Here is a 72089-nt window from a genome sequence, read left to right as displayed (position 1 = left end):
TCCATTCCTATGCTCTTCCACGGTTACTGGCTTGGGGCTGGTTCAGTTAGTGGCTGCCACTCACTTTCCAGAACAGGGAAGACCCTCTTCCCCTCAAGCCCGTGCTGGGATCTGGTTTCTTGCTCCAGGCTTCTTCCTCCCAGCCTATAGAGAATACTCCCTTGGGGGTCCACTGACCCCCTCTGAAATGTGGCATCCATTGCTCCTCTGGGACCCCGCCCTCTTCAGAGACATCTGCGTAGGTCTGAAGGCATTGTGGACATATCCTTCAGGCTTTAGGTTTTATCCTAGGAGAAGAGGGGCGGGCGATGGGAGAGAAGAGGAAAGAAGCAGAGAGAACCATTTCCAAACAGGTGCTTCATGGAGAAGATCATTGCTTAATTCTTTAGCAGATACGCTTGCTTCTTAGCTCTGGCTCCACCAGGAGCCCTGGAATATATTTGTATTTTGCGTAGTATTATGTGTTTATGCATCTGTTTTCTCCCCTTAACCACGAGCCCCTTGAGATCAGGTAACATTCCTCACTGTATCTACCTCCTGGCAGAGGGTCTGGCACATAAAGATGCTAATGAATACTTGTCAAATGGATGCATTAATTGAAATTCAGTTACTTATCACAACCTTCCCCACCAAACATATACAGCTCTGGATTTACTAATGAATAAGAAAACCGACTCCAACAAAGTGGAAGTTCTGCTAAACTCTCAAAAGAGAGAAGAGTTGTGTTTTATAATTAATTTTAGTTCATAGAAATCAGCAAATGTCTTCTACAAACTTTGATTAAATCAGAGAAGAACCCAAAATGTGGTCTACCTGCTTTAAAGAAGTGAGCTCTAAATCTTACTCATGGGTTGAAATAATGAGATACAAAGTTTAGTTCAATTTATTGCTGAACACCAAAATTTGACCAAAGACCATGGTTGGCATGTGATATATTTATTTCTTTTGCTTGACCTGAAGATGCCTAGAGAGAACGTTAAAGGTTAAGAAAGAGTGTCAGCTGACCACTGACAGTCAACTAGAAAAAATTGCAGCACGCACATTTTCCCTCGTCTGGAAGAAAACATTATTTGTTTAGTTTTGCTTTATTTTGATTGTTTTTGGGGTGGGAAGCTGGCTAGTATGTATATGAAGAGGGGGCACAATGCATATATTAGACTCCTATTATTTTTGCCTCCCAGTGTTCTTGCCACCTGTGAATAGTGCTTTTCTTTTTTTAAAAATCATTTCTCCCTCTTCTCCAAAGATGGGACTCCATCAGCAAGGCCGTATTCTCCTAGGACCCTGCCCTTTGACTGTGTAGGGGTGAGCCCTCAGATGTGAGCTATATCAATTAGAGCCCTCTCCCAGGGTTAGAAACAGTCAAGGTAATTGTGAGTGTCAGGCTTGAGAGAGAGTGAAAGTCACATTTTTTGCCACATGAAGGAAAACCAATTAAGTCAAATTAATTAATGTTTGCACAGTACATCTGTTTCAATCCTTTTGTTTTTAATCTACCTGTTTCGAATTTAAAGTGAGTCTCCTATAAGGAACATATAGTGGGATTATAATTTTTTATCCACTCTTTCAATCTCTGTCCATTGACTGGATATTTACACCGTTTACATTAAGGGAATTATTGATACGCCAGCATTCAACTCTGTCATTTTATTATTTGTTTTCTATTTGTTTCTTCTCTTTTTCATTCCTCCATTTCTCTTTTCTTGCCTTCCTGCAGGTTACTTAAATATATTTTAGGATTCCTTCTTGATTTATTTGTAGTGTTTTGGGGTATTTTTGTATGATTTTTGTTTCTCTAGGTGTTACAACATACATATACGACTTACAACAGTCTACTGGTATCGCTATTCTACCACTCTAAGTGAAGTGTGAGAATTTTGCTTTCATTCTGATTTTGGAGAGGGAGAGATTGGATAGTGACCATATACAGACCTTTATCTTCCCTAGTTTTAAATATTATTTTCTTGGATATCAGACAGTATTATAATTTTTGTTTTAATCATCAAACATAATTTATAAACTCCATGAGGAAAGGATAGCTTATCATATATGCCCATTTCTCAAACTCTTTCCATTGTTTCTTCCTCCATCCTATTGTCCTTAGTCCTGATGCTCTGAGAGTCCTCTAATCTTCTCTTTCTGTTCGAGCAATTTCTTTCAGGCAATCTTTGAGTTAGAGAAAATTCTTTTAGCATTCTCTCATCTCAGAATATGTTATTTCTCCTTTATTCCTTGACAATTGTTTCAGGATATAGAATTTGTGGTTAGTAATTTTTTCTTTCAATACTTGAAAAATATTGTGCTGCTTCCTTCTGGCTTCTGGTTTTAGATGAGCAATCCTTTATCATTCAAACCGGTGTGTCCCTATAAAAGATGTCATTTCTCTCTGGTGGCTTTCCAAATTTTTTCATTTTTCTTTCTAATTTTCAAAAGTTTAATTAAGATGTGCCCTGGTGTGGATTTATTTTGGTTTAAAAATTCTTATTTTGGAATTTACTCAGCTTCTTGGATCTGGAGGTTCGTATCTTTCCACAGGTTTGGGGAGTTTTCAGCTATAATTTCTTTGAAGATTTTTAACTCCACTTTTTTTTCCTTTGGGACTCTGACAATATAAATGTTGGCTATTTCATTATTGTCCGACAAGTCCTCAGGCTTTGTTCATTTTTTTAAAATACATTTTCTTCCTGCTGTTTGAATTGGGTGAATTCTATTGTTCTGTTCTCAAGTTACCGATCCGGTCCTCTGTCATTTCTACTCTAATATTGAGCCTATCCAGCATGTTTTTATTTCTGTTCCCATTTTATTATATGTTCCCATTCTATAATTTCCGTTTGGTTCTTTGTTTCTTTTTTTCTTTCTTTTTTTTTTTTTTTTTTTTTTTTTTGGCAAAGTTTAGCTCTTGTCGCCCAGGCTGGAGTACAGTGGTGCGATCTCAGCTCACTGCAACCTCCACCTCCCAGGTTCAAGCAATTCTCCTGCCTCAGCCTCTCGAGTAGCTGGAACTACAGGTGCGTGCCACCATGCCCAGCTAATTTTTGTATTTTTAGTAGAGACAGAGTTTTGCCATGTTGGCCAGGCTGGTCTCGAACTCCTGACCTCAAGTGATCCGCCTGCCTCAGCTTCCCAAAGTGCTGGGATTACAGACATGAGACACAGCACTTGGCCCATTTGATTCTTTTTTATAGTTTCTATTTCATTGCTGAGATTTTCTGTTTTTTTTTTTTTTTTTTTTTTTTTTTTATGTGTTTCAAGATTTTGTGATTGTTAAAACATTTTTATGACAGCTGCTTTAAAATTCTTATCAGATATTTTCAACATCTTGGTGTTAGCCACAGTCTTTCCTCATTCAATTTGTTATTTTGTGTGGTTCTGAGTATGACAGTTGATTTTTTTTTTAACTGTGGCCTGGACATTTTGTGTATTATGCTAAGAAGTTCTAGGTTAGACTTAAATATTTTATTTTAGCAGGCCATCACTCTGTTTAGGTTTAGCGTGTAGGTCTTAGCCTACTTTTATGGGCTGTGGTTCAAAAGGCAATTTAATTCTTAGATCATTTGCAGTAGTATTTTTATCTTCTTTATTTATCTGGTGTCAGGAAAGCCCTCACTGGTTCCTGCCAGGGTTGCCCGAAGGGACAGAAAGAGTTTCCCCAGTGGCTGGGCCACTTGCGTGCTTCTTGGTGGAGAAGGCGTGTGGTAGGATCACCCTATGGCTGCCTCTTCACTGCCCTGGTGCTTCTTGGCAGGGAAGGAAAATCTTGGACCTACCCGGTCAAAGAGTCTTCTTGGGCCAGGATAACTGCTATAGTGGGGTCTCTCCTATCAGCTCTTCCCACCTTCCTCAGTATCTATCAGTGGAAAAGGGGTGTCCCAGGCCTGGTGGGGAAGAGGAGTGCCTCCTTTGCCCACTGTGTCTGGCAGAACTCCCAGTCAGTGTCCCTGCTGGAGGTGTCAAGCTCTCCTGTGGTCTTCAAAGGGAGACCCTATTAAATCCAGGGTGGGAATGAACCTAGCTGACTACTTTCTACTGTTGGGTTAGAGGTTGGGAAACATCGGGTCTGGGTGGCCTCTTTCTCTGTTAAGTGGAGGGACACAAAATATCTTGTTGCTGTGCTATTCTTAGGGTTCCCAACTAGCTTGCCTTTTTAAAAAAAACAGCATTTCAGAGTTCTCTTTTGATTGCTATATTATTCAGAGGTCTCCAGAGAAACACAACCAACAGTGTGTGTGTGTGTGTGTGTGTGTGTGTGTGTGTGTGTGTGTGTATACAGAGAGAGAGAGAGATTTTTTTAAGGAATTTGCTCATGCAGTTGTGCAGGTTTTGTGAGTCCAAAATCTAATGGGGTAGGCTAGTAGGCTGGAGATTCAGGGAAGTGTTGCAGTTCAAACCAAAAACAATTTGCTGGCAGAATGACTTCTTGCTCAGAGATCTCAGTCTTTATCCTCTTAAGGCCTTAAACCAAATGGAGGAGGCCCATCCATGCCAAGGAGGGTAATCAGCTTTACTCATAGTTCAAACATGAGTAAAGCATTACATTTAATGTTAATCTCATCCAAAAACCAACCTCATAGGAATATCTAGAATAATGTTTGACAAAATATCTGGGCACCATGGTCAGCCTTGTTGACACAAAAAATTAACCATCGAGTCATTTCTTGTTCCATTTCCAGGATTCATCCTTGTGCTTAGCAGGAAGGAGCACGGGAAAACATGTCTACACTCTGTTGTCTGGACTGGAAGGTTAAAAAAAGTAGGAAGCCCGATTTGTAGTAAGAGAATAAAGCTGACCCACAGAGAAAAACAGGAATGAGTCCCCACGAGAAAATGGGTTTGTGTCCTGAGTCTATCTGTTCCCTTCCCTTACGGAAACTTGGTCTTCCAAGTCCTTTGTTGTTTCATTAATTTGACTGGAGTTTGTTTTTTGTTTGTTTGTGTTTTTTTGGGTTTTTTTTTAGATGGAGTTTCACTCTTGTTGCCAGCTGGAGATCAATGGCGCAATCTTGGCTCACTGCACCTCCGCCTCCCAGGTTCAAGCAATTCTCCTGCCTCAGTCTCCCGCGTAGCTGAGATTACAGGTGCCTGCCACCACGCCCAACTAATTTTTTTGTATTTTTAGTAGAGACAGGGTTTCACCATGTTGGCCAGACTGGTCTCAAACTCCTGACCTCAGGTGATCTGCCCGACTTGGCCTCCCAAAGTGCTGGGATTACAGGCATGAGCCACCGCACCCGGCCTGACTGGAGTTTTTGTCCCTTAAAACAACTCAAGAGCCTGGGAAGGCTGATCAACAAGACATCGATGGTGGGGCTAAAAGCTCAGCCGTCTCAGCAGCAGTTATTCTCCTCTGACATGACATCTTCTTCTCTGTGCTGGGATGAGGACCTATCTGGAGAACAACCCCTTGGCTGGGCCAGTAGGGGTGGATTCCGAGCAACCAGATTGGATTACGGTCTCTCTCAAAGGAAGAGCAGGAATTATGTCTGAGGAGGGGAACACCAGTCACGGAGAGAAGTTATTAGGATCCTGTCTGATGGCTAAATTGGGGACAGGGTCAGGAGACAAAGATCAAGAACACGCCAAGGTGTCGCCACAAAATGACAATGCAGAGAGTTTCAAATTCCTTAGGCTTGGTGGCTTATGGATAAAAAATGTCTATCCAGACTATTACTATTGCAGGTTTATTGATGGATTCATAATATCCTCATTGCCCCAATCTGCAGCTTCTATTTCTATGAGGCCTCACTGAATGTACCATAAGAATTTTAAAATATCTTCAACTTTGAACCCAGGGCTATTGGATTTCCCGTGACTCCAAAGCCGAGTGCTCTGCCCAGGAGAAAACATCCATGAGAAAATATTCTCCGAGCAGTTGGGTCCTTGTAACCAGACTAGCTTTCTCGATGAGGTGAAAAACCAGTCGGAACTGGAGCCCTTCAGACTGTGCCTGACAATTGAACCTTTACGTTTCAGCTTAAAACACCAAAGGGAAAAGGGGAACGTGGGGGAAACAGATGTCTTTCTAAAAAAAAACAAAAAATGAAAATGAAAAAAAAGAGAGAGAAAGAAAAAAACACGCCACTCTGACCTCAACTTTATTTGCATTTTATCCATTTTATATATTTCATTTTATAAAAACAGTCAAGCCCCAACCGCAAGATTTCATAGATAAGAGGAAAAAGCCGGACTGTGCTTAATTCAATATTTTAGAGAAATGCTCTTATGGGCAGTCAGCAAGCGGCATCTCAGCCAGACCAAGTCTGCTGACGACTCTGAAAAATGTGACTGATTCACACTGGGACACCACATCTCATAACACACCGTGTGTGCAAGAGGCTGTAATTACGAAATGTTTGCATTAAGGAACGTGGGTGCCTAAATACAGATGTTCCTCATTGACACTAATTGGACGTGACGTGGCTTTGGCCTGCTTTATAACAGTTGCCGGAACAGGCAGCCCACTTCGGCGTGTGTTCTCTGAAGGCCTCTGTTTCATATCGCCTTGATTAGAAGCGGGAGTGGGAGCAGGAGAGGACTGTGCATTAGTGCTGGGCCCTCTTCTGTCCCAGGGCTTGGTGAAAAATGCCTCTCAATTGAAGGGGCACTGTTCTCAGGGGTTGACTGTGCATTTTCATTCAGTTCTTTCTCTTTCTATTTAAAAGGGAAAGTTCTCCCTTGGTATCCCCTACCCTGCAATGAAGATAGAGTGAAGGTGCCATTTGTTTTCCTGCTACTTCTTAATGTGTCCAAGATGTGCTGTCTGCCTACAGACATCCACAAAGAAAGCCCTTCTCCTGCCTTCTCTGAAGCTCCAGTCTCTCTACCCACTGACCTCCCTTCCACCACATACACTCAGAGCCTTCAAATGCGAAAGGCCATTTCTCTACAAGAGTCGGTAATTGACACACACATGAATTGGGTACCTACTTTGCCTGAATTCAACTACAAATAGAAATGTAAACCAACAAGTGCAGACTTTCTGTGGCCGATGTGTACATTTCTGTTGCCTTATGGATCTATTTTCCTAAACAGAGCAGTAATTGATGGTGTTATTGCTGTAGTTTTATGATTGCTATTGTTGTTTTAAGATTGCTAGATTTCTGTAAAGACATGAATCAGGTGACCAGTTGCATCAGGGTTTTACAAACCACTAGGTGAATAGCAGACAAAACTCATGCTCGTCAGTGAGCTGTAACCATCTTTGATGAGATAAGCACAGAAATTGAGAGTAGAACTTGTTTTTTTGTTTTTTTGTGTGTTTTTTTAAATAAATGTTTATAGTTATTTGACATTTCTACACCATTTAAGCTCATGACCAGTGGACTTATCTGGCTGAAAAGGGTATAATAACATAGGAGCTTATAGGAGCTTGTTTCATGTAATTTAGAATGAAAGCAATGAGGCATTGGTTGAAAATCTGTGCCCCAGGCAATGTTCAGAGAGCCTTGCAGATGGAGGTAGTGAGGGCAAGGGTTAACAGGGTGGGCCCTGGAGTCACGCTGCCTGGGGTCACCCAGTTTACCGATGGGACATGTGATCCAGGCAATCTGACCCTCAATTTCCTCATCTGTAAAAAGGACTCTAATAGTTTGGGGGAGGATGTAAATGAGTTGATGCATATAGAGCCTTCACTGCAGTGCTTGCTGTAAAGAAAATTAGTACTTAATAAAGCTGTCATTGACATGCAAACTTCATTCCACAGAATATTGTGAAATAGCCTTAGAGGTGTGAATCTATCTGTCATCCTCTGTATGAATGTAGGTATGAATGCATCTATCTCTCGAGCCTCAAGGCTATTCTGGCGAAATAAAAAATCATCATCTATTTATTTACTTAAAACCAATGGGCCATTAGATTAAAATCAGCTTATATTCAACATAACATGAAGACACATTTTTACAAAGCAAACGAATCAAGACTTTAATGGCATAAAAGAGAGACACAAAGGTCACACTGGCGGCAATAACAACACAAACTAGGCTATGAGAAGAGATGTGCTCAGGCCTTCCTGGATTTGGTGACTTTTTTCTGAGCCTAGATATCTGCCTTTTGAATCTTCCAGCATTTCTGCCTCCCTTACAGGTTTGCCCTTTGACTCTTCTCTTCCACTTATCTACCGTTGGGTAACAAACCACCCCAAACTTAATGCTGTACAACACCAACAATCATTTCTTTTGCTCATAATATGCAAATTTGGGCAGGGCTCAGTGGAGTCAGCTCTTTTCTGCTCCCCAGGATGTCAGCCAGGATGAGTCAGAGACTGGGGGCTGAGAGCACATACAGACTCACGCACTCACTTCCTGGTCTGGTGGTGGTGACTGGTCTGCCTCTGTGGCTGCTTAACTTTCTCACACCATGAGTTCCAACAGCAAGCACTGCAAGAGAACAAGACAGAAGTGTATCACATTTTTGTACCTAGCCTTGAAAGCTACCTAGTGTTCCATTCACACATTCTGTTGGTTGAGAAAGTCACAAGCCCACCGAGGCTCAAGAGGAAGGAACATAGACCCCACGTAATGACAGGACTGACAACAGCACTTTCCCAAAACAGCCTGTGTGATGAACCTGCTTGGGGAGGAATTCTCCTTTTTAAATTTTAAATCTCAAAGCTTTGGATCTGGAGGTGCATATTTTTGCATTTATATACTCCCCCAAATGCATTTTTCTCAATAACAATTTATTGGAAATCCTTGCCATCAAGATGGTTATAGTGTAGTGGGAGAAATGCATGAATAAACAGATGAAAAAAAAAAAAAGCTGAATATCAGGAATTTTGTTAGAGGGAATTAGAGAAGGCCCCATCTAAGCCCAGCTGGGAAGTAAGAAAGTCCCAGGAAGAGGGGTCTGTGAGTTGAGTATCAAGCATAAGGAGAGGGAAACTGTAATGATTAACTTGACGTATCAATTTGGCAAGGCAATGGTATTCAGATATTTGATCAAACACCAATCTAGATGCTCCTGAGGCCATTTTTTTTTAGATGAAATTAACATTTAAATCAGTAGACTTTGAGTAAAGCAGCTTATTCTCCATAATGTCCATAGACTTCATCCAATCTTGAAGGCCTTAAGAAAAAAAAATGAGGTCCCCAAGAAAGAAGGAATTTTTCAGCCTGCCTTCAAACTCAAGATACAGCATCAGCTCTTCCCTGAGTCTGCAGCCTGCCAAACTGCCCTGCAAATTTTCGAATGTCTAGTGCCAACAATCATGAGTGAAATCCTTAAAATGAATTTATCTTCTACCCCTCTTTCTTCTCTCTGTCTTGTCTCTCTCTCTGCACATGTGCATGTGAACACATGTGCATACACACACACACACACACACACACACCCCTACTGAAGAACCCTGGCTAACACCGGAGCTAGACATGGAGGAGAAAGGAAAGCAAGGGTCATTCTAGAATGAAAAAACCCCCGCAAAACCAGCATGAACAAAAGCACAGGAGGGAGACATGCATGAGAATTGCGGGAGTGTGCACTGCAATTTCTGTAAGGTTCTTGAGGTTCTTAATGAGGTTCTTAATGAGGGTCTGTCAGATTCAGATACGACAGAAGAATCACTAAGCTAGGCTACTTTGGAATCAGCTTATTATCACAGCTCCTTGTAGAAGGTAGGGGCAGGTATTCAGAAGCATCAATCCTATCCCAGTGAGTTCTAGTTTTATCTGTTTCAGGGATTTCTACTACTACTATCTTAAGTGCTCCTTCTGATGCCATTAGGCTAATTCAAGGGAGTCAGTAACTTCTCTTGATAATTTTTCAACCCCCACCAAAAACTATATTAGTAAATACGTCTATGGACCTATCATGTGGACAACATTGTGCTAGTCTTTATTTAGGAAGATAAAGAAAATAAAGCAAATCCCTGCCCCCAAATTGGCCACAGCCCGGAAAACTGAAAACAACAACAACAACAACAAAAACCCAACAACTGGTAAGTTTTGGCACTCTACTGTTAATAATCATTTATCCCACACTAAACAGATTTTTTCTTACTCTGTTTTGTTATCATCACCATCACCAAACAATTACTGAATGCCAGATGATGGCTGGAGGAATGGATGGAGAGATGGGTGACTGAATAGACTAGTGAGTGGATGGATGGATGGATGGATGGATGGGTGGATGGATGGAAATACCTCTAAAGGAAGAATATGCTGGAAACTCTGTTTTTTAAGGACAAGACAAGCCCAGAACACTTTCAGTGCCAGAGAGAAACAGTCACTATAGAGTCTCCACTATTGTTTATAACACCCTCAGGAGTAGATATTATCATTCTTATTTTACAAATGGAGGTACATCTGTTGAAGCAGTTAGCATCCCCTAGTCAATACTGTATTTAGTTACAATGCAGTTAGGAAAGTGCTGCGATGTGGGTATATGCAAAATTTTATAGAATACGGTAAGGTGCAATTACCTGCTTTTGAGACCAAAAAATTTTAGACCATTTTCTATCAAATTGGAGGCATTATTGGGCACTGAAGAAGCTGGTGCATTAGAGATGATATTTTAAATGTACCTTGAAGAGGGATTGGGATTACTCCTGAGAGTGGGTAAGGGTGTCCCAGGGTGTGCACAGGCTTTGGGTGTGAAAGTGCATGGCTTATTCAAACAATGGCAAGTTTGCTTACTATACCAGTAAGCCCACATAAGAGATGAGGAAAACGAGTTAGGAAAAGAGGTTGAGACTATGTGATGCAGAGTCACGAATGGTGTGGTAAGACCTACCTGAGGGTAATGAGAAGGCAGTGAAAAGTTAAAAAAATAAAATGAGGGGATAAGTGAGATTGGCTCTACGTCTCAGTAAGATAACAGTGCCCAGGGTAGCATAGATTATAGCAGGAAGAAACTGGAGACAAGAAGCTCAAGTCACTAAGAAGTATTTAAAGAAATTGAATTATCTTAATTCAGCATTTACTTTTGCCAGTATATATATCTACAAGACAGAAAATGATTTACAATTCATTTAAATTCAGGAGTGGGTGGAAATGGTCGATTCGATATTTTTAATCAACCAAAAAAGTTTGGCATAAAGTTAGCAAGGCTTTTTGATTTGTGGGTGGCTAAACCTAACCCTCATTGAGTCAGTATTTTATTGACTTTTTGGCAAAGCACAATTTTATATTTTTGAGAAATATCCACTTGACAACTTTCACATGAAATTGGAGGACTTGCTCTCCATCAAATAGTTCTTAGTAACTTGAGTTTCAATACTTTTATGTAAAGGAATCAAAAACATTTAAATCAAATTTCCTTTCAAGCAGACATCAACTTCAAAGTGATGGGAAAAGTGGATTGACAAAATCTGTTAAGGGGTTTGGTGGGCTAAAATTATTTTGGGGGAAAATTGGTATTTTAAAAGGTACATAGTGAAAGCAAAATAAAAGAATTCACCTAAATTCCAATCCAAATGCCAAGAAATCCAATCCTGAATCCAGCACCTCTCCTCAAATTTCAATATCATTTGAATCCCAAATGTAAGTCTAATGATTTTGACCAGGTGGAACTAATTTTTCTCACCTATTCTCTGCTGTGGGTTAGCAGCCAAGTGAAAGCCCATGTGGCAGGCGTCCTCCCACACAGCCCCCAATGATCTCTTTCTCCTAGTATTCCCACCCTTGCATGCCCCATAGTGCTATGGTTAGTCTGTGTGACCCCTGCACGTAGCAAAGGTGATGGCATGTCACTTCAGAGACTAGGTCATAAGAGACTGTGGCTTCTGTCTTGGGGACCGGCTTTCTGTCTCTAAGACTGCTTACTCTGGCGGCAGCATGTCTATGGAGAGGCCTGGGTGGCAAGGCACCCAGCAGTGAGTGAGGAAGACCCAGTGAAGAACAGTATTGCCTGAAATAAATCATGTGAGTGAACTTGAAAGCAAATTCCACACCTCGGTTGAGTCTTCAGATGACTGCAACCCAGACTGACAGCTTCACTGCAACCTCGTGAGAGACCCCGAGCCACACCAAGTTCTGGACCCTTGAACACTGGGAGATAATAACTGTTTGTTATTTTAAGCTACTAAATTTTGAGATAATGTGTTATACAGCAATTGCTAACTGTTATACCCTCTGCTATGAAAGTTTTCTATTTTTTTTCAACATTATAGTATGGTTTGATTTTCTTTAGAGCTATTTTAATTTGCCTTCAGACCCAACCCTCCTTTATGTAAGTTTAATGGAATGTTAGACTGCTTACCAGTGAGTCAGTTTTAAAATATATATATATATATATATATTCCAGGTGTGTTCCAGCCCTAAACCAATGGGCTTTGTTTCTGCTGTTTCTGAACTGAAAGATTATCTCATTAACTCATCTTCCTGCCTTCTAATATATGTGTATTTAAGGCTGTAAATTTCCTTCTAGGTGTTTCAGTAGTAATGTTTTCATTATCTGCTATAAATCTTTGGTAGTTTTCATTAAAATTTCTTCTTTGACTAATTATATACAAGTGGGTTTTTTTTTTTATTTCTAAAGGTGTGTTGTTTGTGTATATGTGTATGTCTATATATATATATATTATATGCATATACCACACATATAATTTTTCTGCTTTTTGCTTTGAATTTTATCACGTTGCAGTTAGAGAGTGTTGTCTGTATGCTATTGATTCTTCAGTATTTGTTAAGGCTTCTAATAGGCTTGATATCTATTAAATAAATATTTGCAAATATTCCATGTGAGTGTGAAATACATACACATTATATTTATTGAATATAAGGCCCTATATATGTCAAATATATGTCAAATCCCATCAAATTTGTGAATGTGCGTATTAGTCAAATTTTTTATATCATTCTTATTTTTTTCTTTCTTGATCTCTCCACTTATGAGAGGTACATTAAAATATCCTAACGGAGATTGTAAACTAGTCAATTCCTAAATGAATTTCTATTTTTTTCCCATTGTGCAGCTATATATTCACTTATTTAAATTTGACCATGTAAATAATAATTACTGGGGGACACATAGGTAAACATCTACAACACAAGCCTAGATAAGATTGAGATTTATTATAGGGAAAAAACAAGCTAAACACACACACACAAACTCTCACTTGCAAAATCTTCACGAGTGTGTACATGGCATTCCAATTTCCTAAGTCTCCTTGTTCATAGAGATCAATTTCTTCACCTGCTTCTCATCCCAGCCCTGACCTCACAGATGTAAATGTTAATTGACTTGAATTGAAAAATCCTAAAATATTTGGAACAACAATCCGGGGCCTAGAAAGATAATGGGCAATCATTTATTATTACTATTAATAATAGTGAATTTTACACAAAACAAGAGGAAAAGCGAATCAATGAAACACTTCATTCCCCAGACAATTATTTTGTCTATTTAACAAAATAATTCCAAGTCCTAGACATTGATCACTTACTTTTAGCAAGTTTCTATACAGCAAATTCTAATCTAATAATAAATAATTTCATTTTTACTTAAAATATGACTATTGTTATTATCATAATGATTTTGTTATTACGGGTACGCTTACTATTGTACCCGGGAGTAATAAGTTTCACTTTCTGAACACACTTCTTTATTTCTAAAATGTATTTTATCTCTAGGTTAGTCAAGCTCCTCATGTCCTTTATTTGTCTTCACAACTATGAAGTAAGCTGCACGAGGCAGGGCCTTGGTCTTCATTTTTATTGTGATATTCCTAGCACCTAGAGTTGTGTGTGTTAAAGATGCTGAACACATGTCTAGTAAAGATGTTGAATGAATGAAGATTTAAACTCGTATCCTACCTGGGCCACTAGTGCCAAATTTTAAAGGCTGTATCTGTGGCAGTTGTTTTGACAGTTATTGGTAAGGGATTGTGGCCCAGCACAAATTTACAGATGTCCCCTGTCTGACTGCAAGCTGCCATGAGAGTCAGCTCCAGAGCTGGTAGGGCAAGGACAAGGGAAAACAGAAAGAGATGATCCCAGTAAAGAAAGTGAAGCTCTAATTATCTTGAAATAAGTTGTCAAACAGAGAAGGGATGGTGATTATCCTCAAATAAGAGACCTCCTCTCCAGGCCTCTAATTTGCGGGGCCTATAGCATAATCTGATTTCTTCAGGGTCCTTGAAAAGATGCTTTGTTCACCATGAGTGACATAACCCCAAGGGAAGAATGTAAAGGCATGAGCTAAGGCCATTACAAATCAAAGAACTGAAGCAGGGGAGGAAAACTGGGTGAGACTGGAATGAACTGCAGAGCGTCATTCCCCCTGGAGCACTAGAGTCCTCAGAACCTGGTTGTCAGTGTGGGGATGGCTCTCTCTGCCCTGGAACCCCCCTGGGTGGCTTCCTCATTCACCTAGTACACGTACTATACACCTGGCCTGCTGCTGGCTTCTCTAGGCTGGTTCAAAAAGTCCAGTGACGTGGGAACATAGAAAGACTGATTTGAAAAAATTAATTTCAACCACTCAGTCAACAGGAATTTCTTAAGCATACAAAGTAATTATAAGGAACCTGAAATCTAGACTCAGACAAAATGAGGACCCTCCAATCCTGCCTCTCCTAGCTTGTGACCCTGGAAATGGAATTACCTCTCTCTGCCTCCGTTTTCTCAATTTCAATAGAGGGAGAATGACAGAACCCATCTCACGGTGGTGTTGTGAGGATTTGAGTTGGTGCGTGGAAACCCCTTAGCACAGTGTCTGGCACAGAGTAGTAAATGGTAGGCATCAGGCTGAGTTATTCAGCCAGCTGTCCTGGTGCAGATACCAATTCTGCCTTTCTCTGACTCTAAGGGGTCCACATGGAAGGAAAGTAGAGGAAAAGGGGCTCCCAACTCCTTCTCCTGCAGAATAATTTTCACGGGACCTGGGGACTCCTTGTTCCCATTCAATGAAGAGTTTTGGGGCTTCCGCCACTTGGAGGTCAAGTAAGATGCAAAATTCAGAGGGTTTAGCTTAAGAGTATAAAGATCCACTGGCCAGAGACACAGGATTAGGATGAAGAATCAAGGGTTTGAAGACAGGCAGACATAAGTTCTAATCCTAGCTCAGCACTTCACCAGCTCTGCTACCTTGAGCAAGACAATGTTCCTCTCTGAGCTCAATTTCCCCATCTGTAGAATGTGGATGATAAATATGTATCTCTTTGTTTGACAACAATTGAACAAGGTAATGGTTACAAAATATCCAACATAGTTTCTGAAACAGAATAAGGAGTTGATCAGCACAGGTTTCTTACCATAAAATATAAATGGATACCAACTTAAATCCAAACCAAGGCTCACTTAACAAGAAGTAGGAGCGTACGAGCTCTCTAGTCAACAAGATGATCAGTGTTTTACTTGCCACTTAAATCCCAAGTGCCCTAGCACATGGTAGGAGCTTAGTAAATATTTTCCCAGTTAACGATTGGCTCTCCCAGTGACTTCATGCCTATCCATCGCTTTCCCGGGCCTCAGTTTCCCTATCTTGCAGTGAGATGGTTACCTCTATAAGGACTCTTCAGTTCTGAGTGACTAACAGCAATTTGTCTGTAGGTGGGTGGGTACAACATCCCTAGGGTGTGCCTGTGATAGCATTCAGCAGTAAAGAGCTACCCCTTACAGCTCTGAGCTACTAAACAGAGAGCAATTCATGTTCTCCTGGAACCCAGATCTTAATGCTGATAATAACTGGATTCTAAATGAAGCCTTCTAGACCTAAATTCTTTATGGAGCACTCTAGGGGAAATGGATGCGATAAACCCCAGCAGAGAATGGGGTGGGCATGTGAGGATCTGTCAGAATTTTGCAAAATGCAAATCAGACTGTCAGTGTCTCAGCTCCCAAATCAAGTTACAACAGCTTTGACACTCCCTTTCTAGCTTTAGCTTTCATTTCCCCAGTTCCCTCACTGCAGTTGTGACATTCGAATCCTACAGCAACTGCCATGAAGCTTATTTTAAAAACTCAACAGCAGAGAGTCTTTCCCAAAGATGAATGACGATGGCCTTTCGCTTCTACTTCTCAGCGCATGCTTAGTGCCACACATCCAAAATGCGTGCAGGGCTTGCACTCTGTCACTCCAAGTCCTCTAGGAAGTTCAGCGCTAAGTCAGACCAAGGCTGGTCGATGGGGCTCAGGAAGCACCTGGTGAAGGCTTAGCACTCCTGAGTATTAGTGACATGATAGGTGGGGAAACAAGTCTAACCCCTGACATTCTAGAAAGTGTTGTGTATGGTAGAAAGCAGACGAGGAATGTTGGAGATAAACACAGATTCCATCCTGGCTCCTAATACAAACTCTTTCCACCTTCTCTCCTCCTTCAATCCATTCTCCTTGTGGCACTCAAAGCAAGCCTTCTAATTCATTCTTTAGTGTAAATCTCTCCAGTGGCCCTATTGCCCTCAGGATCAAGCATGCATTTCTTAGCCTGGTCCATAGGGCACTGCGTCATCTCGTGCACCCACACCCCTCCCTCCACTACACTCCCCAACATTTTCTCTGGACACCCCCGACTCTCTTTCGGCTTCCCAGTCTCTCATATCCATGTGACCACTTTATGTTTCCTGTCCTCCGCAAGCCTGCCTCTCATCACATGTTACTATGCTTACTTTTTCCGGTGGGGGCAAAGTCTGGCTCTGTCGCCAGGCTGGAATATGGTGGTGCGATCTTGGCTCACTGCAACCTCTGCCTCCTGGGTTCAAGCGATTCTCCTGCCTCAGCCTCCCAAGTGGCTGGGACTACAGGTGCACACCACCACGCCCAGCTAATTTTTGTATTTTTAGTAGAGACGGGGTTTCACCATGTTGGCCAGGATGGTCTCGACCTCTTGACCTCATGATCTGCCTGCCTCGGTCTCCCAAAGTGCTGGGATTATAGGCATGAGCCACCATGCCCAGCCTACTATGCTTACTTTTTAATCACCTGCCTTCTCCACCTGACAAGAAGCTCCTTAAAGGCCAAGGAATTGGTCTTACTCATTGTCCAACCCTCAGCACTAAGTATATTCACACTGTTGTACAATCATCACCACCACCTATCTCTAGAACTTTCTTCTTCCTCAACTGAAACTCTGTATTCATTAAACAACAACCCTTCATTCTCTACCCCTGGAAACCACTATCCTACTGTCTCTATGAATTTCAATGCTCTAGGCATCTCGTGTACGTGAGTGTTTATCCTTTGGCGCCTGGCTCATTTCACTTAGTATAATGTCCTCAAGATTTGCCCATCTTGTAGCATGCGTGAAAACTGAGTTCATTTTTAAGGCTGAATAATATTATTGTATATTTAGACCCCATTTTGTGGACTGTTTATACATCGATGAACGCTTGGGTAGTCTCCATCTTTTGGCTATTGCAAATAATGTTGCTATGGACATCGGTATACAAATATCTGTTCAAGACCCCACTTTCAGTGCTTTTGGGTGTGTACCTGGAAACTGAATTACCAGATCATTGTTAAGACTAGGTTTTAATGTTCTGAGGAACTGTCATTCATAGTATTTCCACAGTGGCTGCTCCATTTTACCATCCCACCAGCAATTACACAAGGGTTCCAATTGCACCACAGCTTGGCCAACCATTTGTTGTTTTGTTTTTTTTTAACTAACCATCTTAATGATATTTCCCAAGTTTTAAAGCATACAAGCTGTCCTCAAAACCACTGTCTGCATTCATCCAATGAGTATTGATTTAGTGAACAGGCTCCGTTCTAGCTGCAGGGATGGAGTGGTGAGTGAAATCAATTTCTTCTGCCCAGGGAGCTGACATTCTCATTGAGAGAGAGAAAATAAACAAATCTAAACAAACAACAAATAACACATCAGATGATGATAGGCTTTATGAACAACAATAAAGCCAAGTGAGAAGACAGGCAAGGGGTAGCATTTTAGATTTGCTTGTAGCTGAAGGCCTGATTAGAAGAGATGGGTTTTTAACTGCACTTGAGAACTGAGGAAACTGAGGCTCAGGCGGGGTATGTGACTTGTGAAGTTTGGGCAGCTGAAGTGAGAATGCAGCATCAGTTGTGCCTTTGAGACTACTCAGTGAGCTGCACACCTGTGACTTGTGTGCTTACCTGTATGTATCTTATTCTCCAATAAAAAGCATAACTCCAGAACTTGCCATCCTTAAAGGACACCACACCGTCTGTCTTCTATAAGTTTGGGAGAGTCAGGGACATGTTGGGTCGAGTAGACAGATCTAAATGATGATCGTTAGGGATCACAAGATGGCCCAGTGGGTGGATTTCTGGAAGGGAGGAGTGGGAGAGCTGCAGTGAGCTCGGCTATTCCCTTCAATCCTTTGCTGGGCTGGGCCTGGGGTCCAGCTCCTCACCTTTTCATTCTGGTGTGCAGTTGCTGAATCCCGCAGCGAAGGAAATATTTTTCTCACAGGCCGCTCAAGAGACTGCAAATGGCAAAGAGGCTTTTCCCTCTCACCAATCCCACTCCCAGCCACTATTCCTGCGCCAATATCACGGGACAGACCCAGGGGAGACACAGTTTCCTGAAGAGATGAATCACTATAAGTGCTGTGAGGTTACCAATAGGGTCAAGGCAGTCACTCAGAAGTTGCAATAAAGTTTGGAATCTGAAATAAAGGCCTCCTCGGGCTCAGGAAATCGAACGGCTGCCCACAAAGGTGTCTGTAGACAAACTCTCTGCGGGTCACCAGCCTGTGTGTGCAACAACCAAATGACTCATTTTCTAAAGAGCACTTTTGGCTGCTGCAAATGATTACCAGACAGGTCCCCAAGGTTCACGTCACACTGGAAGATTGACACAGCAACAGAGGCAGACTTCCTGATAAGATCTCGTGGTTGGGTCTGGCGCAGGCATAGGGACAAAATATTTAGAAGCCTTTCCTCATTGTAGAGCCAGCTAGAGAGTCAGACCCATTCATTCATTCATAAGGGCTTTGCGGTGTTGCAGAAAGCATGGTTCCCATCCTCAGGCAGCTCACACCCTCCAGATTGGGAGGCCAACCTGTTCACAGCCCCTGTAACAAGTGTTAACAGTGGGGGGAAGCATCTGGGCTGGAGACACTGAAGAGGGGCTTGAGCATATCTAAGGAGTGCATCAGAGCTGAGGTCTGGGGTAAGTTTGGAGGGAACATGATGTGCAAAGATACCATGACGTGAGACCTTGGTGCATTTCATAAGGAGGGCGGGGGAAGAATAGAGAAAACAAGACCAAGAATATGGAAAGCTGCAATGCCAGGCTACCAATGAGACATGAAAGCATTCTGAGCCTGGAAGTGACATGCTGAGATTTGCATTGTAGATGATTGGCATAAAGGGTAGAGAGATTCAGGGAGTAACTTGAGCAGGAAGACCGTTGAGGAAGCCCGTCCAGGAGAAGGTAAAAGTATCATGGGAACAGAGGTGGAGCAAAGAGGTCATGGATTTGCAGAATTTTAATTGGCATGCCTTGAAAATACCTGAGATGTGACCCTGAAGGGAGAGAGGAGTCAAGATAGCTGGGAGCTGACCATGCCACCATTGAAGCCAGCAAGAGGTGTGGGTTTGGAGGAGGGAGAGGATGAAGCACCTAAGTGTGGGCACCTGGATGGCTGGTAGGGCCTGTTACCAACAGCAGGATGATACCATGTGTCATGGAGCCAGCCTTCAGGGTCCTGTGACACTCTGTGGGCACAAGAGGTGGCACATGCAGGAACCCAGCACCTGTGCTGGAGATGACCAGATCATCACTGTACTGCAGTGAATGAGAAATTACAAGATGAAGTGCAATTAATGAGGGATCTGATTGGTGTATGAGTGTTTCTTTTCTCGTGATCTGGAATGTGTTTTCACAGCCTGGAGAGAAGAGAATAATCTTAGTAAAACAGACTTGCTCATTTCCTTCTGCGTGGAGGGGGCGTAGGTGACTGTGACTGCCTATTTACACGTCTGGCTCCCCTACTGCACTTTTTGCCAAGCAAGAAGGGTGTCTTGTTCACCCCAAAATCCTGAGCACATGACATTGTCCGTCTATGGAGGCACACCATAAATACTTGCTGAATGAATAGCTCAATGAGGGTGAAGCTGTCCAGTAGGGAGGTTGGGTGGATATGTGGGCCTACTCCAGACCTCGAGAGAGAAATCTGCAGAGAGTTATGAATGTGGAGTTGTCCACCTAGAGGAGTCAGCATCCACTAAATGCTGGTTAAATTGAATGTACCCAAGATTCTTCCTGCAGATGCCAGGCCGTGAGGGCTGGTGTTTCTCATGGCATCTGCCTTTTCCCCAGCATATATTCCTCTCCCTACAAGGCCATGCCTTCTCCTTGTAATCTGCCAGCACTGAATATGATCTAAAGGCAAAATTGGCCTTGGGACAACAAATGATTTGTTATGTCTCTTGCTCCTCCCTGGAGAGGCAACACCGCTCACTAGGCAACACCTAGTGAGCCACCATGCCCGGCCACAATCAGTGACTCTTACTCTGCATCTGATTGTGTTATTGGAGTATTAGCACCTGCTGGCACCAGATCACTACCTCAATGATCTGTTAGAGCCAAAAGAGCTATTAAAGCTCTTGCCTCGGTTGGGTGCAGTGGCTCATGCCTGTAATCCCAATGCTTTTGGAGACCGAGTTGAGCAGATCATTTGAGGTCAGGAGTTTGAGACCAACCTGACCAAGGTGGTAAAACCCCCTCTCTACTAAAAATATTAAAAAATTATCTGGGCGCAGTGGCACAGGCCTGTAATTGCAGCTACTCAGGAGGCTCAGGCAGGAGAATCACTTGAACCTGAGAGACGGAAGTTGCTACGAGTTGAGATCGCACCACTGCACTCCAGCCTGGGTCACAGAGTGAAACTCCATTAAAAAAAAAAAAAAAAGCAACAAAAAGCCATCTTGCCTCTTTTTCTCCTACTGAGCTGCAACAGAAGGACTATTAGTGGTCTCAATACCCACAGCCAGGCCCTCTATGCAGCTGCTCACCTTCCAAGATGTGGTTTCACAGACTGGCTGACATGGTGGAGAGACAGTGGTCCACCTCCTCCAAGTCTCTATAGTTTTCTGACGGTTTCCATGGGCAAACTCCTCTTGGTAACAAGCAACCCAGAATAAACTGTGGCATGGGGAGATGTGGAGTATTCCTTTCACCCTAATGTGCACCAGCACAACCACTGTCCACCCACCATGCCGCAAATCTAACATCAACCCCAGAGGAACCAGTGCCCCCAACTGGAAAACACGCTATGTTGAAATACCACAAACAGGCTCACCCAACCTATAATCTGCCAAATAGACTCTCTTTAGGGTTCGTCAAAAATACCAACATTTTCTTTTTCTCAAATGGTTTGGGTTTGAGAAAACCCCAAGCAACTTTTACCAAACTGTTTATATTATTTGGTTTATGCCCAATTTAAGGGAAATTTAATCCACATGTTTCTGATTTGCTTACCATTAGATCCTCAAAATATTACTGTTCAAGAAGCATTTCCTATTTGTAATGCTTTTTTTTTTTTTTTTTTTTTTTTTGTCAAAGCCTATGCTTTTCAAATAATACAGAATAGGAGTACTTAAATTTTGGAGGGGGTAGTAAAACTCGGGGTTATCCTATTAGAAAAACGAACATGCATGCAAAGCTCTGGATCTAAATCCAAGAGGTTTACAGACTGCCCCCAAGTCAGGTGAAGATCTCATGCTCTAGAAGGCAGCATCTAGAAAGCATCATCTGCCTTAGAAAACCATGGGGGAAAGTCACAGACAAAAGAACGTAGGCATGAATATCCCACTGCAGATTAGGTGTGTTACCTAATGGCTAACAAGACCTCATACAGCTGTTACAAGGATTAAAAAGAGTAAGAGCTGTGAGGTGGTCTATGACAATCAGCAACTACTGGGAACTTCCATCTTAGAGCACAATATGGAGGACTCTTCATTCTTGGGGATACCATCTAGTTACCTTTTATGGATCTGAGCCTTTTTCAGCCTCCTCACTCTGGAAGCTAGTTCTCTGGCTCACTACTAAAAATGCCTGATGTTGTCAATCATGTATTTTTAAAATAATAGAATTTGGATTTTCTTGTTATCAAGGTCATATCTACTCAGTTTAGAAAAAAAAAATTACAAAGTACAAAATCTATCCAACAGAAAATGAAAATCTTCCACCATTCTACCACTCAGAGAAACTGTTGATATTTTGATATATTTACAATCAGTGATATAAATGCAAGCAATATCCCCAAGTTTCCACATCAACGTATGTGTACAAATGAGGTCCCTGAACTCATACATAGCTGTTTTGCCTGCATCTGCCAAGCTCCCCTTTCTTTTTTTTCTTTTTCTTTTTTTTTTTTTGAGACGGAGTCTCGCTCTGTCGCCCAGGCTGGAGTGCAGTGGCCTATCTCGGCTTACTGCAAGCTCAGTCTCCCAGGGTTCCCGCCATTCTCCTGCCTCAGCCTCCCAAGTAGCTGGGACTACAGGCGCCCGCCACCACACATGGCTAACTTTTTTTTATTTTTAAAGTAGAGACAGGGTTTCACCATGTTAGCCAGGATGGTCTCAATCTCCTGACCTCGTGATCTGCCCACCTCAGGCTCCCAAAGTGCTGAGATTACAGGCGCGACCCACTGCACCCGGCTAAGCTCCCCTTTCAATGTTTCCCCAAGTGATCACAGGGAGCTCAGGGTGGGGGAGTCTCACGTGCACTCACAAGAGGGCCCTCCTGTTCTATGCCCACCATGCTGTCTCCTACTTAGGAAACATCTCCCGGCCTTGGTCGATGCTGTCCATGTCAGTGCCCACTACGACAGTGGTGACATCTGAAGCTTGCTTTCTGGCACCACTGAGGGAACGACAGTGATCCTGTGTCCTCAGAACCCTCACTTGACTCTGTACTACACAAAGACGTGGAAAACGCTCCTAATCTTTATTCAACATCCCAGCGTGCCCTCTGAGCCTGCTGCTGTGCTGCTTGGGCCCTGGTCACACTGAGTCCTTGAGCACAGCATCTTCAGTTTCTGCCTGAGGCCCCTTGTTATTGTTCAGGTAGGTGCCCACGGAGCTGGCTGCGGGGCTACAGGTATTGTGCTGTCCTCTCCACATCCCTTTCCCATTCCTCTGTCAAATGTCCGCTTTGATGTTTTCTTACCCCCACTAAGACAAACTCATGCAATTAAACACTTGCTTAATGAGTTTCTCTAACATGCAAAGACAGGTCTAAATCTCAGAGGTTCAGGCTCAGCTGGGACACAGGCTATTTTTATAAAATTGGAATCCTATTTTATCTGTGCTCTGGCATCATGTGCAAGTCAGCCTGTAATCAAAGATCCTTCTAAAATATAATTTTTAAATTTGCTACTAAGTAGTACTACATATAATTTTTCTACTCTGTTTTATTTGAGCAATACCATATTCTTGGACTTTCAGAGCCTTTTTTGGTGTTTATGAAAAGGGTCGCAATAAATGTTTTTGCATACTCATGCTACCATGTGGGTATTTAACCGAGTTCCAATGGTTCCTCCAGTTTTCTCTGTGACTGGAAAGACACAACCCCTCCCCGAGGGTTTACTGTCTTATTCCTAACAGATTTTTTCCAAGCTCCCTTCTACTTCTACAACTCTTAAGCTGAAAAGCAGGTGTTTTTCAAGCTCTTGGAACAGAAAGTCTTATTTAAGGAGGAAAGGCATGTCCTCAGTGGAGTACCAATCCTTTAGAATAAGGATTACAAACTGGCAGCCCCTGAGCTGAATCTGGCTCACAAATTGGTTTTGTTGGGTCTATACCACCCTTTCAGTACTGAACTTGAATCCTTTAGCCACATACTCTCTACTCATTTGCCCTGCCACCTCCATACCTCCATGCTTCACATTCAGCCTTTCCATTACAGAACCTGGCTGGCTCCCAGAGTCATTTGACTTGACTGCCCTGCTTTATCATTCAGTCAATTACTCTTGTCTTGCCTGCATAGGCTTCCAATTAATTAATCAATTAATCAAATGAATCAAATACTTATTGAGCCCCTTCTGTGTTGGCTTCTGTGCTTGGTGCTGGGGACATGGCTACAGCAGGTCTGTGCTTTCAGAGAGTTTACTGACAGGTAGAAAAGACTGACAACACGCAGACAGACATATGCCTCAACAAGCAGGAAAATATTGGGTAATGGTAAGAGCCACGATGAAAATAAAGCTGGGTGACATGGTAGAGAGTCATGGGGAGGATGAGGTTAGGGAGGGACTCTGAAGATGTGATGAGTAACCTGGAACCTGAATGACAAGGAGCAGTCTGCTCATGAAAACCTAGAGTAGCCATTCTCACACTCGGGTGAATCACACACACCTGGAGTGCTAAGTAAAACCCACATCTCAGGGTCCCACCTTCAGGGTTTCAGATTCAGTAGATTTGGGGTGAGACCTGAAAACTGCATTTCTAACAAGGTCCCAGGTGATGCTGCTGCTGCTGGCCTACAGACCATGCTTTGGGAGCAACTGGACTAGAGGAAGAGTGCTTTCAGTAGAGAAAATAACTGGTGCACAAGATCTGATAGAATTAAGTTTGGTGAGTTGAAGGAATAGATGGAAGAAACATGATGAGCAGGAGGAGGAGTTGGGGACTCAGAGTAGCAGGCAGGGGACAGATCTAAGAGGTCACTGGAGGTCAGGGTAAAGGGCTAGGTTTTAGACTAGTCTAAGTGGAATGAAAAGTCTTCAGGGAGTTTTAAACAGTGAGTGCTGTGATCTGTAATATGAGGATAATAACAGTATCAACCTAATAGTTTTGCTGTGAGGATTAAGAGAGTCAATATACGTAAGGTGTTTACAACAATGCTTAAGAAATACAGAGTACTCAGTAAATGTCAGGTATCATCACTATCACTGTCACCATCACCACCACCACCATCATCACCATTATCATCATCATCACCATCACCACCACCACATCATCATCACCACCACATCATCATCACCACCATCATCATCACCATCACCATCACCACCACCATCATCACCATCACCATCATCATCACCATCACCACCACCATCATCACCATCAGCATCACCATCACCACCACCATCATCACCATCACCATCATCATCACGACTACCACCATCACCACCACCGCCATCACCATCACCACCATCACCATCACTATCATCATCACCATCATCATCACCATCACCACCACCACCATCATCATCACCATCACCATCATCATCACCATCACCATCATCATCACCATCACCATCACTACCACCACCACCATCATCATCACCACCACCACCGTCATCATCATCATTACCGCCACCATTATCATTACCACCACTACCTCTTTGCTCTTACCAGTAATGCCTCAGAAACATCTTTGTACCTGTTTAACTGAGCATGTGGGCTGGTGTTTCTCTAAGCTACATGCCTGAAAGTGTCATTGCCAAACTTCAAAATGTGCCCAAGTTTTACTTTCTACCTCTGACTGTTTTCCACAATCCCTGGCTGTTCTTACTTTAACAATACCTCAGACTCCAATAGCACAAGAAGAATTCTGGAAGACAACAGCCTGGATGACCTCCTTTCCTGCAAAGGATGGAAAGTCTTATTTCAAAGCTTCCATTGACAAGATGATGGGTATGTTGTGGGCTCCTGATAATGCCAGGTAGGCATTTTAGGTAAGACTGCGCTTGCTCCCGGGTTCTTCCCTGCTCTAATCCTTAAAAGCTTGGTTCTCTCACTTGTGCTCCCAATTATATTTTCATGAGTGTGTGACTTTAAATGAACTCTGAAGGCTATTTATACAAAATTCTGTCATTGCAGAATAAAATTAATTTGACAAATTTGGCATTCTCTATTTCCTACATAGTTTTTTGCTCTCATAATGACAAATCTAAAAATATTTTTTTTTCTGATATAGTTTTTCTTTCTCTACAATCCCTCTGGAACTCTTAGGGTCATCATTCTTCCAGTCTGTCAGCTGATCGTGATGATAATTGTCACCTTCATTGAGCATGTACTCTGGGCCAGGCATGGTATTCAGTACTTTTTATGCATTCTCTCGTCCACTCCCATTTTACAGAAAAGGAAACTGAAGCCCTAAGAAGTTAAGTAACTGGTCCTGGGTCTCAGGAAACTCCAGCAGGTTGCTTTTGAACCTTTGCTCTTAGCCATTATACCCTATCATCTTCTGGGTGTAACACAAGATACATAAGAGTTCTTATTTTATTTTTTTTTAAAGCATTATTGCTTTTTTATTTATTATTTTAAAAATGCATAGTATGTATTATAATTCATATACCATACAATTCACACACTCAAAGTGTAGTATACAATTCAATGGCCTTTATTATATTCACAGAGTTGTGTACCCTTTGCCACAATCAATTTAGAAACATTTTCATTACCTCAAAACAGAAACCGTACCCCTTGGCTGTCATACACCTTCATTTGCTCATCATCCTCTGCCCCTGGCAGCCACTAAACTTCTTTCTGTCTCTTTGGATTTGCCTACTGTGAACATTTTATAGAAATGGAATCAAATGCTGTGAGGTTCTTGGTGTCTGGCTTCTTTTACCGAGTATAATATCTTTGAGGTTCATCCATGTTGTAGCATGTATCAGCACTTCATTCCTTTTCATGGCTGAATAATATTCCATTGTATGGACATACCACATTGTGCTTCTCCATTTGTCTTATTGATGCGCTCTTGAGTTGTTTCCACATGCTGGTTATTATGAATAATGTTGCTGTAAACATTAGTGTACAAGTTTTTGTGTGCACATATGTTTTCAATTCTCTTGGCTATATAGGACTGGAATTGTGGGTCATATGGTAACTCTATGTTTAACTTTTTGAGATGCTGGCAGACTGTTTTCTAAAGTAGCTACGCCATCTTACATTCTTCCAAGCAGTGTTTGAGGATTCCAATTTCTCCACATCATCACCAACACTTCTTCTTATCTATCCTTTGATGATAGCCATATGAGTAGGTAGAGAGTGGTATTTTATTGCAGCTTTAATTTACATTTCTCTGATGGCTAGTGATGTGGAGCATCATTTCACATGCTTTCAAGCTATTAGTATATCGTATTTCTAGAAATGCCCATTCTGATCCTTTGACCATTTTTGGTTATTTGCCTTTTTAAATAATTGAATTATAATAGTTCCTTATGCTCCAGATCAAAGTCCCTTATCAGATACATGATTGGCAAAAGTTTTCCCCCATTACATGGGTTGTCTTTTCACTTTTTTGATGGTGCCTGTTTTCTATTATGATTCTGTTGCCCAGTTGATGTTTTCTTCTGCTGCTTGGGTGTTTGGTATCATCTCTATCTTCTTTCTCTCTCCCTCTGTCTGTCTCTCTCCTCTTTGCTTTTATGCACACTTTCTTCTTCCTGTTTTCATCTCTTACTCATCCACAGGAAGTCAGTTTAAAATCTCCTCCTTTTGGCAAACTTCTCTGGTTTCCAAGACAGCTGGGATCCTGCTGGTAATCCCACAACCTCCTGCCCTGCCCCTGTTGGATCTGATTGTTTACTCACCCCTCCCTCCTGGCAGACTACGTTCTCCTTTAGAAAAGGACTGGGTCTTCCTTACCGCTGAGTTAGATCACCAGGCCGGGGACAGAGTAGCTCTCTATAATGCCAAAAGAAAGACGGAAGGAAAGAAGACAGAGCACCCTGGGAGAGGGTGAGAGAGGACAGGACAGCAGGTGCCTGGGACAAGGAAGGGGCCTCTGTGGCTGGACGGCAGGTTTTACGTAGCAGAAAAAGCCAGCAAGTCTTTTTCTTTGTGGGAGATAAAGCTGGAGACATGGGAGGTGATTATGTCATGAAGGCCTTGAATGCCAGCTTTCATGTCTACAGATTTCAGACCCAAAATGAAGCTACTCACGTTTTGAACTAGAATTTCATTTGCTTCTACGAAGTGGACAGGAAATCAAAGAGGATGAGAAAAGGGCAGAAATCAAGATGTATTCCTAGAACTCCCTATTTAAAAAAAAATCTCTAGGTGCTGTGCAAAGAGTTCTGAACTTGGAATTAATTGACTCTGCACCCAGATCCAACAAATTTGCTGTGTGACCTTGTCCAGGTCACTTAATTTCTCTGGCTTCAATTTTTTCACTGTGGTGTTAATTAGTATGCCTTGGCTCTAAGCTAGTTATTAAAATGGGGTTATGTTGGAAGGCTTTCAGGGACCAACAGACTCAAGGGGTAGTTGTACAGCATGCTGGAACCATGGAAGGGATTCAGGGTTCCTCCTTCCACAGGCTGAAAAGCAGACACTCAAGTAGGGCCCAACAGCAGAACAACCTGCCCAAGAGCCTGTGCCAGCGTGGAGCCCCTCGCCTTCCCCACCCTGCCATTCTATATCAGCCCTTTCATTTTTCTGTTTGGGATTCCACTTCCAGGAAGGGAAGGCTCACTTCACTGGCTTGGGAGTTGTCCTTGCCACTTGACTAGGGCAGGATGTACACCCCAAGTAGCCCCATCAGACTGTACCTAATGAGGAAGATGTAATTCCTCAAAAGGAGACTGAAGAGAAGGGAAATAGGTATTGGGACCACAGAAAACAATGAATACCCATTATAGCTACAAAAATGAGCAGGGGGCTGGCGTGACCACCTTCAAAGTCCCTTCCACATCTAATAATTTGTGATTCTATAATTCCAGGGGTAAAGTAAATGTCTTTCCTTTTTTTTTAACCTGAGAAAAGCCAATATTAGAATGAGTGGTCTCAAATTTTGAGGATTTTGCTGAACTCAGTATCCTCACCCCCAAAGAAGCAAGGTGATAGGGCATCCCACTCCTGTTATCAAAGGTGAGAAACACTATCAGTTTCACTTATCTCAAGCCAACATGTTGTGAGCATGTGTTACGTATCAGCCACTGTATTACGTAATATTAAGTATTGCTGTACATATTTTCTCACTGACTCTCCCAAATGACCTTACATAGTAGGAATTACATATTTTACAGAAGAGGAACCTGAGGCTCAAAGCATGAAGAAACTTGCCTAAGGTCACAGAATGAGTAGGTGCTAGGACCAGATTTTGACCTGAGATGCGTTTGTCTTCCAGCTGGGACTTGTGTCAAACTTAAAGAGCTTTCAATAGACTCACATGAGAGTAGAAATCCTTAACTGATCCACATCACCCTGTTTGACTCGATCATTGCCTCATCTTATATTGCAAGAGTCTTTAACCTCTGCCCTCAAATCGCACTGGCCTTCTTTGAGTTTATTAGACATGGCCTACTGGCTCCCATGATGAGTTTTGGCCTACGCTGTTCTCTCTGCTGCAGACACTGTTCTCAAGTTTCTCCCTCTGGCTTCCTCTTTGTATCTTAGCCAGAGTACTTCCTTTCCTGATTTGCCAACTAGATCAACAGTTCACTTGTAAGTTCTTATCATATCTTTGCAGTGTGTGTGTGTGTGTGTGTGTGTGTGTAGAAAGAGAGAGAGATTATTTCAATATGTTTTCCCAAAAATCTGTGAGCTCTGGAGGGAAGATGCCATGTAATATTTGCTCTCAAATATGCCTCTAGTGCCTACCAGGTGCCCAGAGAAGAGTAGGTACTCAAGAAACAAACTGAATGCATGGACTAGACTACTACAGTTGGTCCACATTGCAGTTGGCTGAGCTCTCCCAGAAAAAAATAAGAGTAACTAGGAGAAAGTTGCCTTCCACATCCTGTTTCAATGTTCAGCCCCAACACATTCTGAGACTGTGTCTGAAGAACAAGTCAGGCATCATTTTTCTGTTAAAATTAGGCTGAAAAGCCATCCTCTACCCCCAAGAGAGAGTAAAAGTGTATGTCATATTGGCCCAGATTCTTGACTGGGTTCATTAAGAATCAAGCACTTGACAGTTATTAATTCCTTTTGTTCTGCTCTGTCTTCCTCTCCCCCATCCCATAAACATTTTCAAAATCTATAAACAATTAAAGAAGAACAAATAAAGTGAGTAGCTGCGTAATCCCAGCCTTTGAACCTCCTCTGGCCCAGCACTGAGATCCTGCTAGCTATTCATTTGCAAGCGGTTTAGAAATTGGGGCCCCAGGAGAAGTTGTCGTATCAGATGCAACATTTTGATCAGAGACAGTTGTTGGCCACCCATTGTTTGTGGTACTGTTTTCTGTATACTCTGGACTTCTTTGGCATCTGTGCTTTTTAAAATATTTTGCTCTGAAAATTTGATTAAACAAAGTGAGTTAAAAACAAATTAGCTACTGTTTGCATATCCAGTGCCTACGATTCCACAAGTGATTGGTGAAAAAAAAATTATTGAATAATTTTACAAAAAAGTGAACAATAAAATTAGTGAATTCCTTAAACAAATTAAACTTTTACAACACCGAGGTGCACTCACAGATCAGCCGAACAGACTAGGGTACTAGGCAGACACAAGCTTCTTGAGCCAAACTGCTTTCAAAGAAAACCATCCATGCCTTTGTAAAATTGAAACTGCCTTTATATTGTCCTCTAACCTGTGTTTCTTTTATGTATCTTAGCCATTTCAGTTGACAATAAATCTGTCTGGGCCAATTAAATAAATGTCAGCTGTTAACTGAAAGCACTATTTTTTTTAAACAAAAATAATGTTCTGTGAGAATATACTCAGTAAAATCTATTTGCTCTGGTCAAACTTGGAGAGTGTTAACCCTGAAGTCCCTGACACCGTTGTAGAAATCAACATAACTTTTTGCTACAGAGGTGGGGTTGCTGCAATTACATGGAGGGCCAACTTGCACTTTCCCATAATTGCAACACAATCACCATCAATCCCTCCTTTTTGTAAAAGTCTTTCATTGTTCAAAGTCATTTCCCTTTAGATGACCTCATTTCACAGAATGGTCTTTTAAAACTAAAAATAAGCTCTGAAATTATCCTCTGTAAAACATCCCCTCCCCATCTAAACATTTTGTAGATGTGAAGCTGGGATTCAGGGCAGTTGAGGGGGATGATCAAGGCCACACAGGCACAAAGCTCATAACTAGAACAATGTCCTAGTTCACACCCTCCCACAACCTCTCTATATGACCTTGGCACCTGCATTACTCTGTTTTGTTTTGTTTTGTTTTGTTTTGTTTTGTTTTGAGGCAAGGTCTCTGTATGACCTTGGCACATACATTACTCTGTTTTTTGTTGTAGTTGTTGTTGTTGTTGTTGTTGTTGTTGTTTTGTTTTGTTTTTTTTGGGGCAGGCTCTCGCTCTGTCACCCATGCTGGACTGCAGTAAGTGGCACAATCATGGCTCACTGCAGCCTCAACCTCTTGGGCTCAAGCCATCCTCCCACCTCAGCCTACTGGGTAGCTGGAACAACAGGCACATGCCACCACACCTGGCTAATTTTTGTATTTTTAATAGAGACAGGGTCTCCCTATGTTGCCCAGGCTGGTCTCGAACTCCCGAGTTCAAGTGATCCTCCTACCTTGGCCTCCTAAAATGCTGGAATTATAGGCATGAGCCACTGCTCCTGGTCTGCTCTTCCTTAAGGCAGTTACATCCTCAACAAAATGAGCACAAAGCCATCTTTCCCCATGGAAATGAAAGACAGTAACTGTGGGTTGTCTCTGCAGAACAGAGACTCAAAATATGTTGATTTTAGGGCCCATGCCTTGGGGAGGAACTCCCAACAACCAACTCTTTGCAACCTGCAAAATATCCTCATTATCTATCAAGAATTGTAGCAGATATTTTTTATCAGGCTCCCCCCCATAATAACAGCGCCTACATTTATTCAGGACTTACAGTGTGCCAAGTGGTACCTGGGGTGGAGAATTCCCATGCCCATCAGTGTCTTCGTTGTCTCCTTCTCTCAATGCCCACAGCTAAACCCCATTTTGAGCCACTCTTCTGGGTTAGCTGTGGCCACTGGACTGATGATGTTTATCCCCTTATATCTAGGACTGGCCATTCCTTCCATGACCCTTGCTCTTTCCCCATCTGCCAGCTCAAGGGAGAGAAATCTCAGGACCCAGAGGAAGCTGAGCACCAAGATGGAAAGAGCCTGGATCCCTGAAAGACTCTGTGGAGAGGATGCACTGAAATGTGACCATGAGTCACTGGGACTAGGAGTTGACTTGTTACAGTAGCTAATGTTGCTCATGCTGTCTAGATCACAGTTGCATTTGTAAATGACTGTCACGTACTGACTTATTCATCCTCACAAGTATTTTCATTCTCATTTTGCAGGTGAGGAAGTTGAAGTACAGGGAGGTTAAGCAACCTCCACAAATTCTCACAGTTAGTAACAGAGCAGGGGTTCAGCAGACAGTCTGCTCCCAGCATATATATATTCTTGGCAACACTCTGGAGACTTTGACAATAAGGGACAACAGATGCATTCTCTATTTCTTTTGGAGAATTCACCCTTCCTAGCCCCTCCCTCACATGCTCACTTCCTTCTTCCCTTACTAATTTTCTTTCACATTTCTGTATATCTACTATGTGCAAAGAGTTGAGACATGCAATAGCCTGGGGCTGTTATGAGAATAGGCCATGGTCTCTGCCCTTATGATATTTACTGCCTAGCAGAGAGAGAGACATGAAAACAGATAATCATCACTGATGTGACAGGTACTCTGATGGGATAAACAAATAATACCAGGAGGTCACTAATAGGGGACATAGTGATGCTGTTGGGGCCATGTAGAGGATGTAGGCTAGAGAAAGGCAGATGCTTAAACTGGATCTTGAGGGCAAAGAGAAGTTTGTAAGGCCAAGGAGCTGGGGAAGGTCATTCCAAGCGGAGGGTATAGCTTGAGCAAGGGCATAAAGGCACCAAATGCTGTGCCGTGCATGTAGACTTGCCAGCCTGGAGAGAAGGGACAGGAAGAAGAGGAAGGGAGGACAAAGATGATGAAGGGGTTGGAAGGGGCTGATCATGAGGGGCTTGCATGACTAAGTTAAGGACTTTTGACTTAATCATGGAGGCAAGGGGTGTTGGGGTCAGATTCACATTTCAGAGAGATTGCTCCTGCAATGAGACAGGATAGTCAGGGCTGGAACGGCCTGGTGCTGGTGCAGAGCCAGGAGTGTCTCCAACATCCCTGCCAGCTTCCCCTGCCATCCAGCCCAAGCCGCTAGGCTCCTCCCATCCATTATCATGAACAGGGTTGCCAAGCAGTTTATCTTCTCTCTTCAAGAGCCTTCTAAAAACAGACTGAGGGGATGTAACAACTTCAGACGGCAGCCTCCCATTAAGGCAGCCCATCTCCCTTGCTAGATGAGACCAGAAAGCCGGCAGTGCTCAAGTAACTACTATCAGAAAACATTTAAAAATTTTAAAAAAGCTTCTCCAAGAACAGGACGATGTTTCCCAAGTCCAAGAGCCTAGTTGTTGAGATCCAAACCACCTCAAGTAACTCCCACTTCAGTTTAGAGCTGACAGCCAAAGTCAAATGTGTGAGGACTGACTTACAGAATAAATAGAGGTTGTGCGGTCACCGCGGAAGATTCCACTCAAGGACAACACTGGGGGAGCCTGCTGGCTTTAAGAAAGTAGTATTCCCTGGCCGGGCGCAGTGGCTCACGCCTGTAATCCCAGCACTTTGGGAGGCCGAGGTGGGTGGATCACGAGGTCAAGAGATTGAGATCATCCTGGCCAACATGGTAAAACCCTGTATCTACTAAAAATACAAAAAATTAGCCAGGCATGGTGGCAGGCACCTGTAGTCTCAGCTACTAGGGAGACTGAGACAGGATAATTGCTTGAACCTGGGAGGCAGAGGTTGCAGTGAGCTGAGGTTGCGCTACTGCACTCCAGCCTGGGCAAAAAGAGTGAAACTCTGTCTCAAACAACAACAACAACAACGACAACAAAAAGGCGGTATTCCCTGATCAGCCCAGAAAGGATTCATTTTCCATAATCCTTGGAATCCATAAATGTCAGATTTGGAAGGAGGTCCAAAATCAGCTGGATTCTACTGGAAGTGACATCATGATGCTCAGGGCCTGCCTTCCTGGAATCTTCTGAGGATGGCCACTGGGATTTCTGCCTTGTGCAATAGGGTCTATCTCTGATTAATTTTGGTCTCATAGATGTGGAGCAGAGGTGGGAAGCAAAGACCCTGGACCTGAGTCACCAGAGTTTGCCTCCCAGCTTAGACTCTTATTGTCTTATTGGACTGTAAAATTTTGAGAGTTACATAAGCTCCCTGAACCTCTCCTTCTTCTGTAACAAAGAGAAAATAGCATTGCCTCACCATACTACCATTATGAGGATGAAATGAGATATTATCTATGAAATGACTCAGCTGAATGCCTGCCACATAAATGTTAGTTCCTTTCTCTCATTTGTGAAATTCAAGTGTATCTTGCAGGCTTTATTGCTAATTATGACTAAAATTCTTTTTAATGTCCCAACATTTACATTTGCACAGTACCATGCAGTATTTGGACTGCATTCCCATTCCACGTGGATCTCACGTGCAGCCTACTTACTTTGTAGACAGCTCTACAAAACCGACAGGGCAGGTGCAGTCTTTATTTTACAGACCAAGGGACTGAGAGTCTTACAGGGCATTTTACTTGCCAAAGTCCATTGTTTGGGCTGGGCCTGCTGTTGCTATTGTTGTTTATTTCTGTACCCTTTTGATTCGTGATGGATAGAAAAAGCTGTGTGTTGGAGAATGTTCCCTCCTGCGAAAACGCTAGGCACTGGCTACCAGGCTCACACACATCATCAGGTGGCCCTCATGTCTGGGCATCTGTGGAAATCTAAACCCACAACCCCATGATGCCACAAATTCGTCATTGTTTCCATGGCCACTTTGGGCTGAGTCTCAGTTCTCAGCAAGGTTCTCCTATTTCCTCCATGTCTGGAAGAAGAGAATCATCCCATCTGTCTCCACAGACAGAAACCAAGGCCAGCGTGACCCTTGGCCAGGAATATAGTCAAGTTCTTCCCAGAATGGCCTGCTCACATTAACTTTAGCATAGGGCAGAAGTCTTTAAGAGGCTATAAAACAAGCTCTTTTCTTCCTTCTAGCAGGCCCAAAGGGGCCCAATTTGAAAGTAGGATGATGTTCAATGCATGAAGAAAAGTAATTAAATGTTATTCAAAATAATAACATAGAGTCTGACTGTGTCAAGAAAGAGGCATCGTACACATTATTTAATGGTTAGGAAAAACTTTATTTTCCTCCTTATAACTTGGGACTCCATTTTCTCTGAGAATTCATGAGTTTGTTCATGAGTACACATGATGCACTGTACACATGATGCATGTGTACAAGTGTACATGTTTGCATGTGTGTATGTGTGCACAGGTGAGTATGCCATGTTTAAGGCAACAGTTGCCCTCTGTACAACTGGGCAAAAGAGAAGGCAGGCCTGCAGCTCAAGGGGAAGAAGAGTACCAGGGCTCTGAGTACTAGGGTTCCAAGTGGTGACCTCATGCCCAAGCTGACCTGTGTTTTGAGACTTAGAGGACCAGAGTAGTGCTTTCCCAACTGAACCCCCACATCCACTTCCACACAGGTAGCCATGAAAACGGAAGTTTCTCCTAAGGAGGAGATGCTATCCAGGAGTACCAACTGGTGACCACTGCCACATGAGCCTGCTGATTTGGGGAAACACACAATGGTGTGCTAAAGAAGAGACCAAAATAAATAGGATCCCACTTAAGAAAAAGTAGAGGCCAGGTGTGGTGGCTCACGCCTGTAATCCCAGCTCTTTGGGAGGCTGAGGTAGGCAGATCACGAGTTCAGGAGATCGACACCATCCTGGCTAACACAGTGAAACTCCTTCTCTACTAAAAATGCAAATATTAGCCGGGCGTGGTGGTGGGTGCCTGTAGTCCCAACTACTCAGGAGGCTGAGGCAGGAGAATGGTGTGAACCTGGGAAGCGGAGCTTGCAGTGAGCCGAGATCACGCCACTGTACTCCAGCCTGGGTGACAGAGTGAGACTCCATCTCAAAAAAAAAAAAAAAAAGAAAGAAAGAAAAAAAAGGAAAAACTGGAGCAGGCCAGGTGCGATGACTCATGCCTATAATCCCAGCACTTTGGGAGGCTGAGGCAGGCAGATCACAAGGTCAGGAGTTTAAGACCAGCCTGTCCAATATGATGAAACCCCCGTCTCTACTGAAAAATACAAAAATTAGCCAGGCGTGGTGGCACACACCTGTAGTCCCAGCTACTCGGGAGGCTGAGGCAGGAGAATAGCTTGAACCAGGGAGGTGGAGGTTGCAGTGAGCCAAGATCACACCACTGCACCCCAGCCTGTGTGACAGAGTAAGACTCCGTCTCAAAAAAAAATAAAATAAAATAAAAAATAAGAAAGAAGAGCAACTTTTTCAAATTGGAGAAATAACATACAAGTAGGGACATCCATTTAGTTGTTTATGATGAGCTTTCAATTTAAAACAATACTTAAAGAAAGAACCACAATAAACTAGAATGTATTGGATGAAGTGATGGTAACTTTTGTTCTTGAAACTTTTGTTTGATGTAGACTATAATTTGAAAGCCCATGGCTAAAAGACACTAACCTTTGACAGGAAGTAAGGTAGATATATTAGTAATATAAAAACCAATGTGTTCAGTGCTATTTTTATTTTGGAAAGTTATGGGCCATTTAAACTTTTACATTTGTTTTTAAAGTCATTGACTCAATAATTGAGCATCTACATGTTCTGGAATCTGTGCAGGTTCTGGAATCACCAAGCTAAATAAAATACAGCCTGTGACATGGAAGAGCTCACCATTTGCTAAGAAAGACTGACGCAAAAACAGATGTAACAGAGACAACAGTAATTAATGAACTAGTATTCATGATCTTCCTACCTTATTCCATGGCTGTTTGGAGAAAGATTTTTGTTTGTTGAGCCAGCATCCAGAAACTGGCTAAGGGAGAAAAAGTCAGAGATACTAAGTTGATACACGCAGAACAGAGCTGAGAGAGGAATGAGAGCAGATCTACTGTGTTGCAGGGAACACCATTCACATGGTATTCTATGGAAACAGCATACTTGGAATCTCCACTCCAAAGACCATAGTGGGAATGGTGTCTGTCATGTGTATAAGTCAGTGGCCTTGATGAGAAGGGAGAAATAAACAAACATGCAAGGCAGATGTCAGAGGTAGCTTTAGAAAGTTAGGATTTGGGAGAGAGAAAATGAATGAGTTAGTTTAGAGAACAACTGTTGACTGAGAAGGATATTGAAAGAGTCAATCGTTGGGAGATAATTTTTTTTATTATTATACTTTAAGTTCTAGGGTACATGTGCACAACTTGCAGGTTTGATACACAGGTATACATGTGCCATGTTGGTTTGCTGCACCCATCAACTTATCATTTACATTAGGTATTTCTCCTAATGCTATCCCTCCCCCAGCCCCCACCCGCCGACAGGCCCCAGTGTGTGATGTTCCCCGCACTGTGTCCAAGTGATCTCATTGTTCAATTCCCACCTATGAGTGAGAACATGCAGTGTTTGGTTTTCTGTTCTTGTGATAGTTTGCTGAGAATGATGGTTTCCAGCTTCATCCATGTCCCTGCAAAGGACATGAACTCATCCTTTTTTATGACTGCATTTATCATTGGGAGGTAATTTTAAAGATGTGTAGTATTAATTGGAAATTCATTCCCCTCTTGGTCATTTCCATGGCAGGGCCCAGCAAAGATTTTAACTACTTTTCACGACTTGTGGGTTGCATAGTTGTGCTTTTTGGAACTTAAGACTGGGCTGACAGTGGACCACTGTGTTGTCTGAAATTTACTTGAGTTACAGAACCATGGTAAACTGATGGTATAGTATATTAAAGAGACAATAGTGCCTGAGAACACAGATGAAGCACCAATTATTTTATTCTTACTGGATGGGAGGAACAGGATGGGCTAGCTAAAAGAGAAGCTTTTTGAGCTAGGGCTTCAAAGAAAAATTAAAAACTTGCCTGGTAGCATACGGAAATAAAAATTCCAAGCAGAAATAATACAATGGGGCAGACATGGAAATGTGAAAGTTATGACATGTTGAGAAAATGGGATGGCTTGATAAGGTTGGGTTCCGGGGTGATATGGTTAGGCTTTGTGTCCCCACCCAAATCTCATCTTGAATTGTAATCTCCATAATCCCCATAATCCCCGTGTGTCAAGGGAGAGGCCAGATGGAGGCAATTGGATCATGGAGGCAATTTCTCCCATGCCATTCTCATGATACTGAGTGAGTTTCCACAAGATCTGATGGTTTTATAAGGGGCGCATCCCCCTTTGTTGAGCATTCCTCCTTCCTGCTGCCTTGTGAAGAAGTGAAGAAAGTGCCTTGCTTCCCCTTCACCTTCTGCCATGATTGTAAGTTTCCTGAGGCCTCCCCAGTCATGCTGAACTGTGAGTCAATTCAGCCTCTTTCCTTTATAAACTACCCAGTCTCAGGTAGTTCTTTATAGCAGTATGAAAATGGACTAAGACATGGGGCAAGTGAAGGAGAGTGGAGATTATTCCAGAAAGTTCATTTCTTAAAAGATCTGCAGATCAGAGATGTTGAAAACTCTTTATCCTGAGGAAAATGGGAATCAGTGAATGACTAGTGCATGGTCAGATTTCCATTTTGGAATGGCCACCCTGCAGTGTGGGGAAGGTCAGAAGCAGCAACAAAGAAGGGAGAGGACAATTCTGGGGCTGGCACAGCTCCCCTGAAAAAGCTGAGGTGGTGCAATTAGGGTGATAGCAGTTGTGATGGGGATGAGAGATTGGACTGGAGGGTCATCAAGGATGGCTTTAAATATGGGATTGAAGGACAGGGAATAATCACCTGGGTGAGGTTGTTGGGCCATTCTGAGAACACTGGATGGGGAGAAGGCTTTGTAGAGAAGATGGCCAATTGGATTTTTGACATATTTTAAAATCTGTTTTGGTGGCTAGAGAAGAGTTAGTTGGGCTGGTCCATCTGATTCTCCAGCTAATGTTCCTCTACTTAACCCTGCACCATCATGCAACACGGCCCCATGAATCTGCCATTTCATCTGCCACCCTGACCCCTTTAACGCATAGCTCTCTCTGCCTAGAGGGTGCTTCTCTCCTTCCCTCACCTAGCAAACTCCTCCTAATCTTGGACATTCCAGGTGTTTACTGCCTTCCCTGGCTTACCACTTCCCATCCTTCCACTCGAGGTTGGGCTTCACTCCCTTCCCGAAGGAATTCTTGGTTGTCCTCTTTTGTGCGTGCCATGTTAGCCCAGTGCACATGATTTGCCTGTCTGTCTCATTCATAAGACTGTAAACTCTTTGAAAGAAGAAATCAGGCATTTGCTGAATCCAGAAAAAGGCCTGCGGCAGAGTTGATGCTGTATCCTTACAGAATAAATAAATGAGTTATAGTATTTTTGATTATCTTAGTTGAGTCCAGACTAGCTAACGTATTTTCTCTTTCCATAGCTACTCTGCCTCTGTGCCTTTTCCAAGTGATTGTTTACACATATTCATATGGATGAGAGTTTGGGACACTGAGAAATGGACATTTTTGTTAGAAGACATACAAGGAGAGCTGGATGGATTAGGAAAAGGCAATGTTTGCCTTCCCCGGGGTTCTTTGGATTGGCTTGGAGACCCCGGAGTGGAAGAGTAGAAAGGGAATAGGAGCTTCCATGACACCATACTATCATTAGAATAGGTATGATCTTTGTTTGTAGACAAAGGTTGATAAGGCATGGAACATTAAAATTAATTCCACCTGTTTCTTTGTACTTTTTTCTAATGTGGCTACTAGAAAACTGACTGGCATTATATTTCTACTGGACGGCACTTCTATAAACTAGAATATAACCATTAAATGAATGAGGTACTGCTATAGATACCAGCAAGGATGATCTCCAATATAAATTCACTATTAAGGGAAGAAGGAGAGTTGTGTTGCTCTAGATGCTAAAGTGACTCCATCTTGGAAGATAATCTGCAATGTTGATCTCTGATTAATACAGGTTCTGGGAATCTCTAAGGTTTCCAGTTTCTCTATTGTTCCCTGTAAATCTGCCTTTAGATCAAATCAACCTTGATAAACTTATACTTAGCATAAATTCTGCCCTTAGATTACATTAAGCAGGTACACCCTTTCCCTATAGTATGTAATTCCTGGGTCTGGGAGCAACGGTGTCCATAAGTTTTCCAATAAAATCACCCTATAATGACAAGCTGGATTTGTTTGCCTCCTTCTCTGGTTTCTTGACTCATTTTGTGTTTGGGGGCAGCATTGCATATATGGCCCTTTCATGAAACAGTAGCTAAATATATCGCCCAATTAAAAAAAGAACAAGCATATACACATTTCAAAGAGAAAGAGGAAAGATGAAGAGGGTGTATTTGAAAGGGCCCAGAAGGGAGCCGATGGTGTTCCCAAAGCTGGCAAGTGAGCAGTAGTTAACAAAGGGACTCTTGACAAGCTTTAGCAGAATTAGGAAAAGTCAGTAGAATGGTGAACCATCCTGGGGAAAGGTACAGGTTTGAGGATGAGAGGTATGTGGGAATTTGATATTTTACTAGATTTTATGATAATGACACGTACACACTCTGTAACTTCTGAAGTAAAAATTGATCATAAGACAGGCAGATCATCATTGTTGACAGTTGACGCTGGTCCTGGAGGTTGTATCAGGACTCTTCAGAGGCTGGCCTGTTTCACCTGGCTCCCACGCACTGCCTCCTCTAGTACTAATTCCATGGAGGCAGCTGCATGCCCCATTTGATAAATGCCTTGTCGATAGCTCAAGCCAACTGAAATAATAATGGAAGAAACTTCTGCTTCTGCCAAGAACTGAGAAGTGGAATGACGCTAGTGAGTGTTTCCTGAAGCCAAAGGCAGGTTTCCTATAATTAGAAGCAATTTGCTGGCAAGTTTACTAGGCTCTCCCAAAGCATACAATATGGCAAATTGTTAAAGGTTTCTTTATTTTTCCTTTCCTCTTCATGACACATTGCAGATGGAGAGTGTGAAATACTCCTTTCCTTGGGCTGGGGTTGTTATTTTAGAGGATCACATCTTTGCCGAGTCAGTGGAGTGGGAAGAATGAACCAATTTTTTTTGTATCATTGTGGGAAATGGGAGCAAATTCAGAGTCATATTCTAAATATTTTGAAGCTCAAGCCTTTCCAACTCTGTCCACTGAGAGACCTCAGCTTTAGCCAAGCAGGATCTAGAAAGTGAAATATAAACCAAGACCAAGCCCATCAAATTTCCATTCCAGTGTATAAGAAAATAGGAAACTCAGCATGTATTTACTCAAAGAGATATTCCCATTTTTGTATTCCGAAGTCAGTATGAAAGGCCAGAGGTGCAGAAATGGGTAGACTGACATCTTCTGAGCACCTAGGATTTTTCCAGCTCTGTACCAGGAACCTGGCCCATTATTATGTAGTGTAGTCTGCACCATTGTCCCCACCCCCATAGCCCCTCGGCCCTGTCGTAGGTAATAACACTATTCTCAATTTATAGACAAAGAAACCGAGACCCAGCAAAGCTAAGAAATTTTCCCAGGGTCAGAGGCAAAGCTAAGACTCAACCCCAAGTCTGACTGACTCCTTCCCCCTGCACCTGTCTGCCCCGCTCTTGGGGTCAGTCTTAAAAAATGGAGGGTTGGTTCCCTAATGTCAGAACTGACTATAGGATTTGCAGACCCTCCTAGTCTGTAGCATCTAAGAGAGGGAGTCAGAGTAGGAGTCGTAAGACTTAAGAAACCCCCTCCTTGGCCCAGGAGTCATGGCTTTACAGGATTTGTAACAGTCACATTTCTAGGAGTCTTTTGATCTGGATTTAGCTGACCACTTTACTCAACAATGGAAGCAAGTGTTCAGCCAAGCAGTCCTGGAAAACCCATGACTCAGGATGCCATTGTTCTCAGTCCTGCATTCTAACCTTGGTCATGTTGATGTCCTTAAACACCAGGACGATGGTCTCCTCAATCTTGCTTTCCCATTTCTCTAGTGAAGAGAGAAAGGCAGTGAGTGCTGGGGGTTATGCAGTGTGTACGTACACCATGACTCAGAATGAGAGGGGCATTATTCCAGGAGAAGTCCTCCATGCAAAGGAAAAGAAACTGGTTAATTGATTAGCCCAACCTCCCATCTGCTACCTACACACCCATCTATCCATCCATTGACATTCTTCCATTCATCCACCCACTCATCCATTCATACGTTTATCCATCCATCCACTCATCCATCCATCCATCCATCCATCCATCCATCCATCCATCCATGTATCCATCCACCCACTCATCCATCCACCCACTCATCCATCCATCCATCCATCCATCCATCCATCCATCCATCCATCCATCTATCCATCCATCCATCTACTCACGCCCCCATCCATCCACACCCATCCATCCACTCACCTGCCCATCTATCGATCTACCCATTCATTCATCTATTCAGCCAGTGCAATGTCTGAAAGAGAGCAGACAATAATTGAGGTAATAGTCCCAAATGAAAAGAGATTAGGGTGATAAGATAGTAGACTTTTGATTTTCATTTAACAAATTTCTGATGATTTTTTAAAATCTGGAGCCTTAAAGAAACTGAGGAAGATCATCAGGACAAAAATGTGGGTTTTGGCAATAGAGAGGCATGAAGTCAAACTCCGACTCTGCCCTTTACTGGCTGGGTGAAGCTTAAACACTTTTCTCAGTTTTTGTTTCCTCATCTACCTTACAGAGGCAGCAACATCCACTTGGTGGTGGTGAAGGATGATTGAGATACCTGGACTGGAAAGATTCTAGCCAAGGCTAACACATAAGGAAGATTTTAGGATGCATTTTTTGAATGGTAGAGGAGAAAGAGCATGGTATATGGGGCCTCTGTTACCCTGAACGATGAATTTCAATTGATGTTGTAACCAGATGCCACCTTCTCTTTTTCATGATTAGATAACACATAGATTACCCACCTACAGGATGGAAGCTGTTAGAAGTTGGCGTTTTGGAGAGCAAGTGGGGAGGCAGGTGACAGTGTTTCAACACCTTGCTCTAAGCCTCTTTATCAAAGTGGTTACATATTCCGCCCAAATTGCCTTTGAAACTTGGCAAGTTCACTTGACCTGAGAGGTTAAGTGCTGCTGGAGCCCCAGCTGAACACATTGTCCTGGGAATGGAAAAGTTTTGCCAGCTATGCCTTCCTGCATAGGAAGGTTTAATCTGCTTACAGCTCTCCCACCCTTAAACCGGTTGGAGTGTGGCTTCTCTGGGTACCTAGAGAAGAAAGCCACTCCAGGATTTTGGTGAACCTCTTGACTAAGTAGCACATGTCTTACAGTTTGGGAAGTTCATGGTAGAACTAATTTAGCAGGTGAGGAAAGAAACAAACAAGAGAGGATGGTGGCCTGGTGGTGGCAGTGATCAAGGTTATCACTCATGAATTCATGTCGTCAGCTGTATTGTAATGGTATCACTTTTGGATTTGCCCAACTGTGTTGCACAGGCCTTTGGAGAATACCAGCAGCTCAGAGTCCCAGGTTACCCCTGAAAGCAACCTCCGGGAAGCCAAGCTGCATCTCATTAATCAAGATTCTAATTATTCAGAGGTTCCAGCTGTCTTTTTTCATAACATAGGAGGCTTAAAGGTTCTGCAGGCCTGGCGTGTGTGTGTGTGTGTGTGTGTGTGTGTGTGTCATTGGAGCACAGGTGAGTCACACTTGCATCAGGAGGCTCCTGCAGGTGTGTTCTTGTAATGGTAAGATACTAGAGGTAATTAAAATGTCCCCAAATTGGGAGTGGTTAATTTTTTCCAATTCTAGCCATCTTATGGAACACCATGTAGCTGTTAAAAATGAATGAAATTTTCCTTTCCATACATTTTATATAAATATATTTCATATCATGTTTGTTTCCCTTTACAAATATGTATTCTTGTGTCATGAAAAAATAAATGCATTTTATTAAAAAAGGCAAGGGCAAAGTGGGTCACTGAGATGTTTCTGGGGCCACTGAGATGAAGCATAACAAAAATGCATCCACACAACTTCCAGAATGAAAGCTCCCAGGGGTCAGGTGCTGGGCTGGCCGTTTGGCATAAGCACCTGTTTAACCCTCAAAAAAACGATACACTGAATTTGGAAATAGGGCCTTTGAAGATGTAATCAAGTTAAGAAGAGGCAGTTGCAGGAAGTGGGGAGGCTTAACTCAGTATAATTGGTGTTCTTTTCAGAAGAAGGGGCACAGAGACCCGTGCAGGGAGAACGCCTTGTGGCCACAGAGGCCGAGAGGGGAGTGATGTGTCCACAAGCCAAGGAATGCCAGGAGAGAAGCCTAGAACAGATTCTCCCCTAAAGCCTCAAAAGGGGCATGGCCCTGCCAACACCTTGATTTTACACTGCCAGCCTCCAGACCTGTGAGGGAATACGTTTCCGTTGTTGTAAGCCACTCCATTTGTGGTACTTTATTATGGTGGCCTAGGATACTAGCACAATTGTTGCTCCCATTTTACAGAAAAAGAAACTGGGGCTTGGACAGGAAAAGAGGCAGGTCCAATGTGACACAGGCTGGAGGTGGCTGAGCTGGGATTCTAACCCAGCTGCGTGGTAAGCCAGTGATCTGTCTGGCTCCACAGGGCTCCCTCCCACTTCCCTCGCAGGCATTATGGGCAGTGTTATCATTCCTACCCTACTCCATTAGATAGTATTGAGAATATATTTCAGTCCCTTAAATGGAATATATGAGGGGGATAAATTTCAGATCAGATAACTAAGCCTAAGAGACACAATCAAAGCAATAGCTTACCTCCCAAATCCAAATGGCATTTTACGAAAAAGCTCCTTCTACTTAGTTCTTAGGAACATTCAATGGAGACACACTTTTCACCTCCCAAAGACATTTTCCTAGGGATCAGGTCTTCCAAATCTTGCCAGAGGAAGAATAATTCTTTTTCTTTGTCCACCATTGCAGAAACTGGCTGTGTTATAGGCAGGTAACAAGGAAACAAAATTTCACCCAGCTCTGCCCTCCTCTGGTAGAACCGTACTCCACTCCAAAGGGGCAGGTTCAGAGTCCATGGCAGACATTCCGAGGTGTGTCCCTTTGTCCTGTGCTCAGAGTGGATCTAATGGATATGCAGATATGACACCTGAATGACCAGAAGGCAGTCCTACTGATGCTAGCCGCAGCCCTCCAGCCGTGCACAGGCACGAAGCCCAGGGGGCGCTCAGGGCTTTGCTGTGCTTTCCCAGTGACTCCTCACAATGCTGCCTTGAGTTCATTACTGGTGTCATCCTCATTTTACAGCCCTGGAAATGGAGGCCCAGAAAGGGGAATTAACTTGCCCAAGCACACACAGCTCATCACTGCATGGCGCTAGGCAGTGAGACCCCAGGGCTAAGCTACATGACTGTCTTCAGTGATTAGGAGCTTGTGCTGTGGAATCACGCAGCATTTGCCCAAATCTTCTGCTTTGGGCTGTAAATGAGGATAATATTTGCACTTATCTCCAGATTGTCAGGAGGATAGATTGCATGTTTTAGCAGTGAGTGTCTGGGAGTGTCCAGCATGGCTTTACAAAGGCGGCAGTTGTCATTCGGGCTGGTCCTCATCCTGGAATGCCTCCCTTTGTTCTTGCTCCTCACCAATATGAGGGTCCAGGTGGGGAGGGTCCATATCTCACCTTTCTTAGTACCCGACTGAGAGGCACAGGCCAGGCCCTCAGGACAGTCTCGGGAGGTAGCATGACATGATGGCCTTGGGGTCGAAAAGCCTGGGGGTCTGATTCCAGATAAGAGGGACCTGGAGTCACATAGGGGCCTTGCTGATTTCCGATGGGCTACTGCTCCTCTCTGAGCCTCAGTTTTCTTAGGTATAAAGTAGGGCCCATAATGCCTCCTTCCTGGGTTGTTCAGAGGACGTGATTCAGTCTCCTAGGTGAAAGGTACCTGCCAAAGCAAGTGCCCATGGAGTCTCTCTCTTTCTTTCCTCTTCTTTCTTCTGTCCTTTCTTTTCCACTTCTGTCCTCACCTGTAAAAGGGGCTGAACTGGAAGGTCCATCTCCCTGGGTCACATAAAGGACGAGTGAAAGCCTTCTATCAACCCTGCGGCACTGGACACGTTCATCAGAAGTGAATTGAAAAGAAACATCTAGAAACACAGAAATCATTTGCTTTTCCTGCCAGAGAGGACTGGGTCCATTCCCCATCTACCGCAGCTCATGGAAGTCAGAGGCCAAGGGATAGAATGGTTTCTTGGCAAGAAAAGAACGAAGCCCTGCAGAATGAAGAAAGTCCTAACACACCTTTCCAGAATATTGTATCAAGCGAGAAATGGTTTTAGCTGAAGCTGTCTGAATAAATTACTGGCAGTTGGAGGGTGAGGAAGTGGAGCTGTGAATGCATTTCTATAAAGTATTTCTATGTCAAACTTAGATCCTGCTCTGTATATTTTTGTGACTTTTAGACAAAGGATATTTTACCAGCTTCTTTTTTCCTCAAAAAGCAGCTGTGCAAGTTAGGAGAAGGCCCACAGATCTCCAAGAGGGATATAAACTCTTCCTTTCTTCAAAAAATTTTATAAGAAAAAAGAGATCTTTTACTGAGAGTACATACTCAGAGACATAATTCTTAAAGTTGAGTTGGTAAATCTTTGAATGCAGCCTTAAGATACTCTACTTGGTAAACTCCTACACATACATCAAAACCCAGATAAAAGTTGTCCAGCTCTGTGACCCTTCCTGACATGCTCCTAAAGCCAATGGGCCCCCTCCTTTTGTGCTTGAACTACCTACTGTAGAGGCCTCTGCCATAGCACAAGATACCCTGTTGATTTCTGATAGAAACAGGTACCCTTGTCTGTGTCTCACCAGAGGCTTTGACCGCCTTGGTCACATATTGACCATATTGATCTATATTGCATCATATTGATGTTTATTGGATCACTTTTGATCCATATGGTTATGAAAGAACTCAGCACAGGGCCTTCCACAGAGCATGTGCTTAGCTAATGGATTAATGAGTGAAGTACATGCATTCATTTATAATAAGCAAGGGAAGAACACAAGGTTGTGAAGAAACATGGCACAGAAGATTCTTCCGAAGGAGAGTAGCTGGGCAGAGGGGTGGCTTGTAACATTTTCTGAAAAGTCACCAGCACCTCATTTTGCCAGACCAGCAATATTAAGAACAACCTATTACGCGCTGTTGAGGTTGATCTTACTGGGTGTGAGGTCAGCACTTAAGAGAAGAGTAGAAATAGTCAAGATTTACCCTGGAAATTCTTTAAATCGCTCATAAATAACAATAAAAAATGGCCTTATATATCCAACTTCACAGATGATTTTCTCAATTTATCCTTTTTTTTTTTTTTTTTTTTTCTCTTTTGGTGGCTCTTAAGTCTTCCTTCAGTTTTCTCTCTGGAAAAGTAAGATTCCATCATCCCTCAATTTCCTATCTTCAGAAAACTGAACTCAACTTAACTTTGGTGGCTGAGAAAACCTTAAAATCATCCCCACACCACCATTTTGGGTATGGGAATTAATGGCACCAGGCCAGAGGACCTCCTGGCCCAAGGGCCTGTGCCCACAGAGGGAAGGGCAGGCAGGGCCCTGGCATGAGCTACACTGCATCTCATCATGCCATGAGGTCAAGCTAGAAGCAGCATCTCCATGTTTATTTATTTATCTTTTTACACAAAATATCATGTAATGCTATTATTTTAAAAATCTGTACATACACCGTAATGTATACGTACACATCACACATCACACACAAACATTTGCAAGGGACAGGAAACCCTCGCAAAGAAGCTTAAGAAAAAGTCGGAGGGTGTTCCTTGTCTCAAACCTCAAGAGGTCAGGACTCAAGCAGGCCTTGGGGATGGCTGAACCTGTTCCCTCTTTTCTTTCTCTCATGGAAGATAAGCTTCTTCATGTGTCAGGGAACAGGGCTGCTGCCAAGCATAGATTCACATTATTCCAACTCCATGGCTGGAAACACAAAGAAAACTCTCTCCCATGATTCCAACAAAAAATTCAAGGAAGAACTCTGACTGGTTAAGCTTTGAGACACTCCTGCCTCTGTGGTGGTGGTGGAGGGAGTTGTTTATCAAAGAGGGTCGGTGCCTGGGTCTTGGACAGACATGGATTAGCCCTGACAGTATATAATTTGGTAGGCTTCAGGTGGAACTTTGGAATCTATATTTAAAAAAATTCCATAGGTGATTCTGATGTGTAATCCCAATTGGGAAACACTGATCTATCTATACCTTAAATATATATGGATATAATGTATCAGGGAATGCATTCTAAGACCCAAGGAAGCTGAAAGAAATTACCTAATCTCTACATTCTATAACTATTAGGTGTCTACTCCATGCTAAGTTTAAAGACACGCAGACAAATAAGATTTGTATCCCATCAGTAAGGAGCTGCTGTTTAGTGAGAGAGACATACACAAACAAGAAGTGATGGCCGGGCGCGGTGGCTCAAGCCTGTAATCCCAGCACTTTGGGAGGCCGAGACGGGCGGATCACGAGGTCAGGAGATCGAGACCATCCTGGCTAACACGGTGAAACCCCGCTCTACTAAAAAGAATACAAAAAAAACTAGCCGGGCGAGGTGGCAGGCGCCTGTAGTCCCAGCTACTCGGGAGGCTGAGGCAGAAGAATGGCGTAAACCCGGGAGGCGGAGCTTGCAGAGAGCCCAGATCACGCCACTGCACTCCAGCCCGGGCGACAGAGCGAGACTCCGTCTCAAAAAAAATAAAAATAAAAAAAGAAGTGACAACTGGGAATATAGTCTTGGGTACCTAATGCATCAAGAAAGATGCCTGAAATCACCAGGGAAGTCTTTCCCAAGGAAAGAACATTGAACGTGGTCTTGAGGGATTAAGTAGAAGCTTGGTCAGGCCAAGGAAGGACATTTAGGTCATGCCAAGGAAGTGCATTTAGCCTCAAGTGAACAGGATGTTGGAGGATCTGGTGAAGCTTTAGTGTCTAGTCCTTTGATATGCCCCTTTCTCGTTAGGCTTCATGAGTTCAAATCCCACCTTTGCCACTTACCAGCCATGTGACCTCAGTAGAGGTGCCCGAGTTACATACTATGTCTGGTACCTTAATCTTCTCATTTATAAAATGGAATTACTAATCCCATCCTCATGGGATGTTACGAAGATCATATTAGATGATATTGTAAAATAGGTTAGTATACCAGGCTTTTGAGTCACGCAGGACTCGGTTTGTGTCCCTATATCATTGCTTGTTTACTGTGGTCTTGGGAAAGTTGTTCTACCCTCTGTTTCCTCACCTAAAAGATATGGAAAGTAATAGCACACCTCTCAAGGGTGATTATGAAGCTTAAGTAAGAAATAGTGTATGCAGAGCATTTGACTCAAAGTCTGACACATGATAAGCAGTAAATACACATTGTAAATTATTATGTAACAATTACTTTGCAAAGTCCTTAGTGAAGTGCTAGGCACACAGTAGGTGTTCTGTGTCCTCCCATTACAGCGGAGACTGGCCTGTGCCTGGAAATCACTCTTGAAAATCTAACTGGACAGATACCAAGAGGGAGTGTGGATGGGGGATGGGGGGCCCAAATCCACCCTTGTTGAGGCTGCATGTCGGGCAGGGAGGTTGTCTCCGTGCAATCCAGCTCAGTTTTCTTAGGCAGAGACCCAGAGTCTAATGAATGGAAAGCTGACATGCCAAGGAGTTCATTCTGGAAGAGAATTAGGCCCATTTGAAGAAAATACTTCGGTCGACTCACCCATTCCACATGGAGAGGCATCCTGGCATATGTCATGAAATCACTAAATCATGGGATGGTGCAGTCTCTCTTTCCTCAGGAATGTCTGAGAAGCAAAAAGGGGGTTCAGATGGCCATACACACAGGCCGCTAGGATATGCTCCTGAGCAGCTGAGCCTCCCGGGAGTGGGGAGGGATGATGTCATGAAGAGATCAGAGCTGGGCATCCGCATGCCCCCAGGCCTGAGCAATGTCTTCCACCTTCATCAGACCTAACCAGGGCCTGGAAAATCCCAGAACAGGCAATCCATGCCCCTTGAGCCCAGCTTCATCAGAAGAAGGGCGGTAATGCTTATGGAGTGCCTTCAGTTAGACAGGCTCTAGGCTGTTTTTCCAAACCCAGAAACACTGATATGAGTAGGGAAGTGACATGCCCAAGGTCAGAGTCCGTTTCCAATGAGGGTCTGCTAGGTGCCAAGGCCTGGAATGTTCCGTTGGCAAATTCCCATGAAGCTCTCTGTGGTGGTGACACCTGTTCCAGAGTCATCCAATCATCCAGATGCTGGTGATGCACTTAGCAGCTGTGTGATCTTAGAGGCACCTTCCTCCCTCAGAGCCTCAGTTATCCCCATCTGCCCATCTGTGAAATGGGAATAGCAATGCTGTCTCAAAGGATCATGGTGGGGACTGTACTGCAATGAAGGCTGTGTAAATACTACGAGAGTAATAAATTCTCTGTACACATGCATGGAACTTATGTTATTCTGAGTTCCCAAAGGGATTCAGAAACCAAGAGAAGGCAGGGGGAATGGCAGGTAGGGTGGAGAATTAACTCTTCAAGGTGGCCAGGCTGGAAATTCCCCAGGGAGCAGCGGTCCTTATTGGGCATCTATGAAAGCCTTCGCGAAATCTTGGCACATGGGAATACAAAAGAAATGCAAGACAGGGGACTTCTAAGGCTACATTTTGAACCCTTCGAACACGGTGCTCCAACCAGCACCTCTTTGATTTCCAGGCTCCTGGAACAGGGTAGTGATGCTGTAATGTGTGTGCTGTGTGAGCAGAGAAATGGGCTCAGGTTTCAAACTGAAGCCACGAACCTGCAGTGTGGAGTCTGGCTGGTGGAGCTTCTCCCCACCGCAACACGGCTTAGATGCAGCACAAGGGTTGTTGTTTTTGTTTGTTTGCCTTAAACCAACCTGTTCTTTTGAGGCTTTGCTTACACGTGCTCCATCTTCAGACAGTCCTAAGCCATTCTTCTCCTTTGCTAGGGATTTTTCATTCTCATCTCTAAGTGCCTTTATTCTCTTTCAGTTTGCAAACCAGATATGAAGTGCACTATTTAAAAACTGGAAACCTTTCCTTGTGCAGTCAGTTGATAAGAAAGTTCCAAGGCCTCAGGGCACTGAGAGCAGGGAGAGGCTGAGTCCTGGACAACCTCACACCGGGCAACACCCATCCTGGGCTTCAGGAGAGTGGAAAGAGGAGTGTGGGTTGGGAGGCCTGCAGGGGTGTGGGCATGGCCAAGACATAATTGCCAATCGCTGGCTGGAGGTGGGAGAGTTTAATCTTCTTCAGGAAATCCTCAGGGTGTGAAAAGTCGGTCCCGATATTATAAAAACCCTGCTGAGAGGTTTTAATGGAAGCGGACATGGTGGGCACATTCTCCAGCTCCAATTTTCTCATTCTGAAACAGACCGAAGGAGTGTAGAAAACACCCAATGCACATCATCTAATATCTCTAATATGCAGCCGCCTTTTAGCCTCCGGAGAAGGACAGGTATTCATTTTCATAAATTACTTTTTAACCATTTTTTTTTTCAAAGTTGGGGGGGAGTGGTGAAAGGAAACAGAGACAAAACAGATGCCTTCAGCCCTTTGATCAGCCTCCCTGCAGACAACCCGGCTGCCCGATAGCACCTCTTAACTACAGCTTGCCAGGAAGAAAATGAGTGGTTTTAACTCTGCAATTACAGTGCCTGCTGAAGGCCTGTCATCGCAGCCAGAGGGACCTGACCCCACCAGTTTGGCTGCCCCCAGAATTACAACCATCGGGCAGAAAGTTAAATACCCCCTGCGGTCAGGCAGCTTCCACAGGCCCTGAAGCTCTGGGCCAGCCACCCCCAACCCCCTGCCCCCTACCATGGTTCTCCCATCCTTGTCTCTATAAATATAGAAAACTAAGACCATATACGCCAGCTCAGCCAGGCCAGACAGAAGAGAAGGGAACAGGAGACAGCGGCCTTATCTCACGCCCAGGAGTCGGGGAATGTGGCCGAGGCAGAGGTCAGATTTCTGGAAACAGAAGGGGGGAGGCCTGTCCCACCCGCCCACCCCCAACCCTGCCGCCCCACCGACTACAGCCTCTTTCCTAATCATCTGAGAGCACTCAGGCTGACTTCTGAACACTGAACATCAAACATCTATTGGCTTATCTCAAGAGGAGAGAGAGGGTAGGGTAATATTGACTCTATACTCTCCTCAGGCTCAACCCCAGGTGGTTTCCATGGGTCCTCATGTCCCCTGCAGCTGGTATCTGCAGGAGATGTTATTACCCAACCCCCTATCATGGCCCAGGGCCACACACAGTGGAGCCTCCAAGTTCTCTCTGCCGAATCTTCCTTTACACTTGGTGCAAATCTACTTGGAATGTCTGCAAACAAGCCTAGCTTTCTTGCCTCTAGGCTTTGGCAGATGCTGTTTCTTCTGCCCGGAGCCCCCTCCTTTGCTGATTTCCCAGTGGACTCTCCCTGGGGAGACTCTTGCCTTTGAGGGATCTCTCTGAGAAGTCTTGGGGGGAGCCTCCTGCTTTGGCCCCAGCATCCTGTGGCGTTCCCGGGGCCCCATCCACGTGAGGCTGCAGTGGTCTGACACTGGAGGTCTTCCTCACCGACTGTGAGCTGCTTAGGGCATTGATGGGTAACAGTCATGCCACACACATTGTCCCTGGCACATGGTAGAACCCTGCAAAGAACTGGTTAGATAAATGAGGGACTGGGAAACTTTCAGAAGAGAAAATTAATGCTTGTAGAAGTTGAGTTACTAGGATGGGGATGCTAGAAGTGGGGTTAAAACCTGGGTCAGCCCAAACACAAAGCCAGTTCTTCCCAGAAGGGTGCTCTGCCTGTCGGGGGAAGGACAGTACATGTGCCAACAAGGGAATATGGATCCAACACAGTGCCCTGGCTCTCAGGGCTGGGACTAGCCTCGGAAGCATAACTGAAAGAGGTATCTGGAAAACTCCGTTATCAAAATGAATCATATTTTAACCTGATATTTTCCAACATCAAAATGAACACAAAACCCCACTCTGAACAAAATACCAAATTTTAAAATACAGACAAGCTCAACTTTACTGACCTCTTCTCTTACCTCAGATTCAAATATGACTCAGGATGATGCTATTGACTTTAAGTTGCTGATGCCACCTTAGGCATCCTTTATTGTTCCCTCTCTAGGACTCAGTTTCCCCATTTGTAAAAAGAGTCCAGGCTGGAGGCTCCTGGAGGCTCTTCCGACTGCAGGCTGGTGTCGGTTCAGTCCCAGGCCAGCCTGCCTGCGGTTGTCCCTCTGTGGCCCTGAAGCTGGGGAAGGTGTATGGGTGGGCACACACTCCCAGACCACAGCTCAGTCTCCTGATCCCGGGCAGCACCTGGGCTGAGTTTCACAAGTGCCTCCCAAAGAATGCTCAGGAAGGCGCTGGGAACCGAGGTCAGCTACAGACGCGATGTTGCTACGTTTTTGGCTCCAAGTGGCTAGGATGACTCAAGGGTAGTGCTTTTGGCTTTTTATGGCCTCAGCGATGACAGCCCATAGTGAAGTCACCCTGGGATGCCAGCTCTGGAGAGTCACTGCTCTTCCTTTATGTGGCTTTTTCACTTATTTCCCTGACTCATTAGCAGAAATGCTTTTATTTTAAGAACAATGAGAGGGATAACTGGGGAAATGTTGCAGTTATTTGCTTAAATTCTTCTGATGTCTGCTCATTGTTTTGTAATTACATTCTGATTCTGTCTTCTCTCATAAATTAGTTCCATACATCCATTCCAGCCACTCTCTAACTCATTCATTAGTTGATCCGCTTAAATAAATGGTGGTGGTACCTGTTGAGTGTCCTCAGTGAGCCATGTCAGGCAACCATCCATTTGTCTGTGTAGTCCCAGCATGCATCATGCATCTACCCCATGCCAGGCACTGGGCTAAGTTCTGCATTTACATATTGGAGCAAACCAGCCACATTGCTATCTTGCAGAGCTGACAAGAGGCTGGAGAACGCTGACATTAGACTAAAAGTAATCAACAAATCTGTAGCTACCACTTCTGAGAAGAGCTGGAAAGAAAAGGCACATGGCGCTCTAAAAGCTTAAGACAGGAGGATCCAGTCTGGTCTAGAGGTCTGAGGAAGCTTCTCCAAAGAAGTGCTAATGGGGGTAAGATATTTGATGAACTGGGGTGCAGTGGCTCACACCTGTAATCTCAGCACTTTGGGAGGCCAAGGCGGGCAGATCATTGAGGTCAGGAGTTGGAGACCAACCTGGCCAACATGGTGAAGTCTGTCTCTACCAAAAATACAAAAATAGCTGGGTATGGTGGCATGCACCTGTAATTGCAGCTACTCAGGAGGCTGAGGCACAAGAATCACTTGAACCAGGGAGGCAGAGGTTGCAGTGAGCTGAGATCGTGCCACTGCACTCTAGTCCGGGCAACAGAGAGAGACTCTGTCTCCAAAAATAAAAATAAAAAAAGCTATTTGATGAACTAGGTGAACTAAGGGAGGGAAGTGCATCTAGCACTGAGAATAGCATTTTCAAAGGCCCTGAGATAAGACGGTGATGAGTTTGAGAAACTGGAGCAAGCCTCAGGTGGCTGGAGTGCAAAGAGCCATGGGCCTCTGTGTGAAATGCAGCTGAAGAGGTATGAATACATTGAGACCAGCACGCAGGGCATCATAGGCTGTATGAGTTGGAGCTTGACATTATCATCCTGACTGCAGTAGTTGTTATCATTACCGTTGTTATCACTATTTTTCACGTGAAGAAAAGAAGGCCCAGAGAAGTTCATTCATTCATCCAGCAAACATTTATTGGGCAACTACTATAGGCACAGTTCTGGGTGCTAGGACATAGCTATGCCTGGGGCAGGCTGGGCCTTGTTGCTGTGGAGCTTTTATCCATACATGCAGCAAAGGCAGAATGGAGACCTGGGTCTGCCCATTCCAAAGCCTTTGCTGTTTGCTGACCTCATGGTGTCTTGGGCCCAGTCCTGGGATGCAACATACTCGGGGTCCTCCTCAAGAGCTTACCATCTGGTGTGAGCTGCCACTGTGGTTTGTCCACTGGACCCAGACTCAGTATCCTGCCCCCGCCAGGTATTACAGTTGCTTCCTAAATCTCCAAAGAAAAAGGCTGAAACAGGAACAGGGCTGTGGCCCTGGCAAGGGAAGTGGCAGAGCAAAGCTCTCGAGCTCTGCAGTTGCTGGGCCAAATTCAGACCCACCTCTTAATCTCATTTCCACTTTTGTGGATTAAAGATGGTCACAAATTCTTTACCGATCTTTTCTTGGAGATAGAGACTGCTTCCCTATCCTTTTTGATTCTGGGCTGTCCTTGTGACATGCTTTGACTAATGCACTAATGAGGCTGGGGTGCTGGCCTCAGCCTCTGTGCTCTGGGAAGCAGCACCCTGGAAGTAATGCTGCTCAGGCTCATTACTGAATGAAGAGCAAGCGTGCAGAGAGGGTAGCAGGTAACCCTCCACCCCCAGAACGAAGCATGAGAGAGAAGCCTTCTTGGACCCCTCTAGCCCATCTCAAGGTCCTATTGAATCATCTCAGATCAACTGGAAGCCAGACCAGCAGAGGGACTGCCCAAGAAACCCAAGGACTCATGGGAAATAATAAACCACTGAGTTTCAAGCCACTAAGTGTTGGGGTGTTTTATTGCTCATCAAGAGAAAACTGAATGCCCGTGGGATGTGCCTCAGGAGAAAACGTAAAGGGGATCTATGACCTGAATAGGGGTTTCTCCAAAGAAGACATACATGTGGCCAGCAGGTATAAGAAAAAGTGCTCAACATTTCTAAACCCCAGAACCACAATGAGATATCACCTCACGCCTGTCATAATGACTGTTATCAAAGAAAGATCATATAAGTGTTGGTAAGCATGTGGAGAAATTGGTCCACTGTTAGTAGGAATGTAGAATGGTACAGCCACTATGGAAAACAGCACGGAGGTGCCTGAAACATCTAAAAATAGAACCACCATACGGTTCCGCAATCCCACTTCTTGGTGTTTATCTAAAGGAAATGAAATCAGGATCTTGAAGAGATATGTGCACTATTGACAAATAACCAAGAGGTGGGAACAGTCTAAATGTCTATCGACAGATGAACAGATAAAGAAAATGTGACATACACAAACAATGGGCTATTATTCGGCCTTTAAAAGGAAGGAAACTCTGCAACGTGTGACAACATGGATGATCCCAGATGACATTATGCTTGGTGAAATAAGCCAGGCACAGAGGGACAGATGCTGTAGGATTACACTTACAGGAGGAATCAAAAAATAGCCAAACTCACAGAAGAGCAGAGTAGAATCCTGATGGCAGGGGGCTGCAGTGGGACAGAGAAATGGTGAGTATTTGTTCAATGGGTATAAAGTTTTGGTCATGCAAGGTGAATAAGGATTCATTGCACAACATCGTGTCTGTAGTTAGCAATACCATGTTGAGCACTTAAAAAGATGTTAAGAGGGTGGATCTCATGAAGTGTTCTTACCACAGTTTAAAAACTAAAAGAATGATTTATGGGGAGGAGACATCTGCTGTCGTCATACGTATCCATTTCCCTTTCCCCTGTTAACAGAGGATCCAGACTGGTCTGCCCCGTTCTTCCCCAGGGTTGCTTGGGACACCCACTCAGACCATGTGGTGATGGGGGGTCATGTGGCAGGTAAAGCTGATCCTCCTCCTGCTCCAGGAGTGGGCAGTTAACTCAGGACTAGCCAATCAGAGCATGGCATCATCCTGGCCACAGGGATTGGTTCAGAGATGGGCACATGACCCAGTCTGAGCCAATCAGAGCTATTCCTGGGACATTTGCTCTAATGATTAGGAAAGAAGGAGGAAGGCTCTTTTCAGCTGGATTTTAACCTGGGAAGAGGTGGCTCCGGAGCTGGTGATGGCATCTTACCTTCACGTGGAGAGAGCCTTTGCAAGAATGGAGCCCATAGCAAAGAAAGCAGAGCCATATTGTGAGGAATATTGTGGAGATGTCATCTGAAAACCTGGGCTTAGCCATACGTGAAGCAACTCTGATTCTGGGCTTTTTGGCTGTGCAAGCCCACACGTGTTTCCCTGTGGCAGCCATGACAATGTGCCACTAAGACCTGCTGCTGTGGGACCATGGTTGACTGACAGCCCTGCTGCATGCTCCCCTGCATTTGCCCAGGCCATGCTCCCCACAGTAACCTTCGGTTGCTCCCAACCGATGCCTGACATCTGGAGGTACTAGTACTACTCCATTCCTGTGGGTCCCCTCGACCTGGTGACTTAAACTCTAGGACTCCCCATTGGCCTGGCCAAAAGGTTTTGGAAATTGTGTGGCCGTCTGAGACTCCTATCCAATGCTCCTCCCTCCCCTCTCCCTTCCACAGGGTCAGCCCTGAGTCATCCTACCTCCCTGGCGGCAATTCTTCACCGGTGACCCCCCCAGTAAGTCTCCTGTGTGTCTAATACCATCTTGGCATATGCTTCTTAGGGGACCTCCAACCCCTTTCTAGTACTTTTTAAAGCCAGTGTGACTGGGCTTTCTGTCCGTTTCAGTGGAATGATTTCTGATAAGCACGATTCTCCTGCTAAGGCACTGTGGTCTTGTCTGGAAGGTGACAAAAACCACAAGATGAATTTAATTGGAGGATATAGTCAGATCTGTGGCAGACCTTCTGGTTGCTCTGTGAAGGGTAGACAAGACAGGAGTGGAGAAAGGAGACCAGTCAGGGTCACTGACAACTCCAGGTGGCATCCGTGTGAATGGAACCCAGGTGGTGGGAGAGTGGATGGAAAGGAGGGGATGGATTTGAAAGATATTTTCAAATAAGTCTCTCTCTTTCTCTTTTTTTTTTTTGAGACATAGTCTCATTCTGTTGCCCAGGTTGGAATGCAGTGGTGCAATCGTGGCTCACTGTAGCCTCAACCTCCCAGGTCCCCTCCCGACTCAGCCTCCCAAGTAGCTGGGACCACAGGCACTTGCCACCATGCTCAACGTTTCTTCTCCTTCTCCTTCTTCCTCTTCTTTTTGTAGAGTTTGGGTCTCTCTGTGATGCCCAGGTTGGTCTTAAGCTCCTGGACTTAAGTGATCCTCTTGCCTCAGCCTCCCAAAGTGCTGACATTACAGGCATGAGCCACCATGCCTGGTCTCAAGGAAGTCTTAATAGGATTTGATGACTGGTTGGAAAGAAGGACTGGTGGAGTGGGCATGGAGTAACAGAAAGGGCCTCCCCTCACCAACTCCGAATTCCCCTACTGTAAATGATCACAAGGATGACTCCGCAGTACTGGACACTCCCTGTAGCTGTTAGCTTACATAACATCACAACCGACCCAAGAAGGAGTGAACATTATCCCATTTTGCAGATGGGAAAACTGAGGCTTGGACAGGTTTAGTAAATGGTGATGCTGGGATCGAAACCCAGGTCCCACTGGCTCTAAACATCAGGGTGCTCAGCTACTACACCATGCTGCCGTGTGCCTCAAGGGCTGTTCTGATGGAGGAATAAGGTGAGGATAGGGAAGCTCTGGCTTGCTGCCCAGTTTAGGACTTCCTCACCATCATTGGGGGCCCCTTCTCCTGCCTCCTCCTAAACTGCCACCTCTCAGGCCATCCTCAGATTCACTCTCTGAATGGACAGAGGGATAGCCCGGAGTTACCACCTTCCATCCTCTTTCGTCTTATTTCTAGATCATCAACTGTACTTCTAAAATAGCTTGTTCATTGGCTGGAGAAAGAAGGAATAGCAAATAGACCCTGATGAAATGTGACTTCCTTCACTACACTATGATTGGTTTTCTGTATTGCACACAAGGTATCAGAACAAGAAGAAGCAATATTTTGAAATGAACACCAGCCCCTCAATCCCAGGGATCCACCGTATCTTATCCTTATGGAGACATGGATGATATTATGTGGCAGAGGCTCCTGGTGGTTTAAATGAACTACTACATGATTTTATTGTCTTCTTGGAAATGAAAGGGATTTCGCAGGGAACCCCATCTCACTCTTGTCCTTTGGCAGTGGCGGATGTCATATTTGGCAAACGTGGAGGCCCAGCTCCTCCTATCTTGCACCATCTTCCCCAGTGGATTCCTCATTGATGGTGTTCTGTGCATCATCCTCCTAATCTCCCACTAGCAAACACACACCACACGGTGGCCTTTTTCAGCAGGAGACTCTGATTTCTGTTAAGTTCTGATCTTCAACTGGCCTCTCCAGGAAAGGGGGATGTAAAAGCTCTAGCTTGGAAAGAGCAAGTTACTGTGGTCAATGATGGTAACTAAATGGAGCAAAAATCTGGTTTCACGGGGGAACTAATGAAAACCAGATGGGTCCAGAGAGGTTCCTGGCCTATCTTGTTTTTGTAAGGGAGCAGACCAGCTGCATTGAAACTGTGCCTACCAGATGCACTGAGATGATTATTTCTTGAATGCACATTTGCTTCTAATTGTCACAATGACTGTGAATTGGCTTAACAAAGAGTAAGTCTACTCTGGCTACCAGCACAGCCAAAATGACCACATAGGGCATTACAGGTTATTCTGATGAATGAAGTGGGAAGGGATGGGAAGCGGTGTGGGAAGGGAAGGAAGAAAGAGTAAAATGAGACAAGATGAGCAAGTACCACCTGCTCTGGCAGGCACATCCATGCAATGTCTCATGAAGTAGCCCAACAAGTTGGGACTGGTGCACTTTGACCTCTATTTTGCAGGTGAGAGAAGCAGAGGCTCTGAAAATTGAGATCCCCTTGTGTGCACAGGTGGGGTCGAACTTTGAAGGCAGAACTACAAATACAGTAACTACAAATCTAACACTCTGATTTTCCCCTGCAACAGGGGCAAAGCCGTTCACCTCATTCATACTCAGTCTCTACAGATTCAGTCAGAAAATGGCCCCCTCTTTCTGCATTTACTCCTTGGAATGAAAAGCAAGCCCAGACATTGCCATGGCCCTTTAAAGGGGATCCTCAGCTTTCTCCAGACCTGATCATGGCATCAACTTGATAGCAGTAACCGTCTTTCGTTTCAGCTGTGCCTCTACCTGTACCGGCCCCATGCCCTGGCCCTGGCCCCTCCAGGTGCAGGCACATCTTTAGGAGTCCCAGAGGAGGGTCTCCCCGCAGGAGCTCTCCCGACAGTCCCCTTGCCTGCTCCAGTTGCCTCAGGCACGCTGTCACTAAGTAACTTTGTGCCCCGGTTCCACACATGTTCTGGGAGTGCTGTGGCCCCAGGGATCCTCTGGACCTCTTTGCCATCCACAAGTTCACTAGGGCTGAGCCGGCAGGATGCTGTGCAAGACAGACCCAGGGGATCCTGTCCCCTACCTTCCTTAGACTCAGTGTGCAAAACTACTTCCGCATTCTCCTTCAATCAAAGACAACAAAAAATCTCACTGGGTCGACTCTTGGAGGGCCTGCCCAGACACATCCCAAACAGGCCCAGGCTTGCCCAAATTCCTGAGTGGGCTCAAGCTAAAGTTCCTGCCTCCCAATTTGGTTTAGGAAAGTTTTCTACAGAGTCTCTCAAATGAGCTTCCGAATAATCCTATGAAGTTGGCAGGAAAAATAGTTCTTTGCAAATGGGGAGGTGGAAGCTCAGAGCATCACGCGGAGGGTCCGGTTAGACCCCTGTCTCCTGAGGAGCAAGGCTCCCCACTCCTCTCGGTCACCCGCTTCTCATGGTCTGGTGCCCAAGAGCAGGAGACTGAATTCCCACTCCTGCTTCTTAACCGGTTTCTTGACTCCCTTCAGCCTCAGTTTCCTCATCTGTAAAATAAAAATAGAAATCATCTGGACCCCATAAGCCTGCTGTGAGGATTGAATGGAAGGATGTCTGGAAGAAGCCATGCGATGCTCTGGACACCCAGAAACTACCAGCTGGCCGCAGCTACCCACACGGATGGGCCGGATGGGAGGTCGGTGAGCAGAAGCTTGCAACTTTGAAAGGCATTCACCCTTCATTTGAAGAGATGCTCTCACCCCAACTCGACTCGACGCTTTCGCTGTACAACGGGTATAAAATTCCATCTCATTACACAGAGTTCTTGTAAGGATAAAGCAACAGTAAGTGTGACCATTTCTTTGGAAACGATGACTGATTAATGCGTTATTATTGCCACCAGCAGCCTGTCACCAGGTGTGGCCAGGCCCCCTCCAGCCTTCCCTGCAGAAACCGTAATGGATGGGTCTCTGACTCTGGGGAAGGAACTGAGACATGTCTCACTGACTGAGCTCCCAGGGTGTGAGCAGCACTTTCGCTTACCCCGGCTCCTCCAGCTCAGATGAAGCGATCCCATTTTTCATATAAGGAAACTGAGGCTCAGAAGAGTGGCCCCACATGCCCAGGGTGGCACAGCAGGGGAGTGGAGAACCAGATATTCCAGCTCAGTGCCACCTGACTCTGCCAGGCTGAACCAGCCTGGAGAAAGGGACCAGCAGGCCCACGGACAGCAGATAAGCAGAGACTCCTCTACTCATTTCCCTGGGGCCTTTTATGAAAAAACGGGGGTGTGGCCTGATAAGGGGTGAAAACAGCAGATGATGCAAAGACCGTGGCATTATGAGAAAAAGTCCCAAACAGTCATGCAGGCCCAGGCTCCTTGGACAGGACTGTACCAGTAAGGAGGGCAGCCGCGGGCTGAGACCTGACAAACTGAGTTATGACCTGAGGCCCAGAGGCTCCCGCAGTGTCCCCGGGCGGGGCTGAGAAACCTGATCCCAGAGGTATTATTAAGTGACTGCAGCCTGGCTGAAGGTGGTTGGAGGCCACTGGGCTTCTTTGTCAGACAATGGCGCCCTCTGCTGGCAGCATAAAGAGAAGCCGCTTCAAGGGAGAGGCCTTAGCTGCAGGCTAATAATAAAAACAGCAGTTATGATGACAATAATAGTAATAATACATAATGACATCACAAAGAAGAGAAAGAGGAGAAAGACGCTTTTATGGAGCACTTCCTGCAGTAACTGTGCTAACCATTTTACAGATATTATCTCATTTTTTTCCTTTTCTTTTCTTTTTCCTTTTTTTTTTTGAGACGGAGTCTTGCTGTGTAGCCCAGGCTGGAGTGCAGTGGCGCCATCTCAGCTCACTGCAACCTCCGCCTCCTGGGTTCAAGTGATTCACCTGCCTCAGCCTCCCAAGTAGCTGGGATTACAGGCGCCCGCCTGCAATGTCCAGCTAAGTTTTGTATTTGTAGTAGAGATGGGATTTCACCGTCTCGAACTCCTGACCTCAGGTGATCTGCCCGCCTTGGCCTCCCAAAGTGCTGCAATTACAAACACGAGCCACTGTGCCCGGCCTTTTTTTTTTGAGTACTAATATTTTTGTCAGCTTGAGGAAGAGTGAGGTTCCAAAGTTAATGAACTTACCCCCAGTGAAGCTGTGGCATGAACTGATATGCCTGTCACTTTTCTGTCCTCTCTAGCTTGGGGAAAGACACTCTTGGCCCACCACATGGTCCACTTGTGTCCCTTGACGTGCAGGTGGCTGGCATGCTGGGGGGATTCAGGGCAGCTTTGCAGTGTGACAGAAAAGCAGGGTCCTCACTCTGTAAGAGTGCCAGACTTAGCAAATAAAAATAAATTGAAATTTAAAGCCAAATTCAAGTGAGTATTCTATATTTATCTGGCCCATCTCCCCAGACCTGGAGACCCAGATTGAAATCTCATGCCACCACTTTCAAGCTGTCTGGCCTTGGGCAAATGGTACAACCTCCCAGCTTTTGCTGTGACATCATAGCCAGGAGCCAGGTGAACCCAGGCTCGGTTAATTCATCAGACTGGCACTGCCAGGGCCTGGGTCGGCTTCCCTGTGACTCTCTTGGCTTCCCATGGTGGGCAGAAGACCCACGTCTTGTGACCTGTTCCCTGCCCCCAACACCATGTCCTCACAAAACTGTGACCAAAGGCGAGAAAGAAAGGAGGTTTCCATCCAGTGGACTCCCGCTCAGGTCTCATTGTCTAGACATGGGAAAAGGGAGGCTGGGAAAATAAATCTCTGGCATTTCAGCCTCGTGGTGGCAGATAGTCTTTGCCTGTGAGGCAGGGGTGGCAGGGGAGCCGTGGAAAGACAGAAAAAACAATTGTCAGTCAAGAGCAAATACATCATGCTCTTTTCATGCCAGGCATTGCCCTAAGGGGATTTGCTATGTATGTTAATGCATTTAACCCTCACCATTATCCCATTTTACAGATGAGGAAAGTGAAGCCCAGAGAAGATAAGCAACCTGTTGAGGTTCACAGAGTAGTGGGTGGCAGAACAGGGATACGCACCCAGGCAGCTGGCACCGTCGCATAGGAAGCCAGCCCCCAGCCCTTCTGCTTCTCTGGAGACAGCGGCAGAGAGGCCCCGCCCTCTCCAACTCATCTCTCCCTGGTTACTGCCAGCACAGCACAGCACAAGACTGGTATTGAGTAAGTCCTTACCTAAGTACCTGATAAACGCCTTATGAGGACAAAGGGGCTGTTTCCTGGTAGGCACCTGATAAGTGTCAGCATTTCTTAGTGACTGGCACTTCCTTTCCACCTGCCCTCTCCTCTCTGTGAGGATGGTGACATTGCTCTTCACCTGTGCAAACACCTAACTCCATGGGCAGAGCTCGGCGCACTGCCTGTGCCGGTGGAATGAGTTCTCGCTGTGTGACCTGGGCCTGGTCCCTGCGTGATTAGTCCCCATCAGTTTCCAGAATGTGAGTTGCTGATGAGACAATGCAACTGCTGTCTGAATTAGAAAGCAGGCAGGCAAGCTGGGAAAACACCAAGTGTGGTTTTATTCATAGCTCTTAAACTTTTTGGTCTCATTCCTAACAAATTCTTGTTCCTATTATTTCTTATTTTTACATTTATCAATTTAGAGTTTGAATTATCATTATTGTTGATGTGGGTTGTTTATCCACATTTACTGGGTTATAAATTGAACTTGGTAAAATGTATAAAATACTTATTTTAACTCATCTTTAAACCCATTACATATTTTCATTAAAAAATAACTTTTTTCATAAAACAAAAAAAGGTAGAAAAATGCCATTGTTTTTGTTTATGCAAATCTCTTTAATGTCTGTCTTAATAGAGGACAGCTAGATTCTCGCGTGGTCTCCTCTTTCAATCTGCTGAGATACGCTGGTTGTAGTATATGAAGAAAATCTGGTCTCACACAAATATATAGTTGGAAAAGAAGGGAGTATTTTAATTGTCCTTTTCAGATAATTGTGCCTATTCTTCTTTCATATGAGACCCAAAATTGACAAATGATTTTAGATTTCAGATTTGCTGCAACCTGGAATCCAAAATCGTATCATGGAATTATTTTTTACTCTGTTACATAAACTCCTTTGTTCTCTTTTGGATGGATCTTTCCTCATGCGTGATTTTGTACCATCATGCACCAGTCATTTGGAAAACATTGGTTTACTGAGTCATGCCAAGCTTCCAAATGTTAGCACATTTTTCTTAAATATCAAAAGATCCTGACCACTAGCGTTACCATAGGTTTTATCAGAAGAGTGTTTAATTATTAGGAAATGGCCAAACTCATAGTAGTGGATATAGATTTTCCCAAATTCTAATTTTCACTTGAAAGATCAAATTTTTATTGTTGGTAACAAATGTCATTTTTTCCCCTTGAAGTGACAAGCTTACTTCACCTGCTTTCAAGAAAATGTCTACTAAATACTCAAGTCTGAATCGTTTGCCACTTGTACTTTCAAGCGAAATGGCTGTCCATAAAAAGTGGTGAGTTCAGCTGAAGAAACAGCTCAAGGGTTTTTCCTCAAGACAGCTATGAAGCAAAAGTGCTTCATGCACAGCTTCCATTTTGTCACAAAAAGTTGTGTATGCGAGAGTTGAGGCTGAATAAAATTAATTCATACAGCTTTGTCAGGGACATTCTTAAGTGAAACTGGCATCTGTATTTTTTAAAGCAACAAGTCCACGGTAACACTGTGAGGAATCCAACGATGGCCACGGCAGCGTGCCGCCACTTCCCTCCATCCCTGCCAAAGCTCCCGCAGGTTCCCCTCTGCTGCTTCTGCACCCTCAGTGCACCCATCATTTGGGAGCCAGGCACGCTTCTAAGCTCTCTGCACACATGATTTCATGCACCAGCCTCCACAAGTGGCCTTGTTTCCATGGAGACGGTTGCCCAGCTGAGGACTACATTTCCCAGCCTGCCTTGCTTCCAGAACCAGCCGCCTGACTGGTCCTCACCCTTGAAACAAATGCAGGCTGAAGTGACTCCTGCCAGCTGCTCTGACTCAGATGTGCCTTCCTGGCACTCTCTTCCCCTTCCACCACAGGATGCATGTGAATGGTGGATTAGAGATGAAAGGAAATAGACATAGTCTGGACATCAATAGGCAGTGGAATGAGAGGAGTATGGAAGGAGGGGTGTGAGGGAGGAAAGCGTAGAGGAAGATGCTCAAATGCATCGCTTTCCCAACCATGTGGACTTTGGTGTTGCTCCCAGCATGAAGATCACCGAAGGAGAACCAGGATATCAGTTAATGTCCAGGCAGAAATTCTGGGCTGTTTTATCAGTATGAATTTCTATTACATAAGGACTTTTAAAAAATGTAAAGCTATAATCACATTCAATGAAATAAACCATATTTATGTAATATTAGTAGCATCCAATACCCAGTCTATGTTCATTTTTTCCCCATAATGTCATTTAACAATTGGTTTGTTAGAATCCAAATAAAGGATCCACCAGTGTTTTGTTTGTTTGTTTGTTTGTTTTTGAGATGGAGTCTCACTCTTATTGCTCAGGCTGGAGTGCAGTGGTGCGATCTCAGTTCACCGCAACCTCTGCCTCCCAGGTTCAAGTGATTCTCCTGCTTCGGCCTCAGGAGTAGCTGGGATTACAGGCGTGCACCACTACGCCTGGCTAATTTTTTTGTATTTTTAGTAGAAACAGGGATTTGTCTTGTTGGCCAGGCTGGTCTCGAACTCCTGATCTTAGGTGATCCGCTTGCCTCAGCCTCCCAAAGTGCTGGGATTACAGGTTTGAGCCACTGTGCCTGGCCTCAACACTGCATTTTTTTTTTTTTTTTTGGATGTTGCTTAATTCTCTTTTAATCCCTAGTGATTCTCTCCACCTGACACCTGACAGCCATTAATTTCTCTAAGAAACTGGGTAACATTTTTCTTGTAGAATTTCCCAAATTATGGCTCTGACTGATTGATGTTGCTTACACGTTCATCTCTCCCACATATATCCTGGAAACTTAGTTCTAGAAGCTTGATTAAATTCCAGTCATGTTATTTTTGGCGAGAACACTTGCCAGGTGGTGCCTGGGTACTTCCTACTATGTCAGGGGTGCACCATGCCTGGGCGTCCTCCTTTGGTGATGTTAAAATTCTTCAGTATAAGGTTGCATCTGCCTGGTCTGTCCAGTGTAGGTGACCACATCAGTCTGTCCCTTGCAAGTCTTAGCAGAAATTCATGATCATTGCCAAGATAGAGTGTTTCATTTGGAATTACAAAAGGTTAATTTTTCCATTTTCTCATTCCTCCTGCACTTGTTAGCTTTGACCTTCTAAAAAAGAACTTCTTCTCATCAACTCTTTTCTTATCCTGAGCTGCGGTCTTTAGAGGGAAGGCAAAATAAATATTGCATTCTTTCCCTTTATTTATCAATTTTCAGAATAATGAACTGGTACACTAGCCACCTCCAAAAAGAACTAGTAGTGCCATTATGAACTCATAGCTTTTACACATTTGCTGCATTTCAATCCACTGCAGCCAGTGTTCTTTCTGATGCTAAAGTTATCCCATCCTAGGATAGTGCAGGGGCCTTCAAATCGGCCCCTCTCTCCTAGAAGTCTTTGATCATGTTTTAATTCCAGCATGACAAGAGATTTCAGACTCCTCTTGTACATTTCCTGCTCAGGACCTGGAGTTGGACAATCCAATGTTACTCCAAGAAGCTCTGGTGCCTCTTAGTGGGGAATGGTACTTAGACTTTCCACACCCTTCCAAAATCTAAGCAAAATGATAATGGATATAAAAATTAAGAAAAATCCACAGCAAGTGAAAACCAGAAGGAGGATCCATGGTGCCAGGAACAACAGGACTATCCACACATAAAAGGCAGAGAGGGTCTTACCAACCCCAGAGAAAGAAAACATACCTGTCTGGGGAGGAAGCAGAAGGAACCCTGGCAGCTGCAGGGTTGCCTTCAGAAACTCAGCTGGGAGGAGTGAGAGGAAAGCCATGCTTATTCATACCTGTGCTGTGGGGAAGCATGTCAGTGGTTTGTCTCCACCCGCAGTGCAGTCCTGAGCCAGGCCCCTTTCACACAGCCTTGCCTGACTGTACAGATAACAAAACAGAGATGCAAGGAAGCAAAATTACCTGCCCAAGGTCACACAGCCAGTAATAAACTGAACCCTCAGCTCCGACTCCCACACCTGCCACTCTGCCTCCATCAGCACCTTCATTCTCACTATTGCCCTCAGCTCCTCCCCCATGGGCTTGGCTCGCCCTCAGCTTCTCCCCAACCAGTGACATGGGAGGTCTGATTTCCGTCCCCCAGCTCTGCTGTGCTTCCCTGGAGGGTAAGAACCTTGATGTTCATCCCTTCGGTTGACAAACATCTATTGTGATGAACCGTCCAAGGTTCCACCCCCCTAATGATGAATTTTACGTGTCAACTCGACTGAGCCCAGGGATACCCAGATAGCTGGGATGCATTATTCCTGTCTGAGAAGGTGTCTCTGGGGGAGATCAGCATTTGAATCAATGGGCTGAATAATGTGGTTAGGTACCATCCGCTCTCTTGAAGGACCAGAGAGAAAAAAGTTCGAAGGGTACATTTGCTCTCCTTATGTGAGTGGGGACATCTGTCTTCTCCTGCCCTCAGACATCAGTGCTCCTGGCTCTCAGGCTTGCAGATTCAGACCAGGGCTGATCCCCATTAGCCCCCAGATTCTCAGCCCAGTTTCAAAACTCAGGCTGAATGACCCCACCAGCTTTCTTGGTTATCCACTTGCGGATCACAGATAGTAGGATTTCTTGACCTCCATAGCCTCATGGGTAATTCCCATTTTTAAAAAAACACCTTATCTATCTATCTATCTATCTATCTATCTATCTATCTATCTATCCATTTCTCCTATTGGTTCTGTTTTTCTGAAGAAACCTGACTAATACAATCCCTTTGTGTCTCATCCAGGGCTTAGAATACTTGGCGGTGCTCCCTAAATAGCTAGCAAATGAAAGACTGAATCGGTAAGCTCATGAGGGAAAGAAGGAAGGAAGGGAGGAATGATGGAAGGAAGGAAGGAAGGAAGGAAGGAAGGAAGGAAGGAAGGAAGGAAGGAAGGAATCACAGTAGTAGCAGCCAACATGGTTGAGACCCCTGAGTCGTTCCGGCCTCTTCCAGCAGGCAGGGAGACAATCCACTCTCCTGAAGCCACCGTTAACTGTATCTGGACCCCACAAGGGCAAGGAGAGAAGCCAAAGTCATTTCCAGGAATTTGGATTGACAAGACCAGCAGCCGGATGCAGGTAGTGTCCTCTCACATCTGTCCATCAGGGGCCTGCAAACAAGAGGCATCATCAAGAGGGACCTGCTGTTGTGAGCAAGTTAGGAGGTCCACTGTCCTGGAAACCAACTCTGCACTTGCTCAGTTTCGGTGGGCAACCCTGCGGCTGATGAGTAGGAGACAGTGATTCTGAGAACTCCAATTCCATTATGATGCCAGCAGCTGGAGCAGAGGGAAGGCATCTTCCCTTTCAACACCGGGGCCTCTGAATGTGCCCCAAGGACTTGCCAATTTACAGGGATGGTGAACTGCAGAAGGGTGCTAGTGAATGATTAGATTTAGTCTGATTAAGGGAGGTGAAAGAGAAAGGGAACTTTACTGGGTTCCTATGCTGTGTGAAGCTCTTGGAGTCAAGGTTTATGATCCCTGGTTTATAGATGGAAAAACAGGTGGAGTGAGTCAGAGTACTTGGCTGCAGGAACCCAGCACACAGGGAGCGGTCAGTTGGATGCCTCACCCACTCAGCCAAGCTGACCCTTGATCATGCTGCCTCCTGAGCAGGCCATGCGAGGACCCTGAAGAGGGGCTGGCTGGGAGGAGGCTGCCTGCTGCCCAAGGGGCCATGGGAGCCAGCCAGAGATCTCTACTTTCATCACCAACTGGACCAAATTGAAGCCCAGTTCTCCTCATATTGACTTGAGCTAAGATTTGAGAAACAAATCTCCTCAGTTATGCCTTTCTTTGAAGGTCCTGATGAAATCAACGGCTTTTCTCTGCATCAGCACTAACCATTTAGAAGTAAAATAGAAAAGAAAACACATAAATGAAATTATTTACTTCAAAGACAAATTATAAAATATCTAACCACAGAGTCAACAGAACAAATACAGCACCTGTATGAATAAAGCTACCTGTGTTATTGAGAATAAGCCAAGAGAAATTTTAGACTCCTGAACAGAAACATGGAAAACCACAAAAATGTTCATTCTTGCCAAATTAACACATACATTCAATCCAATTTTAGTTAGGATCCCAACAGTTTTGGGAAAAAAAATACATTTTTGAGCTCTTAATGGAAGAACAAATGTCAAAACAATGCAATATATTCTTGAGGAGGGAAATTATCTAAACTTACTGTAAAGCTACCATAATAAAAACCGTGTGGCATTACCACAGAAGCAAACAAACAACAACAACAAAAAACAACACAACAGACAACAAAGATGAAACAGGGCAATGAACCACAAGAGAACAATGATACAGGATAGAATATTGAGAAACATACCCAAGTTTACATGGAAATGTAATACTTATAGTGCCATTTTATTTTAGTGAGAAATAAATGGTATTATATATCTGGAAGAAAATCTAAACTGGACTATATTAATCACACCATTTAAAAAATATTCAAAGTGAATTAAGAATCAAAATGTAAAAAGCAAAGTGAAAAATAACAGAAGGCATTTTAGGAAAACAACATTGGATGGAGAGAATCTTCTTAGGCAAGACAGGAAACCTAGCTGCCTTAAGAAATAGGAGAAATGGCTGACTTTGCAATATACTTAAATTTTTGTATAGCAAAGAAACCATAAAAAAAGTCAAAAGATTTGAGGGGAAACATTGCATATAAGACTAACAGAGTTAATACTTTTCAATATATGAAGAGCTCCTACAAATTGATAAGTAAAAGGCAAAAAGTGTCATCTAAAATGGACAAAGGATATTCAAAGACATATTCATCTTACTTGTCATGGGGAAATGCAACATTTTAAAAATGCAATATTGTTTTCACTCATTAGACTCACAATGCTGAAAAAGAGTGGGACATCTCTGATGTGGGGAAAATGTCATTCTCATACACTGGTGTGGGAGTGTTGATTGCTACAACCATCTTGCAAGGAATTCTGGAAATATTTATTATACATTCACAAACACCTTTCGGTACAGTAACCTCACTCTTTAAAATCTGTTCCTTAGATTTTAAAATATGAGTATGAAGATGTTCAGCACTGAATAGGGAAACAGAAAAGATAGAAGTTGCCCTAGTGGTCTGGAGTGGGATGTGGTTGAGCAAATCGAAGTACTCCCTCGAGTGCACAGTCATGCACCTGTTACAGAGCATGCACCTTCTGCCTGGGCTGACCTAAAGAGATGGCCATGATCCTTAAGTAGAAACAGCAAGTTACAGAGAAAAGGATGAGGCACCATCTTGCTTTTTGTCAAAAAGGCAAAACAAACAGAAAAACCAAATAGATGTCAATGTATGTATGAGCACACACAAAAAAAATATTTAGGAACTTAACCTCAAGCCTGGTGAGATCTGAGGCCCAAGAACAGTGAGTTCCTCAGACAGACTCTCAATGTGGGTGGTGCTGGGGCTGGAGCTGTAAGCTAACTGTGAACATCTCTTGTGAACTCTGTGTTCAGCGACCTCGCGTTGGTTCTTTGAAATTGGCCACGTTGGTAGCATTTGCACCCCTGAAGTTGGCAAATGCCACAAACCAGGGTTTCCTCCCTTCAAGAACCCATTGTTAAACCTTTATCAGCATGTCGCTGCCACAGGACTGAAAATGCCGCTTCCGCTTCGTCTCCAGAAGCCTACACTCAGGTACCTGCTTACTCTTTGTACCGGGAAATGCATGGGCATAGATAACTTTAGAGCGCACAGGAGACCCTTCAGTTCTAATTTTCCAGGGGTCTCTGGTCCCTGGCGGGGAAATAACATCCTTTCCTGAGGATACTGTCGTCCGTGCAGCCTGAGACGGCGCTATGCTGCATCCTCGCCACTGGAGAGCAGTGTTGCCTCAGGCAAGGCGTCTGTCCAGCCAGGAACAGTTGGGAAGCGCTTCCAGTCTCGGCAGTGAGCAGGCAGCCTCTCAGCCCTCAGGGCCCTGGGACCCCTCTCTGGGGGGTGGAGATGGGGGAGAGGGAGGAATCAAACCTTAGCATCCTTACACACAAAGAGCATGGATTTCAAGAGTGGGGATAACAATGAGACATTCAGCACATTACCATTCAGGCCAACGGGCTCTGATACCTACAAGCAGTGTGAGAAGTTAATACCCCACTAGCCTCAGTTTCCTCATCTGTAAAACGGGGCACACAGCAGTATCGACTTTACAGGGATCTGCAATGATTAACTAACATGATGTCCTTATGCACTTAACTGGGCTTAGAAAGGGGCCTGGCCCCTGGAGACCCCCAGGAATGGCAACTCCTATTATGATTGCTAACACAGTGTGTTTAGGGTCTCGTTAATATTTGTGCCCATCCTCTGAGGTATGAACTGTAATTTTCCATTTTAGAGTGGACTCTGAGGGACACAGAGGGAAGGGGCTGTCCCAAGGCTACGCAGTGAGCCAGGGACAAGCAGGGCTTTGAATCCTGGCCTCAATGATGTCATGAGGCTCCCCTTCCTCATGTGGCACAGCAGCGACAATGCAGAGGGTCTGGAGCCTGCAGTGGGGTCTGAGCTCTCTCCCCAGCCCCGCCCGCATACCTGTGCAGGCTGCAGAAGCTCAGCATCCCCTCTCTGAGCCCCTGTAAAATGCGACTTGCACTCACTACTGCAGAGCTACTGTGAGACCCAGTAACACAGCGAATACAAAATCCTTCAAAGCAAATAAACCATCCATTGATGTCTTCATTCAACTCATGCTTGTCGCACTGCAAATGTATGCCAGGCCCTGGGCAATGCTGTTTCGTGAAGCCCCAGGCTTTGCCCAGATGGGCTCACAGCCTGTGAAGGGAGCGCTGATGCAGCCTCAGTTTTCTCCTCTGGCTACAAACAGTTTTACCCGGCAGGATCTGGCAT

This window comes from Rhinopithecus roxellana, chromosome 3 (genome assembly GCF_007565055.1).
Source record: "Rhinopithecus roxellana isolate Shanxi Qingling chromosome 3, ASM756505v1, whole genome shotgun sequence".
NCBI lineage: Eukaryota > Metazoa > Chordata > Mammalia > Primates > Cercopithecidae > Rhinopithecus > Rhinopithecus roxellana.
The sequence above is the reverse complement of the archived record's forward strand: the minus strand, read 5'-3'. Positions refer to the sequence as shown.